Source organism: Mauremys mutica, chromosome 17, assembly GCF_020497125.1.
Source record: "Mauremys mutica isolate MM-2020 ecotype Southern chromosome 17, ASM2049712v1, whole genome shotgun sequence".
Classification (NCBI taxonomy): Eukaryota; Metazoa; Chordata; order Testudines; family Geoemydidae; genus Mauremys; species Mauremys mutica.
In genome coordinates, this window is record NC_059088.1 from 27,094,021 (window position 1) to 27,144,778 (window position 50,758).

Genomic DNA, 50,758 nt, shown 5'->3' on the forward strand with positions numbered 1-50,758 from the left:
CCAGACCCCCTGATCCCAGGTGACTTGACCCCTGATCCTCAGAGGCATTTAGGTGCCTAACTCCCATTGACACCAGATGCCTTTGAGGATCTGAGCCTTCTGACGCTGCCAGGCAACCGCTAACCCAGTTCTCCTGGTTGGAAGCCAGTCTATAGTTTAGAGCAATTCTATTTCAATGGGCGAGCACTCCCAATTTAACGACCTGCTATTTCCAGCCTTGGTCCGCTTCAGCCCTGAACCACTGCAGTACTGCTGGAGTTTTGGTCCCACACGGATGCGAATGGACACCAGAGAAAAGGCTGCACCTTCAAAAGGGAGTTTTCAGCTCGATACAGATACGCCCAGAGCGCTCATCATCTCATACCGAATTCCTGCACTGTTCAGAGAGCGTCCCCAGATCGTCACAGGCCCACAGCGAAGGAGGCCAGGTTCAGCTGCGGATGCCGAAGCTTGGAGAGGCATGTCTAAAAAGCCGCAGTGGGCCGCGTCGGATCTCAGGGACGCCAGTGAAAATGCAGAGGGCTCTGGCGTCCCATTGCCTTGTACCTTGTGTGTCACTCACGCTGGGACAAGGGGTACAGTTCTACTACGCCAAGGCAGTACCGTTTTACCTGGGTACATGGCCCCCCAGTACTCGGTTATCTGAGCACTTCACGATCTTCAGTGCACTCTGTGAGGGCAGTTTGATCATCTCTGGCTAGACTAAGGTCTCAGGCCCCACCCCTCCCCCTGCTTTCCAAAGCAAGCACAAGGTGCGAGTGAATCAGGCGCTGCACTGAAGCCAGTAGTTACTTCAGATTCACACCAGGAAGGGAGCTGAGAATCCAGCCCTTGAAATGCAAACTGAGCAAAAGAAGAAATAACTCATGTTTTCACCTCCTGGTTAAATGCAGATAGCGAAGCTGCTTCCTCTTTCTGGGAGTTGTACTCCTGTTCACAGAAATGCACTTATCTGTAACGCAAACATTTTTTCCGGGCCCCCTTTTTTGATCTGAATGGCCCACAAAAGTCCAGACACCAAAGGGCAAGTCGGGGGTATTCACCCCTCGGCGTCAGGGGGTCTGATGGAATTTCTAGCTGGGGGGTTTTTCAGCCTGAGCTCGGGGGGATTCTGACCCCCTGGGGGCAATGGTGCTGGGTCTGACTGGGAACTCGTGACTGCGTCCGACAGAAAGTCCCACCACCAGATCACAGCTCGATTTGACTCGGCAAGTTCACGCAGGCTGGGTCCAGGCCTAGGGCCAGTGCAGTTCCCTGGTGCCAGCAGCAGAGGGTGCCGGAGCGCAGACAAGGCAACACCTGTTGGTCCAGTTCATTGTTGCCCCGAGGCCCTTGCCACCTGCACCCACCTGCAGCATCTCGGAAGGGGCCATGCTGGGGGCGGAGCAGGAACCGGGCATGGGAGGACCAAAGGGGAAACGCGCCCCGAGTCTGTCGGCCAATCTCGCACGGCTGGGCTGAGCGCTGCGGCTGGGGTGGGGGGGTTGTTTACATAAGCACCATGTTCTGTAGCAGGTTTGTCACAGGAATAGTCCACCAGCAGGGTAGCAACCGCGCCTTCAGCCTCCTAGCATGCGCTTCCTAGCACGCAGACCTGATTCCCCAGTGCCCTGCACCTTACCCAGCCATTTGCACCGGTGCAAACTGTGCGTGAGACGCTGCTGGCTCCAAGTGCTGGCGTTTCATGCGCCGGTGAGGTGCCACGGAGAATTACATCCAGGGGCGTGAGGGGACCCCCAACTCCAAATGAGTTTGCTGCTAGCCACAGTCCTCGCTGAGGAAGAGACGGGGCTGGATCTTTCATGGAAAAGGTGGAAGGGGAAAATAAGACAATGCAAAAGCCAAAGGCAATGACTCACGCCCCGAAACCAGGGCACCTTTGTCAGGTGACTCATTCTGAGGACGATGAGGCACAAGTGGGTTGGTGGGGGCAATGGGCCTGGGGTCTGGTTTCAAAGCAAACAGGATGATTTGTGGGGGCGGGGAGGAGAAAAGAACCCCCCCCCAACCTTGTTCTAGTTGCTAAGCAAACTCTCCCTAGCAACCCTCCTGCCATGAAATAGCAGGTGCTGATCATTCTGCAGTGCATGTGCACGCACACACGCGTGTGTTTGTGTGTCACACATGTGCTCATGTGTACGTGCACACACAATGATCTATGCCGCCGCTGCTGCTGCCTAGCGCTGAACTTTTCGTGGCTGACGTTTCCGCGGGGTGGATCTTTTTATAGTCGTCGTCGGCAAAAAAGCAAGGTGCTAATCGCAAACTCACACCTCCCTCACAGACGTGGGATTTCTGGGGGCGGAGGATGGTGTGCCGGGGGTTATAAATGGAATATCCTGTCCCCACCGCCCCCAACTGGTGATTGAGCAGCAGACCAGCCCCTCTGTGGCTATGACTCAAGCCCCTGCTCTGGGCCAGGGGCCGTGACCTTAGAGACATGAAATTACACTGGGGGCTTGCCCAGATTTCCACCATCAGGGAGCTGCCCTGGTTCAAACCTGGCCTTTAGGGCCCCTGGTGTAAATTAGAGCTGCCTCTGGCCTCACCCCTACTCTGGCCGGGCCATTGACCGAATGAGGATAACGCTCTATAATCCAGCTGTGAGCGGTGCCCATGCAGGGGCCAGCTAACCTAGTTTTACTTATCCCAGGGCAACATCTGCGTGTCAACCAGCTCTTAGTTTCCTGCCTCGGCTCCGCCGCCTAAGCTTCCAGCCGGTGCGACGGCTGGTGCTGTCGGGATTCTGTCGCCGGAGCCGCGCAGGGGAGGCACTTGCTGCTCCAGCTGCCTCCACATCGGCTCTGGCCACTGGGCTTTGGAGGCGCCAGCCACTTCGGGCGAGCGCATTAGACGGACGAGCTGCTCGCCGTACCGGCATCGGGTATTCCACAGGCCTTCGCGGACTCCTCTGCTCTGTGGAGCAAATCTGCCACCTGGCCCGGCTCCCTCTCCTTCCCCGTGAGGCCCCCAACAAACTCGCTGAGCTGAGACCTGCCCATCAGAACCTGGACTGGCTCCGTTTCCTTGTGCTGCCCTGTCTGTCTGTAGCCACCTGTAGTCTCTTGTCTTCTGCTGTAAGCGCTTTGGGGCACGCCTCATCTTTCTGTTGTGTCCGTACAGCGCCTAGCACCGTGGGGGGCTTGGTCCACGAGAAGGGCTCCCTCCCGGCGCTACCGTAAGACAAATAAACTACCGGCCGGTGGAGGGGTGTATGGCCCAAACGGGGGAGGGGAATTTCACTGGCTTTTTCTGAGCCTCGGAAAAGTTCGGTTGTTCCAGGGAGCCCGTGGGGAGGGTGGGTTGATTTATCTGGCCCTCCCCTAGCTACTGATCCGAGACTTGCTCCCCCCGCGGGATCTGAGCCGCTGATTATTCCAACCCACGGGGGCTCTGTGGACAAAGTCCCACTGCCCTGCAAGGCCTTTTAAACAAGTGTCCTGGATTGGTGGGTGGGTGTGTGCGTGTGTGTGTGGGAGGGGGGATTTGTAGGTAAATCTCCAATTCCCTCTGATCAGGCTCAGATAATCCCCCCCGAAATTGCAGCTCTGGGCTGCTGCCTGGGTGGAGCACGACCCCTAACGGCTGGCTCGGTGTGGGGTGCAGAGACCATTGCCTCCTTTTTTTGGTTGCAGCCCCCTCTTGGGGCAGATTCCTGTCATCGCATGTTCACTGTCATCTCCTTTTTCCCAGCTCCTGGGCATTTTTCCTGCCTCTCTTTTTGGGTTGGGTTGTTGCTCTTTTCCATGAATTACACTGACCCTTCTGGCCTCTGGTTTCCCTCGACTCCAGTCCCCTTCCCCATTCAACTGCTCTGTCAGCAGCAGCGCTAGGGCCAGATCCGCAGCTGGTGGAAAGCCCCGTTCGTTACTCCCCTGGGGAGCTCCAAGCTGGGGAAACGGAAGCCCGCAGAGGGGAACCCACTTGCCTACCAACACACAGAGCGTCTCGGGCAGAGCTGGGCCTGGCCTCAGGTCTGCCAAGGCCCAGTTAAGGGCTTTGTCCGCCGGACTAAGTCAGAGTCGCCCTTGACGAATGACACCATGTCCGAGGGTAAGTGGCAAAGTTCGCAGGGAACAAACAACAAAGGTGCAATGGAAAAAAATAACGCAGAGCGAGGGGGGAGACTCCACCAGGGAGGGAAAAACATGCTCCGTGATGCCAGCTCTCCGTCCGTTAGATTTCTGCCCCATGGGCTCATCTCAAACATAACCTCCGCGTCCGCCTTAATGGAGCTTAATTAGCGAATGAACCGGCTTTACTCATGAAGGCCACACGGGAGTGGACCAATGAGGGGCAAGGGCTCCAGACGTGCAGCTCGAGGCGTGTCACAGACTAACATTGCTCAGAGTGATCCATCAAGGGGGACACTGGCCATCAGCACAGGCCGACGGGGTGAGGAGGGCGTCTGAGACCCAGCTCTTCTCCTGGGGAAAAGGGAGAAAACGCAGGATGTTTCCAGTGCCACGCAGTGCTCAGGGAGGCGTCCAGAAGACTCCAAACCCCTCCCTTGTCATCTTTTCACTCCCCCCCACCCACCTTCCTCGTTTTCCCTTTTAGTTAAATATCTTCTTGTCTTCCCTTGTCACGACAACATTCCCCTTGGTCATAGAGGGAGTGGAACCTTTTTTCACCACCTTTAAATTAGGGGACAAATCTGGAGAGAAAACAGGGGCCTGGAATCCAGTCTAGGTAGAAACGGATTAAAAGTAGCTTGAACTACCCCCGCCCTGGCTAACTGGTGTGTTTTCTACAATCACATTTTCCTATTTTTCAAGCGGTTCTTTCCCCGCTCTGGGTAGGTTGGTTCACACACCCAGGGAAACTGACTAGGGGAGCCGCTCGTGTAGGTGGGCTGCTCTGGGCCAGGAGTCGGAGCCAAGTCACTGATTTCAGAGAAGCCGCCGTGTTTGTCTGTGTCCACAGAAAGAACAGGAGCCCTTGGGGCACCTTAGAGACGAACAGATAAATCAATGTGTTAGTAATCATGCCACAAGCGCTCCTGTTCTTGTTTCAAGTCACTGCGGCTCCTAACTGGCGCACGGGTGCGAGCTCCTCGCTTCCTAACTCCCATTGTGCCTAAACCTCGGACTGCCAGATGCTGGGACTGGATGACAGGGGCTGGATCACTGGATCATCGCCCTGTTCTGCTCGTTCCCTCTGGGGCACCCGGCACTGGGCGCTGTCAGAGACAGGACACCGAGCTAGATGCACCATTGGTCTGACCTGGTACGGCCGATAGCATGTTCTTATTTCAGGATCTGGATCTTTGTGGCTATACAAGGGAAACAATGAAACTAACTACACCCCAAATGACCTGACTCTCAGTTACACTACCCTACCCGCCCACCTGACACCTGACTTGTCTTCAGGGCACCGTTAGCGCCACATCCCGACACTCAGTTAACTCCCCTGCAGCCAGCCTAGCTTAAGTGAGACCTGTGGCACAACCACCACTCACGCTGCACAGAGCACGGGCAGTCGCAGCACAGTGTCCACAAACTAGGCAGCTCCAACCCATCCCCTGCTGTGCCCGGTAGAGTTTAACACTTCAGTGAAGGCCAGGCCTGCTACATTTATGGCAATAAGCTAGACAGATGTAACTGCATCACACTACTGCCTGTACAGTTTTCATTATAACAGTGTGGTTAAAGCAGTTTACTTGTGTGTGTGTAGCCAAGTGTAAATGAGAAGCTGGCTTTCTGCGATCGTGTCCTGTTTCTTTAAAATTGTAACAGGAAGTCTGGCAAGAGTGGGGAAGGTTATAGGGCAGAAACTCCACAGTGCAGCCAGAAGGAGAATGCATTTTTCCTTACTGGGATAAAGTTTCCTGTACAGTGTTTGAAGAAACTCTCTGCGGTGGGCACATGATCCATCTCCCACCCAGCAGTCTGTTCTGAGATTCTTTGCACTCGCTGGAAAAGTGTGCATAGCCCGTGATCACAGAGTGAGCTTAGAGGAAAAAGCAACTTCCCTCCATCACCCCATCTCCTCCCCCACTACGCACACACCCAAACCCACAGCTGGTGGTTTTAAAAACAAACAGGCATAATGTACAGGAACCAAGAATACTGGGGGAAACACTGTTACCCTCGCCTCTGCCTGTGTCCAGCCCAGCCCAATGGTAACAGCTGCAGCACCACGGCCTAGGCAGCAGCTGAGAATCAGAGTTTATATCCCGCAGAGCTGACACCATCAGAGTTCATGCGGACAATGAGATCTTTACCTGGGAAATGGGCTCCCATAGGAAGAGCGGGGAGGAGCTCCCTTGCTTAGATCTTTAGAAGGATCTAGGAACTGTTGGACTGAATCAGACCCGTCATGGTCCATCTTTCCCAGTATCCCATCTCGGACAGTGATCCAGCACCAACTGCTTCAGAGGAAGGTGGAAGAAACGTCACCCTGGGCAGAGGTGAGGTACTCTGCCCCCCATGATAGGTTCCCTCCTGACTGCTAAATAGTTAGAGACTAGCTTAAGCCCTGAAGCATGAGGTTTAATAGCCCTGCCAGAATTTTCTTCTATTGGCATTATCAGCCCTGTTTTACAGATGGGGAAACTGAGGCACAGAGAGGGGACCTGACTGGCCCAAGGTTATCCAGCATCAAAGCTGGCAACAGAGTTCCAATCTAGTGCTCTAACCACTAGGTATCGCTGCCTATCGGGACCATGCCGCCCTTCCCATTTTGGCACTGGTACAGTACAGGTTGAGAACCACCAGCGTAGAGAAATCTTTTTCAATTTAGTAACAAAGTCACAAGCAAAAGAAGGGAAAGGAAAATGTCAAATGTGTTTATTTTATATAAAAAAAAAATTTGTACAGTTTTAGTTCCTATATTTATGAAAAAAACCCCAAAGTTCCTAACATGGCCATAATGCTTAGATTCACTGCAAACTGTAAAAACAAACTTTTTATATATTAAAAAACAATTTTACATTTTACAATTTTCTACATGCATGCACAAGGTATCAGCTCTGTAAAAAACAAAACAAAACAAAAAACCCAAAGAACCTTTTCCCCCCTAAACTCAGAGTGGAAAAACAAACCCCCTAAAACCTCTACATTTACAATCTCACTCCACTGAAGAGTCTGTATTTTTTTTTCTTTTTGGAACTAAAAAAAACAAAACAAACCTATCCCTGTAAATGTGCACATGGAAACATGACAAGATGATCACAGCGACAGTGACTGATCCATAAAACAGTGTCGGCGAAAGATCCCCCTGGAGGATCAGAAAAAGACACACACAGATGGACAGATTAACAGATCATTTGGAGGAGAAGAAATGGTGACGGTAAGGTAATCGCCCTGATGGTGGAAGGCAGCAGTAATGGAAGCAGATGTTTGCATGAAGCATCTTCAATGATCCAGATGTTTTAGCTGGATCCTCTTGTCCTTGGAATATTGAAGCTTAGGGTTTACAGCTAAGGGCTTTGTTTTCTAGGGGAAGGTGGAGGATGTTAAGGGGTCTGAGAGATTGGAGTGATGGGCTGGGATTCTTGGTGGTCCTGTGCTTTATCTCGTCGCTGACACCTGCTATGCATTGGTGTAAAGCTAGGTGCAGAGCAATGAGGAATCAGGCCCCAGATTCTGATCGTGGTTAAACAAGTGTAAATCCAGAGTCACTTCACTGACCTCTGTGCTGTGACACTGATATCTGGAATCTGGTTTCTGATCTCAGTGAAACTGGTGTCAATGCAGAATCTCTCCAGTGACTCCTCATGGGACTCCACATGAGTGTTACTGGGATTGGAATCTGGCCCGAAGGAAATGAAGTCAAGAGGACATGAGGCAAGACACTAACAGAGCCAGATAAAGGGAGGCAGATCTCATGGTGGGGGATGATCCAGCCGGGAGGGATGGGGAAGCCGGCAGCTTGGTGTGGTGATGGGAAGGCCAAGGTACAGAGATCCAAAGCAGGGTGGAACGGAGATTGAAACAAAGGGTTAAAAGCCCTGGAAGACTAAAGACAGTCAGACTGGTCTCAGCTGCACTTGTGCAAATCCAGAGTGACTCCACTGATGTCGCTCCAGATTTACACCAGTGTAACCAAGATCAAAATCGGACCCGTGTGGTAAGCAAAGAGGATGCTTTGGGAATAGGGAAGAAAGAGAGGGGATGAAATTCCCCCGCTGTGGAGAAGGGCTTGCACAGAGCAATTGCACCAGCGATGTCCCACCAACGTTGTTTTAAAGGGTTTAGTGGTGCACGGACCTCAGCATAGGGTGAACTTCAACCGCATGGTGAATCTGATGCTAATTAAGTCAAAGAACAGTGAGAGCATAGGAGAAAGAAGAGAGCAGAGTATCTTTGTACAGAGCTGGAGACTCAGATCCACAGCTGGGGTCAACCTACCCCCAAGCCAAATTTTGACCCCCAAAAGGGCCATGAAATCCACTAGGGACTTTGCTATTGATCTTATATGGAAGGCGCCCAGACACTATGGTGATGGGTGGCAAAACAACATCCTATGACTGATAGGTGGACTGATGGACAGATGTTACGGCAACTGGCACCAGCTGGGGGGCTAGCCTGGAGGAGTTGAGCTCAGAAAGGCAGTTGACATCCCAGGGCTGTTAGAGAGGTAGGGAGTTACCACGATTGTAAACCTCTGAGCAACAGCATGGAAGAGGGGGAACCTCTACTTTTAAAAATAAAAGGAAAAACATTAACCACAGATCTGACTTCAAGAGAAAAAGTGTCAATTTCCCCTCACACCCCCACAAGTCACAGTCCTTTAATAAGAAAAAAAAAATCACAGTGACGAAATCTGGCGAGCCCTACAACCCCCCCCAACCCCGACAGCGACCCAACATTTCTGAGTACCCTCACAGCGCCCCGGTGTTCTCACACCGAACACACACAACCAGCCTTTTGCAAACGACAGCGGCACAGACGGTAGAAAGGACCCAGTATAAAACCCGTGAGGTATTTGTAACCAAAAAGACTTCGTGTCGGTTTGACTTAAAAAACAAACAACGAAAACCCGCCAAGCGAGGGGCCCATCGTAAAGTTGCCACTTGCAGTTGGGGACGGCAGGCGGCGGGTCTGGCCCAGGCCTCTCCCCAGCACTGAAGTTGGCATAGGCAGAATTCATACAGGCCCTGGGAAAGACAGACAGACAGTTCTAGTCTCCACTGCGTGGGGACTTCTAGACAAACGGACCGGCTGCGTGGGGGACTCGGTACAAAGGGGGAGGCCGGGGCACGGTAACGAATTGCAGGTTTCTGATTCCAGGCTCCAGAGGACACGGGAGGGAAGAAGGAATGAATCTTTGGGGCCTTGGGAGAGACACTCCCGCTGGACTTGATCCTCCGCAGCCTTGCACCCTGCCTTGCTCGGATCCTGACACTTGTGCATGTGAGCAGGCCCCTCGTGCCCACTTCTCCGTCACCCTGTGTCTGGTGCATTCCGGGCCTGCTCCTGCTCCACTGAAGTCACTGGGAGCGTTGCCGTGAACGCCGACAGGCACAGGGTCAGCCCCTCGCTGCACCAGTGCGACGCGGGTGTGAACGCACGACCATTCTGGTTTGCACTCACTTTGCACTAGCAACCCGCGTTCATGACCACACCAGGCGCCACAGAGGAGCAGGCCAAATGGGACAAAGCTCAGCGTGTGTGTAGGAGCCGGCAGGGTCTGGGCCCTGGTCACTGAGGCATGTGCAAAGTCGGGTGCAAGATGCCAGCGGATCAGAACGGCTGCATCTCACATGCTCGCTTTGGGCTGGAGTAAAGGGGCAGGAAGGTCAGGAACTGGGCCCCTGGAGAGTCCCGCAGGAGCCGGATCGGGCCCTTGATGCACACCCAGCAATGCTGCTCCACAAACAAAATTAAAGGGGGAGACCAGGACAAAGTTTGCCAGGAGGAAGCAAAAATTATTTTTAAGTCAAGTGACTTGGCTTTCGCCCTGTTCCATGGACAAGAGCCCTGTTCGTGCAGGGGGCCAGCTGGCGTGTTGAAACTAATTCAATCTACAGAGGATGAGTAAGAGAAATGGACCTGGAGGCCTTTGTCTCTAGATCCGACCAGCTCCGTTTGTAACCAAGCCAAGAGCTGGATTTCATTAGATGTGGCCAGCCCCGGGAACCAGCTGCAATCTCTGCATTTTTGTTCCCTTCTCGCACCAGCCCTGGAGACAAAAGAACCCGATTCTCCAGCGCCCTGGGTCACCGGTACAAAGGGAGGGCAAAAGACTGCCAGATCCAGAGGGGGAGTCTTTTACACCGGGCTGTGCACTGGTGCGAGGGACCGTGCGAGGCTCGGGGCACTGAGAACCAAGGCCAGAGATGCTGTCGTCAGGCTCTGCGGACGGTGCAGGAGGAAGAACAGAACCCAGCTCGGTCCGACGCTCGCCACTGCAGGGTTCATGGGAGCAATTACTTGTTTGCATCTGTAAAGCCGGCAGCTACGGGAGCACAGCTGGAGGGGCTGTTTTCGCACCAAAGGTGCGTGTGATGATGATAGGCCCTGAACCAGCAAGGCCGTTAAAGCACCCGCCTGACTTCCAGCACAAGAACAGTTCCATTTACATCAGCAGGCCAGAATCTCAGCGGGTGTAAATCAGCAGAGCTCCATTACAGTTAATGGCCCTATGCTAGGTTACACCTGGTGTGGGGTCAGGGGAAGGATGGGCTAGTGGTTTGGCCACTAGGCCTGCGAGATCTGGGTTTGAGCCCCTTCTCCGCCACAGATTCCTTGGGCAAGTCACTGAGCTGCAGAACGGGGACAACAGCCCTGCCCGGCCGCACGGGGTGTGTGAGCCCCCCAAATGCCGTGGTGAGGGGACCATGTAAGTACCTTAGGGAGGTGAAGTTCGGCATGTACCTTGCTGAGTCATGACCTTTAACAAAAGCAAGAGCCACAGTTGCTTTACTTGCCTGAGGCTGGGGATGATTCCTAGGGCATGGGAGAGATCTGGTGCGGTTTTTCCTATAAATCTCAACTGCTAAACCAAAGCTCAGCCTCCAGACAGAGAAAAGCCTGAGGCCTCGGCACAAGGAGGATGAGTCATTCTGCTCAACTCCTGCAATTCAGCACATTCACCAACCTTATCATGGAGGGGAGCCTGATTCTCCTGGACACAAAGGCCCCTTTATGCCACTCCAGCAGTGTAATCCTACTTGGCATCCACTTTAAGGCCCCCTTACACTGCCGGAGTGGGGTAAGGATGCCCGTGATGTAAAGGAGGAATTGGACCCAGTTAGTCAAGGAAGTGAAACTGGGCCGGATTGAGTTGCTATTTACAAAACACACAGGATTCCATTACAAAGCACAGAGATCAGCACACACGGAAAAAAATCGCTATTTAAAAAAAACCTTTTTAAAACTAGTCTTCTCGTTGTTGTTAAAAAATGGATCTGGCAAACCCCAGAGAAGAGCCAAAGAGGAGGTTCCTATACCAGAGTCGGCATCGTTGGTTCGTCTTTTCCTGCCTGCAGGTGGAGCAGGGAGGTTTCAATAGCAGCCACGATACTGGAGGGACGTTTGCAAATGCTCCAAAACCCTCGCGGGTGGGGATTTAAAAACACACTCCAAACATCCGGGGAAGTTGTAAAAAAGGCCAGAATCGGGATAGTAATAAAAAAAAAAAGAAACTGAGACGGTTCCTCGGACCCAGCCGCATTTGGAGATGCTGGTGAAGGAGGGAACAGAAGTAGCCCTTGAGTTTTGGCACCAAATGAGGGATCTTCTTCCTGCTAAAACGCCGGCCTTCGCGCAACGCGCCTTCCGACCTCCTGGGAGATTGCTACAAGAATCTGGGTTTTGGAGACAGCAGAGACAGGAAGGGGAAAGGGCTCTGCCCCTGACCCCCAAATGGGGGCCAGCAGAGATGGAGGAGGGCAGAGAGAGGAGACGGCGCTCTAGGGCATGCACGCTGGCTCTGGGAGGTTCCTACAGGGCTCTCCCTGCATGGTGGTCTCTCTAAGCTCCGGTGGTCAAAAAAGGGAGAGGTCTGGATGCAGCTTGCTCCTCCTCAGGCATGAGCCCATAACCTAACCCGCCCCCTTTGCAGTTCACACCGAGGTCTCTGACTGCAGCCTCATGACAAACTTATGTGACTTGGGGTCCACAAACTCCTCGGAGAGCTTGAAGAAGGGGATCTTCTTCGTGCTCACCACCAGGCTGAAGTCTTGGCGCTTGAGGACGAAGACCACCCCGTCCTTCAGGCCGTTGGTCACCGGCTCCTCGCTGACCAGCGTCCACTGCTTGGCCAGCCAGCGGTCCTTGTGGTACTGGATGGTGGGCCCAGCGCTCAGGTACCTCTCGAGGAAGGCCTGGGGGACAGGAGAAGAGACAGGAGGGGCGTTCTCAATGGATAGTGATCTTTGGTGAGGCACCACTGGCTACCTGGTGGGTCAGGCCGGAAGGAGGCCTTGCAACGTCGCCATGGAAACCCACCAGCTCCAGAACAACATCTGCTTGTCCGGCCTTTATCATAACGGCAGAGGGGCCGGGGCCAGAACCTGAGCTGGTGTCCATCAGCGGAACTCCATGGAACAGGGCCCAAGGGACTCTCACGGTCCCTGACCACATGGTTGGCACCAGGCCTCGACCTCCAACTCTGTCCTCCAGCTGTATATCCAGGTAGGGCCCTTCCAACCGCATTCTCCAGCTCTCCTGCCTCTGCTATCCCAAGGTGCACTGCACCATGCAGAAAAGCACCCACGGGTCTCTCTGCCCCCAGGGGCCAGAGGCTGAGGTAGTATGGGATAGCTGGCTAGATCTTCCCAGCATGCATTGGTACAAACCCGGTAAGGAGGGACCGGCCTACATGGCCGATGCACGGCTATGCTGGGGAACTGCGCGGTTGTGTTGAACCGCAATACGGCCTGGGGACTTCATATGGCGTCTCTCAGTGCTCAAGACGCTGGAGCGACAGGCTCTGAAATACAGCCCTACGGTGTAGACGGGACCAGGGTGTTTGGCTGCTGTACTTCTCACCCGAAGCTCAGTTGGACCCTCAACCCCAGAGCCAGCCAAGATGGGGAGGAGGAGAAAAGGGGCGCTGGGCAACGGCTCAGCATCCATGTTTAACATGGATTCTGGTTTCATGGTCTGACCATGAACGTGCAGAAGTAATTCTCACTGGAGAAAAGTCTCCGGGGGCGGATTGCAGGTCTAGGGAGCAGCAGCAGTGAGTTCGGGCTGGCCCACGGGAACTAGGGCTTCCCCCATCAACCCCCGAGCTCCCCAGCCTACCCCTTCCCCCTCCCGCCCCACCCGCCTGCCTACCTTGGGAGTCATGTCGTGGGTGATGCAGAACTCCAGGTGCTGCAGGATGCTTTCCATGGTGTGGTACGGCTGCTGCTTGGTGGTGCGCAGGTACTTCTGCATGGCCCGGGCCATGGAGGCGAAGATGGCCTGGGCAGCTTCCCGCGGGTCCATGATCTCCCGCGGGTTCTTCTGGTCCTCCTCCTGCAGCCGCTTGATGTGGGTGAAGGCTTCCTCCACAGCCACCACCAGCCTGGTGGGAGGAAGGCAGCGGTGGTGACCCAGCTGGCTCCGCCTGGAACCCCTGCAGAGCTTCCGGAGCCTGCCCCAAGCTGCCCCAACCCGTCCTGCACCTCAGAGAGCGGCGACCTTGCTTACAGACCCAAAGTCCTGGGTTCAATCCCCAGTCACGACCCAACCTGTGAGGACTCTCGGGGGATTTGACCTGCTGTGGGCCAAAGAAGCTTAGGGGGAGCTTCCCCGGCCAGACGGGATGTGCAGCCCATGCTATGCGGTCGGTCTCTCTGTCTCCCAAGCCGAGAGCTGCATTGCCGGAGGAACCGCAGGGTTTGTCTGGGTCCAGCAGCGTCAGGACAGAAGCCCCTTTACACCCAGCCCTGCCTCCTCTCCACCACTAGGGGGCACTGCACCCCTGTCGGCTCCCATACCTGGCGCGGCGCTTCCGCACCCTGCGTTCGTGCTCGGCCTCCTCGTAGTAGTACTCGTTGTGGCTGTTGTCACGTCTCCGGGCGGCCGCGGCGATAACGGCCCGGGACTGGCCCGTCGAGTTGTTCGTCGTGTTTTCTGGAAGGGGAAGGAGTGGGGGGTTAGACACAGGGGGAGAAGTCACAGGAGCAGGCAGCTGGCGCCTCTGCAGCTGGCACTAGCCACTAACGCAGGCAGGGGAGAGGGCATGTCATGCAGCATCACGCTGAGATTTCTAGAGCCGTTGGCAAGCAGCACCTGCTCACGCCCATCACCCGGGCTGTCTCCGAAAGCCGGGAGCGCCCCAACTTAATAGCACCCCGGCAACTTGTGTTCAGCCCCTCCTGGCTTGCATCTGTGCGACGAGCTCACCAGGCACAGTGAGCCACTGTGGACTCACACTGCGGCCGGAGGAAGGGAAGACACCCGCTGGGTTTTAAGTCTCTGCAGCTTTGTTTGTCAACGCTGCAGCCTGGCCTGGCACCAGAACACTGGATCCAACCCCCTGTTCAGATCTAGATCTGAATGGCCTGGCAGGCGGGGGAGACACGTACCCATTGCCCAGGTTTCTAGGTGGACCTACCTTCAAACACATCAAATATTAACAGGCTACCGAAAATCCCACCCTCAGGCCTCCTGCACCAAAGCCTTGTCTACAGTCAGAAAACCGTACCCGTTTAATGACACAGCTCTAGTTAATCGCGTGTGAACCCCCTATTGTAGATGCACTTAAACCGGTTCAGGTAATCTCGGTAAGTTACCAATAACCTCTTCTACCAGAGGGGGGTATAAAACCTCTGCGTTGACGTGAATAAATACATTCAAATCCGAAGCCATTCCCAGCAAGACAGAGACTAATCCCGCGCTCAGGCAGAGGAGAAAGGAGGGGAGGAAAGCTGGTAATAAAAGGGAGCTTTATCAAACAAAATCCGCTCCTGCTAACCAGAGCCGAGGCTGGGAGCAAGGGGAGAAATAACCCGGTTGATTTCGCTCCTCCTTATAACATCACTAACATCAACGGGGCTCCGGGGCCGGACAGAGAGTGCGGGGAAACCGAGTAAGTAGAGACAGCGATGAGGGTGGACGGGAGAGAGACCCAAGCTCACCCTCGCCGAGCGAGTACACCTTGAACCCGGACATTTTCTTGGACAGGACGGATTTTGGCAGGTTGAGGAGGGCGGGGTTGTAGACGGGGAAATCGTGGTAATAATTCTCCAGGATCCACACTGCCACGCGCTGGATACTGCGGGGAGAGACACAGCCAAGGCACGGGGAGGGACACAAAAGTACAGGTTAGACTCGCGCTGCCGGGGAGGGGAGGGGACGCACGTACACAGTAGGAGGAGAACAAAAGGGAGACTGATGTGCTGGATCTGTGAGCCGCAGGCAGAGAGCACGGCATCGCCACGCCATTGGGATGGAGCTCTCTGTCCAGTGGCAGCAGCAAATCCCAGCCACGACAGTACAGACTGACCGATGGCCGGCCTCTGTACGGCGACTGCAACTAGGCCTCAACTTTGATTGTTTTAATCGTTTCAAGGGATAATATCCAAGGCTGGTTTTAAGCATCTGTAAAGATTTTTACTGAGTTCTATTTTCACAATCGCGGGAAGCAGTGGGGGTGGACAGGTCAGAAAATAATTATTTAATGGCAGACACTGGATGTTCAAAAAGTCAAAGCTTTGTAATCGTTAAACACAAGCTGTCGACATCACATGTCAAAAGAGACAAAGTAAATCTCCTTAAATCCAACTTTACTAAGTTCTCAAGCAGCGTTTTTCTCATTTTCCCTGGCTGTCAATTTCTGTGATCCCAGAAGAAGTGTTTTCAGGTGTGCTTGCACGTGGACAGTGAAATTGATGCTTACTGGAATTTACTGATAAAAATCTAACCCTATCAAGCCTCCCTACAAGCCACGGGCCGGGGATTCGGCGCAGGCCCCAGAAAGGTGCCTGCAGCTGGAGCTAAAGGAGACATGGCACGGATGCGACTGTTACCGTAGAGACAAGGTAGGTGAGTAATCTCTTTATTGGACCAAATTCCACTGTTGCCGCAGGTGCAGATCCATGCAGCAGGGGACAGTAGCTCATGAATGTTCATGGGCGCACACACGCGCTTCCCCCAAGCAGGTGTGGATACAAAATGCATGCACAGGCCTACAAACACACACACACTGCCGTCACCCCCCTCCCCGAGATTGCAGCAGGCAGCAGTGTGCACAAACACACACACAGGTCTAGTTCCCTCTAGCACAGAGCAACATTTTACTTACACACACACACACACACACACACACACACACACCCCTTCCCCCCCAAGCATGGGGCAGTCACACACACACCACCCAGCAGCGGTGGTGGGACACACAAACACATTCACACACACACTCCCCTTCCCCCCCAGCAGGGGGCAGTTTCTCTCTCTCACACACACACACACACACACACTCTCTCTCTCACTCCCCTTCTCCCCCAGCAGGGGGCAGTCTCTCTCTCTCTCTCTCTCTCTCTCTCTGTCTCTCTCTCACACACACACACACACACACACACAAGGGGGCAGTCACACACACACACACACACACACTCCCCTTCTCCCCCAGCAGGGGGCAGTCTCTCTCTCTCACTCCCCCCCCCACACGCACGAGGGGGCAGAAACACACACACACACTCCCCTTCTCCCCCAAGAGGGGGCAGTCACACACACGCTCCCCCAGCACAGGCAGCGCCGCCCTCCCGCGCCGCCCCGCCCCTCACCTGAGGTGGCCCACGTTGTAGAAGCGGCTGGCCCCGTCGGTGGAGCGCACCACCTTGAGCGTGAACTGGGGCTGGAGCTGGCGCAGCTCCAGCAGCACCACGGCCAGGTAGTGGACGAAGAGCAGCGCGTCCACCAGGGAGACGGCGTACTGCACCACGCCCTGGTAGTTGCGGTCGCGCGAGTCCAGGATGCGCACGCCGTAGAAGAGCCAGTAGGAGACGACGAGGAGGAAGACGAGCACCATGAGCAGGGCCCGGAAGACGAAGACGCGGGGGAAGAAGGCCTTGGGGCGGCGGAAGAAGAGGGCCCAGCTGCCCAGCAGGAGGATGAGGAGTTTGAAGGCCACGGAGATGAAGAGCCCCTCGCAGGGCGTGCCGCAGGGCTCCAGCTCCTCCCGCCACAGCAGCTGGGGCAGCAGCAGGAAGGCCAGCGGGGTGAGGAAGGAGAGCAGCGCCAGGGCCCCGCCCAGCGAGACGCCCACGTGGCGGGAGCAGTCCAGGCGGGCGCTGTCCTCCATGTCCTTGGTGATGCGCGTGAGGTCATCGTGCGAGATGCTGTGCTCAGAGGTGCCCGTCACCACCGTGGTGGTCTCGCCCCAGTTGTCGTCCTAGAGGGGCGGGGAGGAAAGGGTTACGCACGGAGGCTGGCCTGTGGGAACAGACTCCGCCAGCCCCCCCTGCCCAGGATCAGACTCTCCCCCCAGCCCCCGCACCGTGGGATCAGAACTACCCCCAGCCCCACAGGATTAGACCATCCAAGCCCCACAGTATCAGATCCCCATGGCCTCCCAGCCATGCCAGATCAAAAGAACTAAGAATCAGTCCAGTTCCTTGGTTTCCAGCCACAGATCTCAAAGCCCTTTGTGAAGGAGGGCAAGATCATTGTTCCCATTTTACAGAGGGGCACACTGAGGCACGGCCTTGCCCCAGGTCACACAGCCAGGCCTAGAACCCAGGCATCCTGTTTCCCTGTGCCGTTCCCAGTCCAGGGGACATGCTGCCTTCCCCCGCAAGTGACGCCCGACTGGCAGATAAACTCTGAAATGGGAACGTCAAAAGGTTTCCACACAAATCCCCTTTGTAACAAGGGGAAAAGCAACTACATCCATGTGCCAATCCGACACTCACCCCTTCTCTGCTATGCGAGGCCACAGTGCCCCTTTAAGCACAAGAGGAGAGGGCCTGGAATCCAGCACCCACACCCTGCCCTCTGAGCCTGATGGGTTAAATTTTCAAGTCCCATCTCAAAATGCCCTCACGGACAACCAATGAAATCACATCCCCCCACCGCCATAAGCTCCTGACACCCACAGCACCTCCTCCTCCCTGGGCTGGTACCGCGGGCAAGGTTCACTGGCCACCTTTGCTGGCTCAGTACGTTTATTTTGGGTGCAGGTGCCTGGTAGTACAATGGGCACACCCTTGCTTGGAGACCTGAGATTCACCACAAGCCCTTGAAAGGGGACTTGAAACCCAGCCTTCCTCCTCGGGGTGCGGAGATATTTGCTCATTAATTACCAGCCTGAGCAAAGTCCCTACGCCTTTGGACGTTACTCTGCAGCAGATGGAGCGTGGGCCAAATCCAGACTGGGAGACGCTTTTGAACGGACCCCAATAGCTTTATATTTACGTCTTATTATCATGAGTGTTATTGTTTATTATTATTTTCTCTGGAGTCTGGACCTTGACCAAAGAAAGGGCCTGCCCCTGCTTTAGAGTGATGGCCAAACGCCTGGCAGGCAACAGCGTCGGCTTCCCTGACTTGTGTCTGGTTCCCCATGGTAAAACCAGGCCTCCGTCAGCTGAGCTGAGCTGGCTGTTCCCGAGCCGGCACCCCTTGCCGGACGCTGGGCGTGGAGGGAAGCTGTAGGGTGTTAGCCAACGCAAATTCCTCCCTGAACCCCGTGATGATGTCTCCATAGAGCAACTGCTCCCCTGGGATGCTTCCTGAGATGGGAGAGGGGATCCAGAGCGCGCCGGCAGGCTGCCGAGAGCAGAAGCCCACTGATGTCCCTACTACGCACGCACAAGGTTACATACGGGGACCTTGAAAGCGGTTCAACCCTCAGAGGGCGGCTGCAGTTACACCGGGGCAGCGCAGGCCTGCAATGCTTGGCCTTGTCCATTATCGTTCGGTGGTTTCTTAGGTCTCTTACGTAGTGGCTAGGAGTGTCAATCACGTACCGGGGGGGCGCTGTGTGGACACAGGAGAAAGAGACGGGCCGTGTCCCAAAGGCCTTACACTAGCAGCGTGTAGCAGGGTCACCATTTACTGGGCACCCCGTCATGGGCAGGGGCACCCCGGCCCTATTGGCACCCCCTTGTGGGCCCCTTAAGAACTGCACATGGGGTTTTACGTGGCTAACACCTCCCCTAAGGGCAAGCCACCCTATTACAGCGCGCTTGGCCAGGACAGGAATCCCACTCCACAATACCAGCAAAGCGCTCCGAGTGCGAACACAGCTTCTACCAGAAACGCTGCACTGGTGCTGGAATAGCTTATCACCCCCTCAACCCACGAGCATAATGAGCTATGCCAGGAACAAATGTGCCAGCAGAACTCTGCGTTCACTAGGGGCTTCTGCCAGCCTGGCTCGGCGGGTCAGGGATCGCCGACGGAGCTGTGCTGGCAGGTGTCTGTAGTTCAGACACACCCTTAGAGAAAGGTTTACGAGCTATCCTGAGATAGTTCTGTCAGTGTCACCCCCTCCTGGGGACACAGTAAGGCCTCGTCTACCCTTAAAACTAGGCTCAGACAGGTAAACGGCAATTACACCGGACACCCAAACCGAGGAAAAATATTTCCATCGAGAATCGTCGAAATTGACAGAGGGACAGAGTAAAAAAATGCGGCTTGTGAACACAGTGGAGTTTGATTGACGGATATTTCCTGTTTGTATTTTAACAGGTGATGTTGACAATGTGTGTTTTAATGGCGATAAAGCTTTAACATTTGGAATCTCAGCGTCTACAGTCACCCAATCCTCCTTAAAGCACATACCAGCACAGCAATGTCGCTTCACTGTGATTTTTTTTTAACTATCAAAACTAAGGCAGAATAAGCACGACTGGACATGCAGTTATATGAGCATAAAAGGCCTTATCCTGGTCTGGCTTATTTCCTTTGGGTATAAGCTATACTGCCAAACCCTTTCTAGTGCACACGAGCCCGGAGTCTGGTATGAGGGTAGCTCTTTCCATTGCAGCTCAGACCCCGGCCCAAACAACACAACATACCCGAAAACCCCACCCCCTGCTCTGAGGAGTAAGGAGAGTCCCCCCAGGGAACACTGAGTTCTGGGCTCAGCTCCGCCGCACAAGCGTTGACCAATTTGGAAACAGGCAAAAGCGCAACGACAAACAAAGGGGGTGTGCGGGACGGACTTTCTAACAAGGACAGATTAAAAGAGCTCAGTCTGTCTAGCTTGGCAGAGGGAGGATTAAAGCAGGGGACAAATCTACAGCAATCGCGGGACTTCCTCTCCTGAGCTGCTGCATAGCACAGCTGGAGAATTGCATCCCGGGGTTGGTCAGGGCGGTAACTTCCAACGCTGCTTTCCCACCCCCGTGCCCTGCCACTTCCTACGTCAGCTGCCACAGGCACTGCCGAGAGCCCCCAACCTGCAGAGGGGAGGGGACCAAGGCCAACGCTCCAGAAACTGGGGGTGTCTCACCTAACCCCTAATTCAGAGTCTCTGGGTAAAGAGCCTGGTTCTCAGGCACACTCAGGCCCCTCCAACTGGCTGAAGGGGTCCTAAAGTGCGTGAAAACAGCTTCCCAAGATCCTCCCTCCCCATGTGCAAGGGGGCTCCCTGGGTGGTGTGGAGCTGGGATAAGGGCCCTGGCTCCCAGCCCCTTGCACAGAGAGTGGTTCGGGAATGTGGCTGGAGCATGCTGCACTCCGGGTATTCTCTGCTGCCCCAGGGCCCGAAGTGTGAATCCAGAGCAGCCTTGAGGCTGCTCTAACTCATCCCAGGGGCCCTGAGTGCAGCCCCACAATATGGGGAGCGTAAAGGTGGGGGCTGGGAGGGGAGGGTTTGAAGCCATCCTGCTTCCATTCACCACCGCCCTGCGTCTGGAGGAACTGAGACGAGGGAGGAGCAAAACACAGACCCCGCCTCCCTCCCTTGATGCCCAATACATCCCCTTTCCCACCCGCCGAGAGCAACCTGCTGGCCCCACCCCTCAGCCTGGCGCCCCCCACTCACCCTCTCATCTCCTCTGGTCGACTCGTTATCCAGCAGGGGCTCCCCAGGGGCCTGGATGGTCACCGACTTGTCTCCCCGGCTCCCGTCCCGGCTTTTGGAGCGGTGCCGGTCCCGCCGGTCTCTGGAAGGGAGGGAGAGACGCCGGGGGTCGGAGGGGGAAGCGCAGGGGCTGATGGGCGCACGTGGCTGGGAGTGGGCCGAGAGCGGGAACGGGTACGTCCCTCCCAAGGATGCACGCTGGGTAGGGGGGGATCCTCCCAGACCCCACACACGGGAGTCTCCCTTTCCTCCATGCACCACCCTGAAGATAGACGGGGGGTGGGGGTAGAGGGGGGTTCCCCACTAGGACAGACGTAGGGGGAGCCGGGTCCTGGATCTTTCAAGGCCACAAGGCCTTCCTGATACCCCGACCTCCCCAAGGGCAGATACAGTCACCCCTCTCCCATAGAGTCGGAGGGGGGCGGGGGGGCTGTTTCCTCCTCCCCAAGGGCAGATGTGTGGCATGGGGAGGTTGCTCACAGGGAGCAGGGCATTCTCCCCTGCCCCCCACCCCCAGGACGGATGCAGGGTCGGGGGAGCCCCCACCATGGGTTCTCCTGAAGTTGCACATGGGGTGAGGCACCTCCCCCGCCCCATCCAGGTTCGTTCCAGCCGCCCCCTCCCCAATCCTGAGGACAGATCTCGGTTCGCCCCCCTGAACCAGCTTAGCTCCTCTCCCCCCAAGCCAGGTCAGCCCCTCATCCCTCCCCCCACTGCACAGGGCCCCCCCGGCCCTCTCACCTGTGCTTGCGGGAGCTGCGCGAGTGCCCCGACTTGTACGAGTACCCCGAGTACTGCGACTCGTTGTCCATGTTGTCGGAGCGCCGGGCCTTGTAGCGCTCCACGTTGATGGACTTGGGTCTCCCGACGGGGACAGCAGCCAAGGCGGCCGCTGCCTCCTTCAGCGCGGGCTTCTTCAGGCCAAGGGGCACCTTCAGGAAGTCGACTGTCACCTTGAGGGACTCTATTTTGATCAGCTGGCTGGGCTCGTCTCAGAAGAAAATGACGCCCTGCTGGGGAAGGACGGGAGAGAATTAGACTCCTGGAGGGGATCCCCACTCGGTGTCAGACTGACTCCACCCTCCCTAAAAACACAGAGCGCCGAGCCACAGGGAGCCCCAAGGTCTGTCCGAGTCCAGCAGCCTCGACAGAGAATCCCCTGAGCCATCCGTGACCAGCGAGAGAGACCAGCAAGGTGGAGACGGCCACTACAAACAGTAGGAGCTGCTCTTGCACCGGCTGGGAGATTGCAGGGAGAGGCAGGAAATACCGCTTGCCGACAAGGTCTTCCAGCACAGCTTCCAAATTCCCCGAGCTGCGCCATCAGCGGCTTGCCAGAAGCCGATTTCTACGTGTAATTCTGACATCTCGACATTTTTAAGCTTTTTTTTTTTTTCTTATTTTCATCCGTTTCAATGTTCGTGTCAAAAGATACGAAGTTAAGCAGCCTTCACTCATGCTCTCATGAGTTCTCAAACAGCAGGGGTCTAACTTTGCCGCTCCGTGAAAGCGAAATGGACGTTTCCCGATAAAAACCGAAGCCTTCCAAGTCGACATGTAACGTTTCCAGCAACAAAGAGAGCGACTCCCGGCTGTTTGTTTTCCTCCGACCCCTTTTCTTAGTTAGGAGAAAGCAGCTTTTGTTTATAGATGAGCCATTTTGTTTCCCAATCCCACCAATCCTTCACCCAGCCCCGGGGAACAAAGCGAAAGGCCCTTGTTAAAAACCTTTCTGCCGCGCCACACCGCATCCACCTCTGTCCATCCTCCCCCAGACATTAGCCTCAGTAGAAAAGCGTTCCCTTGTCAAGAGGCATTTTTACGTCACTGGGTTGGGACCTAGGAGAGTTGGGTTCTACCCCCAGGTCTCTCACTGGGTCCCAGAGGGACCCTGATCAAATCACTGGGTCTCTCTGTGTCCATCTGTCTTCCCCATTTCAACTAAGCCCTTTGGGGGCAGGGTCCAGCCCTCACTATGTGTCAGTGCAGCGCCTGGCGCAGTGTGGGCTCTGGGTGCTCCGCAGTACATGTACTCACTGACAGCGCATTCTGAGCAGCTAAAATAACCTGAAATGGTAAAGAAAAATACGGCAGGGTCTGATTCTCCCTTCCACTAAGGCCCCTTGACACTATTTTGGCAGGGCAAAGCGGCCTCGAAGGGAGGGAAAACGAGAATCGGGCTCTGAGAATACTAACTCCTAGCAATAACTGGCATTAACATGTTACACTTGTTTGGGCGATTTCTCTCGGGGCATTTTCTCTTTTAGCATCAGCTTTCAGAACTCTGAGCTCTCCGCCCCTTTTTTAAACAACACCGAAAGAGGAGCTTTTTCGTGCACTGGTCTCGTGTAATTTATGTTTTAATTAATACCCTGATTGGTATTTTAATTGCCAGGAGAGCACCCAGGGTGGGGACCAACTTACAAATAACGTACTCAGCAAGGGCAGTGCTTCAGACCCATCTCAAAGCGGCAAGACGCCGTTAGAACAAGTTTCCTGGCACAGACACGGAACCTCAGATCCAGAAACTCAATGCTGGAGTTTCGGCTTCTGCAAAGAACCGTGGGGAAATCTCCTGGGCCCGATCCCGCAAAAGGTCCAGAGTGTGAAATTCACATTTAAGTCACTGGGACGGCACAGGAGAAATGCAGTTTGGGCCCTTATGTGTAGGCTGTTCAACCCTAGTACCCTTATTCTTCATGTTGTGGTAGTGCTTAGTAGCCGCAGCCACGGACCAGAAACACGACTCCGTCCCTGAAAGCTCACGGCCGTGGAACTGCAGCACAGAAAAGTGAAGTGACTGTCTCAAAGCTCCACAGGGCGTCTGTGACAGGGCAGGGAACTACATGCAGGTCTCCCAAGTCGCAGAGGAGAACCCTAACCCCTGGCCCACCCTTGCAGTGGGAAGAAGCCTTAAAAGAGGTAGAAATTAGTTAGATTCACTTGCAAGTCCTTTTGAGAACCACCCTCTGAGAATTAGGACTCGTAGGTTCTGTTCCTGCCTTGGGGAGGGGAGTGTGGTCTAGTGGTCAAAGCACAGAGGCATGGGAATCAGAAGACCTGGGCTCTGCCACTGACTGTGTGAGAGAAGCTGGACAGGCCACGTCACCACCGTGGCCTCAGTTTCCTCATGTGTAAAATGGGAGGAGATGGGGGAGAAATAACACAGATCAGCTTCACGGGGCTGAGTCCATTATCAGAGTTTGCAAAATGCCGTGAGTTTCAACTAGCCCAGGCTGGAGAAAACGGGGATGGAATGGGTTAGCCATCAAATTCAGATTTCTTTTATTTTAAAGTGTGGGGGAGAGGGGAGGGGTGTAACAAAACCATATTCATATACAATAAACTCTAATAAAGGCTCTCTGTGCTGTTGGCCTGGTAACAGTGATAGGCTACTCATCTCTAAGGGGAAAGTCTGGAGTTCAAATCTGGTGGTGCACGTTAAAATGTCTGAAAAGCCCATCCAGGAATTAACGCAGCAGAATGGCTGTTAACGAATGAAAGTGACCAAACTAGCGTGCCGCCCTTCCAAGCTGAGTGCAGCGTCAGGAGTGTAGAGAATAACAATTCAAGGCCAGAATCTGAGATCAATGGATTTCACTGGAGTGAGATCAGTCAATGAGCTAGCTGCAAGATCATTCACTGGTCTCACTCCAGTGAAAGCCATTCACAGCAGCTGGGAATCTGGCCCTAGATTTAAAAAGAAAAATCCTTTCTGAACGAAGAATCTGAGGATTTAACGGGAACTACACAAAGGAATTTAAGCACCATTTTTAGATGCAGGATGGCCCATTCAGTGGATAATACAAGGAACAGGTCATAATAAGTGGTATCAGGGCAGACTGGAACCAGTTGTAGGTTGCCAGCCAAACTCAAGCAAGGCTCAGCCCCTCTGAAAAATCACACCCAGGCTGCTTCAGAAACAAACGCCCCCAAATCAGCCGCCGCTTTTGAAAACGTTGCCCACAGTCAACACGAGGGGTTAGGGCGGGAGAAGCCACCAGGACGAACCAGTGACTGGCAAGAAATCAAACCCTCGTTTGATAGCACGCATCCTGCTGCTCCTGTACCGACTGCTGCCAGACCATCGAAAACATTAGCAACCCAATGATTCCAATTAAAGTTATTTATAGCCACACGTGCCAATGTAATTATTATTATTATACACACAGACACACACGTACTAGATTAGATTGGGGAGCTGTAAATTGCTTTTGGGGGAAAAAGTTATATAGCTCTAAATTGTGCTCGGCCCTGAGAACACAGACAGAGACAGGCTTCTCTCTTCTCCAGAGAGGCTACAATCTGCAGAGAGAACACACAGAGCCAAAAGAGAATGCAATACATTTTGTCTCCTCTTTCAATATTTCCTCCCCGCAAGTTCCTAGCCCATTTACGGAGCCTCTCGGGCGTTTGATTCCTGCCCACTTGCTTTCGGATGGTGTCTGTAGCCCTTCAGAGGAAGGGTGGGTCAATCATTAGGGGTGCTGGGAGCCCTCTCATCACCAGCCACTCCAGCACACGGGTATATTCCACGTGGGGGTTTGCAAAGCACTCTGCAAGCTTTGTCTGGAAGGTGCTAGAGCAGGACAAGGATGCTGGGAGGGTGTAAAAAGAATGAGTTGTGTTACAGAAGCACCTAGAGGCGCCAGCTGCGATTGAGGCCAATAACTGGGCGGCTGGCCCATAAAATGAACCTGGGCTGCGCGTTCCCATCCAGGTGCTCCTCGTCAGGCCAATTAAGAGGGCGGGGTCCTGCCCCTGTCTCTTTCCAAGTTACAAACAGCTCGGGGACCTGCTTGTGGTAAGCCCCACACGTGGTTTGTTTCACAGCATTCTCCCGGTCACCTTTACAGCCTCGTGCAGCCCGTAGCTACGGTGACGTACACCCCTCAGCTCCCGTGGCCAGAGGGAAGGTATCTTCCCTTTGCACTTCCTTCCTGGGTCTTCTCTACCCTCTGCCTCGGGGGCTAATTAGTCTCTTTGCTCTCCCCTGATCACCCCAATCCATCAAGTAGGCACAGCTCTGCTTAATGAGGTCCACTCTAGAGCAACTCACTGGAGTTGCCGTGACCGTGGGGCTGAATTCCAGCTCTGTCACGAGGCCCCACCGAGCCAGGCACTGCGCAGAGACATAGCGCGATACGATCCTTGCCCTGAAGATCTCATCCTCAAACAGCCAAGACAAAGGGCGCGCGCGAGGGAAACCGAGCTAGCCATCTCTCCAGAGCCGGGACCAGAACGCCAGCTCTCCTGGTGCACTAGCCAATCGGTTACGTTGCCTCCAAACCTACTAGAAAAGAAAAACGGCCTTTGATTTGCTAATTGAGCTTATCAGGCCTGGAGCCCTTCCCGAACAGAGCCACCAAACCCCACCGCGTCCATTTCACGTCCCTTCTCCCACTACTACAACTGCACTGGGGAGAAAAGGGTCTTGCGACGTGCCCCGGATAACACTAGCCCAGTGGGAACTGCGTGTGCATCTAGGAGCCCCCTCCCAGGAATAACGGTGAACGCTGCAAAAGAGAATGGACCCCCACAAGGGTGGGAAATTGGTTGGGACTTGTAGCCACTATCTCTCTGCCTAGGGAATAGGCCAAAGCTGTACTTTTGCAGAGAGGCTTCCGGGTCCTTTAAGTGGCAGATTGGCCTAGTGGATAGAGCACTGGACTGGGACTCAGGAGATCTCGTTTCTATTCCCAGCTCTGCCTCTGGCTTGCTGGGTGACCTTGGACATGGCCCGTCCTTGCCCTGTGCCTCAGTTTCCCCAGCTGTAAAAACAGAGCTAATGACACCTCCTTTGTTAGAGCACATCGAGAGCTACTGATGAAAAGGGATTATCATGAAAGGAACCGTCTCCATCCTCTATTGCTGGGACTAGGACCTGACACCAGGGGGGGCTAGTCACACCCTTCCATCCACAGTGGGTGCCATGTTAGTCTGCTAAAAGGGTGGGAGCACAGGCAGAGCCAGCGTGAGGGAGTCACGCAGCCCTGGTGAAGGGGTTGACGAAATCCTGGCCAGGATTCATAGGCCATGGGGGAAGGGGAAGTGCTGGGACCCCACCCCAAGCTGCATGTGCAGTGAATGTGCTCGCCTGACTCTCGGCTGCTTTTTAATTACACAGCAGCATCAGTTACTATGCCAGGCCTCCAGGTATGGATCACATGATCCAGCCAGCTGCTTGCACCAAACACCCGCACGCACGCCCCTCGTTCTTCAGCAGGAGTGGGGGGCGCAGACCACGCTCCCTCTGCGGCTAGGAAGGGAGGGCAAATCAGCACTCTGACTCCAACCACATGCTGCAGAGACCTCCCCCACCCACCCCGGCAGGTAATCTGACCTTGCACCGACGGACGGTTCCATGAGCACTGAGAGGGGTGTGAAAAAAGTTACCATGGCGTCATCAGAGCACCAGGCTGCAGAGGCAAAGACCCTTCGCACTTACAGCTCCTGCTGCCTGAGGATCTCAAAGCTCTTCCCAAGTTAGTTAGAAGGGTGGCTTGACATGCCATAAGCAAGATCCACCCCACCCCACCTGCGGTACCTGTCAGAGGCAGGGAAGACCCTGCCCCCACACCAGAAGGATGCATGAGAGCTTGCAGTTTGACCCAAATTATTAAAAAGTAAATAACATCTGGTGTAGAGGGGTGGTTCTCCCTGGCACAGCGGGGTTACTTACTCCTCTGGGGGTGCAATTTCCCCCTTGAGTTTCAGTCCCTGAGGTCTCCTCCAAAACTCAAATCTAGACTCTGCGTGTAGATCAGTTCCCAGCTACTCCAGCTGAGCTGCTCTGATTTAACGTGTGTGCAAGGGAAAGCCACACTGGTCTCAGCTAAGGAGTGACTCCAAACTGATCTAGGTAAACCAGTGCATCCTCCCTGGAGGAGGGTGGTTCCCCATGTCCCAGGCTAACTCCCTGTGGGACTATGGGCAAGATGTTTAGGGCCAGAGTTTTAAAGGTATTTAGGTGCCTAAAGATGCAGATAGGAATTTCCAAAAGCAAAATCAACAGGAGTGAGGTGCCTAGGCCAGAGCCAGGACCCCAGGAGCCCGGACTCCGGGGTTCCATTCCTGGCTGTCGGAGAGCAGTGTTATCTACCACTTACCCTGTTCTGAACTCTAGAGCAGTGGCTCTCAACCTTTCCAGCCGACTATCCCCCTTTCAGGAGTCTGATTTGTCTTGCATACCCCCAGGTTTCACCTCACTTAAAAACAACTTGCTTACAAAATCAGCCATAAAAATACAGAAGTGTCCCAGCTCACTGTTACTGAACAATTGCTGACTTTCTCCTTTCTACCATATAATTATCACGTAAATCAACTGGGATATAAATCTTGTACTTACATTTCAATGCATAGCACACAGAGCAGTCTAAACAAGTCATTGTATAAAATTTTAGTTTGCACTGATGTTTCCAGTGCTTTTTAATGTCGCTTGTTTTAAAACTCAGCAAGTATCCAGATAAGCTGATGCACGCTCTGGAAGACTCGGTGTACCACTGCTCCAGACCTAACTCTGCTCTCGGAGCAGGAATGCAACCCACGAGTCCTGAGGTCCTGTTTCCCCTGCTTACACCCTTTCTGTCTCTCTCTCTCCTCCCCACAAGCTGAGCCCCGCACCCAGGAGTCCTGGCTCATGCTGATTTGGAGCCGCATGCAAAGGCAGGACAGAACGCTATCAGCCTGCAGAAGGAACAAGACCAGGTGTTAAGTAGAAGTTCTCTGCTATCCCTGGATTTCCAGTTTATGTAAGATCCCGGCCCGGGCCTGAGTTTAAGGCCAAGGGGGTGGCGATGGTGGGGAAATTAACCAGCCAAGCAGCCTCAATGTACACGGGAGCAGGAGGGGTGGAAACGTGGGGTGGGGGACACACAGCTTGGCTTGTCCGTGTTCGTATCCTTCAGGTTTAATGGGGCATAGAGGGTGGTTTTGGGGAGGGAAGGCAGACACAGCGAGGGGATCGCCACCCTGGAAGATTGGGGGGGGGGCACGGATGGGAGAGGACATCCCCACTGCAAGAGGGTGTTTGAGTTAGGACCTGGAGCCATTCAAGGTGATGAAGAACTGCCCGGCCCGAAGTTGTTGCAAAATCCAGTCAAATCATTCCTCACAAATCCTCCCCAGAGATGAGCTCTCGGGCCCCCAGAGAGCCCCCCGGCGGCCGACAGGCTTGCTTGCCCCACGTGAGTGAGCATCGCTGGACTGAAACCCCACACGCCAAGGGCACTTGCTTGATCCAAGCAGGGAGAGGGTGTCATGGTAGATTTCAGACCCTAAATCCAACCCCAGACCTCTCCCCCATTCAGGGCAAGCAGTAATCAGACCCTCCAGCCCTGCCGCCCACTATTCAGACCCCAACTTCATCCCCTGCAAAAATCCTTCCTAAATCCTGGGGTAGGCAATACCCTACCATGGCTTCCCCCACCCCCACGAATCCAGTTTTCCTGCGGCGGGTAAGAGAGAAACCAGGCTCAGGGCTGGGGGCAGCAGGCCCAGAGAGACGAGTTACCAAGGAAATGCCATTTCAGCCAAATAAAACCCAAAATGTCTTTTGGCCTCTCCCAAGGCCCCTCTGCTTTGGGGAGGGGAGATGGGCTGGGGGGCAGGGGGAGTCTTTTGTCCCAGATGCTGGATTCTCTCACATTTATCACTATGGAAACAAAAGCCCCCCCACCCCGGTTGTCTAGGAGATGGCATGGAGGCCGGGGAGCTTGCATCCCGGTGTCCCAAGCGGTGGGGGAAGCGGGGGAGGAAACACAAGCAGAAAGAGGGAGGGCCTGACCCCCTCCCCCCCATCCCCCGTTTGGGGCTTTGTCTGAAAGGAGGAATCGGATTTCTGCAGGGAACAATAGGGGTGCAGGGCCGAGGCCGGGGGAGAAGCAGCCCTCCCCACGCAGGGGACGCCTGCGTCACCGGCCTATTGACTAGCGCCAGTAGATTTACGCTGGGGCCGCGTTCCCTGCTGTCTGTTCCCAACGCCAGCGGGGCCTGCAGTGAGACAGCCCCCCGCACCCCCTGCCAACAGCACCAGGCCTGCGCATGCCCCCTTGCACGCAGCCCCCCCGAGTCACACGCATGTGCAACTGAACCCGTGAGTGCATCCTCTCACAAGTGCACCTCCCACTCACACAGGCATGCAAACCCCCACACATCCTGCGGGCATCCCCCCATGCCCCGGGACCCACACTCGCACGTCCACCCCTTTGCACTAACCTTGTCATAGCTCCACCTGCACGCCCCGCCCTTAGTGCGCACCTGCACACGGATTCACACGCATGCACACGGATTCACACACATGCACACGCCCTCCCATTCACACACCCACTCTCATCCTGCCACCACCTCCACACCCTGCCTTTGCACACCTCCCCAGGCACGTCTGCACATGGACATACCCTGTGACATGCATGCACCCCAGGCCCCCTAGATTTTCACCTCCACACGCCAGTGCAAACTGAGCTGCCTCCCCCTCCCCATGACTCCCAGCTGAGATGTCACCACGGACATCAGTGACACTCACCCAGCTGGGAGTTAAAGACAAATCCTAGGTAGCAACCAAGGATTGCAGCTCCCTTTAAAGAAGGAGCCTGGGGAGATGTGCCAGAGCCGAGGAAGGGGAAGCCCACCCACCTTCTGAACCTAGGAGTCCTGCCCCTGCCCGCGTGGAGGGAACTCACCGACTCAGTGGCGCAGCGGGAGCAGGGTGGGCACCGCGACAGAGAAGGGTCCTCTCCCCCTCGTCTGATCAGTCGCCGAAACGCCGGTGCATCCCGATCCCGCGAAAGAAACCGGTGGGCAGATCCCGATCCCGCTTGGTCCAGCCAGCTGCGGGACTCCACATCTGGAGCAGCTCAGGCACTGGGCTTCTGCTCCGGGGTCCCACTGGGAAGCTGCAGGAAACCCAGAGAGAAAGGAAATCAGCAGACGACGGCCCTGCTGCGGCCAGTAAGACACCGGGGTACCCCGGCCCGGCCCAGGAACCCTGGAGACCGAGCATGGATCCACAGAACGTCCCCTGTCACACAAACTCTGCTTTAGCTCTGCCCAGCTCCAACGTCCACCAGGGGTTGGGCCGAGACCCAGCAAACTCGTTGTATGGAAGCCACCAAACAACCAGCTGATGATGGGAAGATATTCAGGGAACAGGCAGTCAGGCATAGCGGCAAAAGGCTCCACCGACACCCCGATACCCATGCCCTGAGCCCCCACTAGCTCCCTCTGTCCTAATGAGCCTGCCAGACTCGTTAAGCCAAGCGCCTGCAAACTGTCCCAAGCTGTTTAAGAAACACCAGCTGCCTTCCAGGGGCGAAGCCAAGGTTTTGCAGAACCAACCGCTAATTCTGGACGTCCAACCCCACACCTGGGCAACGGACTCCTGCGGGATAGGAGCAGGTGCCATAAAAGTAAATAAAAGGGGCACTAGGTGGCAGGTTAGGTGCCCGAAATGACGGGCCACTTCCTCGGCTCCTGCCAGCTCCATCAGCAGCCCCTGAGCCGGCCCGCAGGAGAGCAGGTCAAAACGTGTCTTCCAAGGGAAACCCGCTTTTCCCACCAACCCGAACCTGTTTGCGGATGCCAAAACGTAGCCTCAAAATGAAACCCGTTGGCTAGATCGGACACTAAACAGAAAGGTTTCATTTCTCCTCTTTTAGGGGGAGAGCTTCCGAGGGGGGCGGGGGGGGGGGGAATAAAGACAAGGGATGAAAAACAAAACCAAGGACATCTTTCTCTTTCCGTATTTATTTGGCAGAAACATGCACCGTTTTCCAACCAGCCCTAACCATCATCAAAGGCCCTTCCTACCCACAGAGGTTGCACCGAACTCCGCCGGTACCTTTAGAGCCGTACAAGCCCTTTACAACGATACGGGTGCCAACCTGGCGTACGGGAGCAATTCATCGAGTGTATCCAAAAGCCAAAATATGGCCGATAAGGTCCAACCCGGGGCGGTAACAGCCAGGGAACCCCTGCAAGATTCAACCTGGGGACAGTTGGAACAAAACGCGCTCTCAGCCTTGCTTGCGGCTGCTTCTGTCATTTCACACTGACTCAGCAGACAGTCGAGCCATCCGAGTGACAAGCCTGGAATCCGATTATATAAAGATGCTTATCCTGGTGTAGCTATTCCCACACAGCAAGGAGAACCAGGCCTCACGGGCATAGTTATACCGGTAGCCAATGCCAGTAATTGCTCCTCTTGCGGACAATGCTTTCGCCAGTGGAGTTATTCCAGTTCCCCCAACCCACATACTTCCCTTGGAAACTTGTTCCAGAGTTTAGCTACCCTGGGAGTTTGAAAGTTTTTCCTAATATCCAACCTACACCTCCCTTGCTGCGGATTAAGCCCATTGCTTCCTGTCCTACCTCCAGGGGCCATGGAGATCCATTGATCCCTGTTCCCCGTATAACAGCCCTTCACACATTTGAAGGCTTAGCAGGTCCCTGCTCAGTTTTCTTTTCTCAAGACTAAACCTGCCCAGATTTTTTTAACGTTTCCTCCTAGGTCCGGTTTTCTAAACCTCTGGCCATTTTTGTTGCTCTCCTCTGGACTCTCTCCAGTCTGTCCCCATCTTTCCTGAAGTCTGGTACCCGGAACTGGAGTGAGCTTGTTAGTTCTCAAGATAGTTCTCCCAAACTTCCTCAGCCACAAGCGTTTCAATCCAGACCCTGCAGTTGCACAACCCCAACCCCTGATCCAGTTTAAATACTTGAAATGCAGCCCATGTTTGCCAGAGCTGGGCCCATACCTAGTCTTGGGGAGACAGTGATGCCTAATAATAGTGCATGGAGGACTCTGGGGTTCCATTCCTGGCTCTGCCACTGGCCTCTTTGGTGACCGTGGGCAAGTCACTTCACCTCCCCGTGCCTCAGTTTCCCCACCTGTAAAATGAGGATAATGATAGCAACATGTAACATGCCTGGAGCTCTATGGATGAAAAGCATGAGAGAAGAGCTAGGGATGGGCCAAAGTTTTGCTTTGAATTTCAGGTTCATTCAAACTGAGAAATACAAAGGGCAAGGACCCGGCCAAAGCAAACCCACTAACTTCCACATCACGCTGCTAAGGTTCAAAATAACACCTGGAAAGAGGGACTTGGACGACGCCAGGTTCAAAGAAGTTATTTCTGTTCTGCTGGTGCCCAGATGCCCTCACTGAGATGAGACCCCTGGGTGCTCCACGTACATAGGCTGAGACAGCGCCTGCCCCAAAGAGCTGTAAGTGGGCAAGGCAGGATCATTATCCCACGTGTACTGATGAGGAAATGAAGCACAGAGGTGTTGCAGAGAAGCAGCAGCCCAGCTGGGAACTGAATGCAGATCTTCCCCATCCCCGGCCGGCCAGCGTCTTAACCTCAAAGCCACTTAACTACCCCCTCCCTGCAGCCTGCCCATGACGCACGTCTGATTTGCATTTTGCAGGAACAGGCAGCAAGATAAACACCCTGCCAAGTGCCAGACGGAGAGATGAACATGGGTCTGCAGCAAGCGAACCGCCCGGAGCGGTGGCTCTGGTTCACAGCCAGGCCACATGAACTCTCCAGCAGATTAGCACCAGAGTTAAGGGACTCGCTTGCCTGTTGGGGTTGGGAGTTTGCAGCTGTTGTCACGCCCCGACGCCCAATGTGCCGGCTCGGCCACACGCAATCCCGCCCCGGGCAGCGGTTTGTGGCATAGCACAGGGGAAGCAAGCGAGCGGATCTGCTCTGGCGAGAGAGGGGAGAACCCCTGCCCATCCCTGATCTCTCCCACCCCCACTGAAGTCACGGTCCAAAGGCTGACCCCTGCTAGTTTAGATGTTAGCCACTGACTGAGAAAAAGGGGAGCAGGCGAGGATGCCCACTGGTCACTCATTGCATTTAAAGGGGAGGTCAATATTAGGGGCTCAATCTCATTGGCATCGAGTCCCCTTTAAACTGTCAAGGGGCCTAATGGTGAGTGCACCTGTCACTGATGCCCCCTTTACGGCCCCTAGACAGGGCCTGCTGCTGCTGACGGGCAGCGTTGGTAGAACCCACGCGGAGCCTTTGCCAGCGGCGGGCGTCCTCACCCCAAGAGGCAGTATGACAAGCAAGGCGCTGCACTGTGGGTACCAGCCCAGCCCCCATCTGGTCCCCCTGCCCCAAGATCTAGTGGTTACAAAAACCAGGCTGGGTGAATAGGAGGTAAAGCTCCTCCCCACCTGACAGATCTTCACCGCCCTGCTGCAGAGCCCCTCAATGCTAATTATTATTCCTCGTTAGCCCTGGCAAAAATGAGCTGGATTCTTATCTCGCTCTCATGCATCGGCAAAATCCCACTTACGGACGCTGTGTAACTGGAAGAGGCTTAGGCTGCAAGTGTGCATCCTAAGAGGGCAGTTTTAGCTTCCCGCTGAAGTCTGTAGCCCAGGACGTTAAGGCAGGAAGGGGAAAAATAATCATTCACCTTGCGAGCTGATCGCCTAACGTGAGCCCGCGCACACGCCCACTCCAAGAAAAGGGCAAGAAAAACGATTAGGGGTATGGAACGGGTTCCATATGAGGAGAGATTAATAAGACAGGGGCGTTTCAGCTTGGAAAAGAGAAAACTAAGGGGGGCAGATGATTGAGGTCTATACCGTGACGACGGATGTGGAGAAAGTAAATCAGGAAGTGTTATTTACTCCTTCTCAGAACACAAGAACTAGGGGTCACCTAATGAAATGAATAGGCAGCAGGTTTAAAACAAACAAAAGGAAGTCTTTCTTCTGCCAACGTACAGTCAACCTGTGGAACTCCTTGCCAGAGGATGTTGTGAAGGCCAAGACTAGAACAGGGTTCAAAAAAGAACTAGATCAGTTCATGGAGGACAGGTGCATCAATGGCTATTAGCCAGGATGGGCAGGGATGGTGTCCCCACCTCTGTTTCCCAGAACCTGGGAATGGGCGACAGGGGATGGATCACTTGATGATTCCTGTTCTGTTCATTCCCTCTGGGGCACCTGGCACTGGCCACTGTCGGAAGACAGGATACTGGGCTAGACGGACCCTTGGTCTGACCCAGTTTGACCGTTCTGATGTTCAAGGAACAAAACACCGACTCGTGCTCCTCAGGAGCCCAGGAAAGAAGGGTCTAGCGGTGAGCAAGTGAGACTGGGCATCAGGACACCTGGATTCCATTCCTGCAACTGCTGTGTGCCCTCAAGCCAGGCAGGCATCCGCGTGCCTCCCTTCCTTCATCTCTAAACTGAGACTAATACTGACTCAGGGCTTGAAAACAATCCACTCGTCAGCAGCAACCAAGTCGCTTCTCCCCTGATCAGCAGGGAGGCCTGTGCCAATGATTTCGACAGAATTTAAACTTCAACAGCAGCCACCGAAAGTTTCCAGCCCTTCCAGCCACGAAGAACGTCACCTGCCAAACGGGGCCCAGTGCAGCACTAGAAAGAAAAGTTTAAGCTGCTCAGACAAAAATTACTGCCCAAGGGTCAAGATTTCCAGAAGCCAAGAGTGTCCGGAGCCCAATTTAAGATGCTTTAAAGGAGCATGATTTTCAGAGCATGGATGCTCAGTGCTTTCTGAGCATTTAAGGCGTCTCCAATTGGGCATCTCCCCCAAAAAATTTTAGCCGCCCAAAATCACTACTTATTTGGAAAATCTCAGCTAAGGTTTTCCGAGGCAGGAGCTGAAAGTCAGGGGAAATGAGACGAGCACAGCTAGTCGAGTATAATTTAGCTACTCCAGCATAACTCCCCCGTGTACACACACTGTCCTGGAATAAAATCACTTTCGTTGCAGAACAGCGTCCACACACAAAACAGCATATTCTGCAATAGTGACAATGGTCAATTTCTCCACGTAGACCACCCTGGACTTCTAAACCGTGCTCCTGCGTGCTGGACTCACGGACATCGGTAAGAGCTTTGGGTGCGCACTACATTTCAAAGCCAGGCTGCTGATTTAGGAGCCTACGTATGGAGTCAGTGGTGGGATTTGTCAAAATGGCTTTGAAGCACAGGCCGCGATGAAAGTCAGTGGGACTCGTGCGTCCAGATCACTGCTGCGCCCTTGAAAATTTCACTGTTAGGAGCCTAACGCTAGGTTCCCTCTTTCTGAAAATCTTGGCCCAGGTGTCGTCATTATTCAGGTACGGCTACACCGCAAACAAACCCCGTGGCAGCAACTCTCAGAGCCCGGGCTAGCACTGCGAGGCTAAAAATAGCAGCGCAGATGTTCCCACTCAACTCCCAGCCCTCCCCCTTCACCCAGTTTCCAAGTGCAGGCTCCAGCCCCCGTCCGAACAGCTACGATCTTATTTTTCGCCCCGAAGCCCGAGCCCCAGGAGCCCGAGTCACTTGCCCCAGGCTCTGAGACGCAGCGTCACAGGCTTCTGTTCACAGTGTAGCCGTGTAGTTATAATGGGTCTAACCCAACTCAAGAAGGAGCTTTCCCAAGGGATGGCAGGAGTCACGCAACCAACAGGAGCAGGTGACGACAGCCTCGGCCCACGGATACGGACACAGGAGACCAGCCAGCCGATGAGCAGAAATGAGATCCAGGCCAATGGCGGGAAGCTCAAACTGGATCAATTCAAACTGGAGTCAAGGCACAAACATTAACCAGGGAGGGACTTAACCATGGGAACAGCTTCCCCAGGGGATTTTTGGTCTTGAAATCCAGACGGGACACCTTTCTAAGAGAGACGCGTGACACGCACGGCCTGGACAAAGTTTGCTGAATTAAGTTGAAACCCCAGGAGAGGTTTGAAGGACTGACCCCTCCCAGAGCCCTTGCTGGAGCTGGGGGAAGATCTCTGCTAAGTTTATTAACCTGCGGGCGGGTTCTTTTATTGTGTCTTCTCTGTAGGGCTTTCACCTTAAAAATAACTGTGCTTGCTAAGGGTGGGTGGTGTCTACACGGAGGAAGCAAAGCGAGCAGACTGAGCAGTCTGGCTCGCAGTGCAGGCAGGGAGCTGTGCATCCCAGAAGTACCCCGGTCGGGGGGGGACCACACATGTCTGCCCCAGGAGCCGGGAGTCTAGAAGTGAGTGTCCTTGCTGGACAATGAGGGGGGAATACAGGTGCTGCTGCCCTGGCTGTGGCATAGGCACTGCTCCAGCCAGCGGTTATGGGCTTGATGCAGAAAACACCGGGTGGGTTCTCTGGCCTGTGCGACGCAGGAGGTCAGACTAGATGATCACAATGGTCCCTTTGCGCCTTGCTCTATGGAGGAGCCAGTCCAGAGCATCCTCTCTAGCAGCACCGGACCTGGGGACCAGCGAGAGCGGACCCAGCTGTCCCTGAAGAAGTTACCTCCACGAAACGAGGAGGCTGCAGAGACCCGCAACTGCCACTGAGCCCAGAGGGATAAAACGTGCTCCGAAGAGCAGGACCAAGGCCAGATGGGTTGGGGGTGGAGGGGGTGGAAATCAATCCATCACTTTTGCAAAGTCTGTTTGTAAATAAAGCAGCCAGCTGGCACTTCCTGGCTGGTCTCCCGTTTTCCCACCTCAGCACCTGCCCCCCTCCTGGCTGCCTTCCACCTAGACACACACACACACACTGGGCATCACAGCGTGTGTCACGGGACAGTAACGCAGAACCAACGAGGAGGCGCACGGGAGGGCAGCGTCTGCCACTTGTCCCAGCACAAGACCTTGAGGGGCTGTCAGCTGGGATTGGCCTGGCTCCATCAGCATTTCAGGGATACTTGGGATGGGGAAAAAATGCCCATAGGGTTGGATCTAATTATTCGTGTGTGTCTCCCCCCCAGTATTTATAAAAGTTAAAAATCTTTCCCCACCGGCATCCAGAATCGCAGCCCAACAGCACCCGGGTGCGGTGGATGAGCTAGATACGGCACGTGGGATTTTCGCCCCACCAAGGAAGGGCTCCGTAAGCTAGTGGACAGAGGCAGAACAAGAGCCAGTGGCGCCAAGTTAAAGCCAGACAAATTCCAATTCAAAATAAGGCCCAGATTTAACAGCGAGGGGGATTCACCACTGGAACGAACTGCCGCGGGAAGTGTGGGGTTCTCCATCTCTTCACAGCTCCAGCTCTCAACCAGATGCCTGTCTGGAAGAGATGGTTAGTCACACGCAAGGGATTGGGCCCAGTACAGGGGTAAGTGGGTGAAATTCTCCGGCCTGCGATATACTGGACGTCTGGGTAGATGATCTAATGGACCCATCTAAGGCCCAGATTTGTCAAGATATTTGGGCATGGCTGTGCTCAGCGTTGCAACACCAAACTGATTAGGAGCTTAAGGCTCATTTTCAAAAGGGATTTAGGCACCTTGGGAGCCAAAAATCCCATTGACACCTCGGTGCTTGCATCCCTTTCGAAAGTGATCTTTAGGCCCCTAGCTCAGGTAGGCCTCGCAAAGGCCGAGCAGCACAAGGCCAAAGGACCATTGCAAATCACAGGGTGAGAGTCTAAACAAGGAAAATTCAAAATGTGACCAAAAAATGGCCAAAACCAATAATATCCATGATTCTGTTCACAGAAAACCCTCCGTCTTTTGGCCCAGCTCCAGGGAGAGCCCAGACAAGGAATCTGCCCGACGCCCACCAGGCAAGGCAGTGCGGCCTCATGCACAGGGCACCAGACTAGGAATGATGAAAGCTGAATTCCATTCCCAGCTCAGCCACAGACATATGGGCACGTCACCATCTCGCTCTGTGACTCAGTTTCCCCTCTCACCTTTCGTTTATCCAAAGTGCAAGCTCTTTGGGGCAGGGACTGTCTCTCACCACGTGCCTGTGCAGCACCCAGCACAGTGGGGCACTCTCTAGACGGGGGACTTTTAGATGCTAATGTAACTAAAAGATTATGACCAGTAACTGAGAGGCCATGTCTGCCCTAGGACACCTATCCACTGGGTTCCCTCCACCCTCAAAGCAGGATCAAAATTAGCTTAAGGGCTTGCAACGAGCAAAACAGGACATCGTTTCAGGATTCATAGATCTTAAACCACAAGGACTGACCTCCTGCATAACCCAGGCCAGAAAAGTCCTCCTAGGGTGACCAGATGTCCCGATTCTATAGGGACAGCTCCGATTTTGGGGTCTTTTTCTCGTATAGGCTCCTATTACTCCCCATCCCCGTCCCGATTTTTCACATTTGCTGTCTGGTCACCCTAAGTCCGCCCAAGTCCTGTACTGAGCCATGGAAGCCAGTCTGGCTCTGAAGACGTCAAGAGACCAAGAAGCCATCACCTCTCTTGGTAAATTCTTCCCTTTTCCCAGAAAGAGATGTAGGGGGGCTTTGTGGCTGAACCGTGGTTTGTTCCTGCTTTATTAACAAGGGCAAGAAGCCTCCATGCCAGAGCTCTCCAGGATCCAGGTTTTACCCTAGGTGTTTACCATGCAGGCATTTGAAAACAGGGACGGGTATTACAGGAGGGAAGGTGAATTTTAAACTGCCCAGCTCCCTGGAGATGGGTTATGTTACATTGTGCTACTGCACTTAGGAGGTATTTGTGATTCATGCCACTGGCGCCACCTTTAATCTAAATCAAATAAACAAACATCACAGTTAAATCAGGGTGGTTTTAATAAGGGTGAGATGACACAATGCTTCGCACACCTGCCACTGCCTTGAGTCCTGTCTCTCTGCTGGGGGAGCCAAGCCAGAGATCGCACTAGCAGGAAATGGTAGCACAGACACAGCTCTATGGGACTGTTCACCTACGGACCTCCCAAGGCTCTGCAACAACAGGGAAACTGAGGCACAGAAATCAGGCCACATAGGAATTGAGTGGGGATTAGAACCCAGGAATCCTGGATCCCAGCGTAGGGCCGTCCCCACTGCACCTCCCTGTCACCCTATTGCTTAGCCACACCATGCAAAAGCAGGGCCTTCGATTAGAGAACTGTCACGTTTCATCTTCATCTGGAGAATCCCTTAAAAACAGCAGTCCCATCAGCTCTGTGTGGACATTGAAGACTGCACTGCGCTTTTCATCTGTGGGGTGGGGGTGGGGGTGGGGGAGAAGAGAAGGCCCTTAGCTAATGTTCCCTCTCCCATACCGCTCACGCGGTACATGGTGCTGGTCGCCTACCCCTTTCCTCACCAGAGGTGGCTGCATTCTAGTGACGGGTGCAGGGCTTACCACCAGAATGCAACCGGTAAAGCACTTGGGGATCGGAGGGCGCCCTGTCGGGACGATCCCACTTCGGGGCTCCAATCAATCCGCAGGCCAAGCAGTGCACAGGATTCAACGCCACACACCACCAGGGAGGAACAGCCAGGGGTGTCTACACTGCACACAAGGGCGTGGCGGCAGCCTGCCACGGCAGACCCGTGCTGGCTTTAACCTAGCTAGCCCAGGCAACAATGGTAGTGATACGCACCTCATCCCAGGCTAGCCTCCCCAGGCAAGCCCACATGCTACCCTTGCTGCTGACGCTCTCGTTACCCGTGCCAGCTAGATCAGAACTGCTCCGCGCGGCACTCGCAGCACAGACAGACCCGGACAGCGTGAGGGGGGTGGGTGTAATTTACACTCACTTGAAGGCTCCTGTTCCCCGGTCCAGCAGAGTAAGGGACCAAAGGCCAGTCTGACCCCACTGCAGCACAGATACGGAGGAGCAGCTGTGCCGCGGCGTGGACGCTTCCTGCATCAACGGAAGGGGTTTGTGGTGAGCTCCGAGAGGCGCTGGCTTGGTAGATGGAAGAATGTTTCTGTCAACCTAGCCGCGTCCACACCGGGGACTACGGTGCGCAAGCCACTGGATATTTCACAGCCCCCGAGCGCTGCAGCCCAGTCGATCTCATTTTTAACTGCAGACCAGGGGTTAGCATCAATGAGAATCACACCCATTGCTTCTTGGGCAAGCCACTTCCCTGCTCCGTGCCTCGGTTTCCCCATCTTGCGGACAGGGATGAGGATACTGTGCTCCTGTGGAAAGCGCTTCGAGATCTATCAATGGAAATGGCTAGATAAGAGCTAGAGGGTTATTTATCATTATTAGCACCATTGATTATCGATGGCCTGGATCAGCCTGCCTGAGAGATCGTCTCTCTGCCCAGGACATGCTGGAGATCAGCGGAGGCCCTGATGCTAGAGCCCTCTCGATAGGGCAGAGAGGGGTGGCTAGCAGGGGGTTCTGTGCAAGCCCCCGCAGGCCTGTCCAGCGCACCTAGCAGTGACCTGCTCTTTGAGGCAAGGCAGGGGGACCGGCAGGTTGGCGTGAGGGGGTGGGGAGAGGACAGTTCTGTCCATCTTAGGGTACGTCCCCCCTGCAATAAAACCCGAATGGCTACACCGCAGTTGTATGGCCTCACAGCCCGAGGCAGCGGACACAGGCCAGCCTCAGCTATAGTCAAACCCTTAGGCACCTTCACGGCCCCTCATTACCACAGCATTTGAGCCCGTCCACAATCTGCCTCGTATTTATCCTCACAGCAGCCCTGGGGGAAACCGACCCACAGAGAGACCAAGCACCCGAAGTCACACAGGGAGTCAGAGAGAGCAGGGGAGTGAATCTAGAGCTGCCTAGGACCTGGGAGATCTAACCACTGGGCCATCCTCTCTCTCGGACAGCACTTGGGTGCTAGCTGCTGTCTAGCAGAGGAGCCCAGACAACTGAGCAGCCTGGTTGTTTTTGTCATTTAAACGCCAGGCAGGGGCTGGGATCCTTCACACAGGAAGAGGGGAGGCGGGGGGAGGGAGGAGAATTGCTATTCCAAAGTGAAAGAAAGTTCAAGGAACCAGAAGGGACCATTGTGATCACCTAGTGTGGCCTTTTCGTTCGGTGTCTGTACAGCTCCTAGCGCCACACGGTCCCGGCGAATGACTGAGGCTCCAAGGCACTACCGTAATACACCTAATAAACAATAATGTACAGCACCCAGCACAGTGGGGGCCTGGTCCCTGACTGGGGCTCCTAGGTGCTACCGTAATACACCTAATAACTATTAATAATCACACTCACAGCAGAGGCCAGAGAATCCTTCCCCCACGTCCCGGGATGTCTGCAGAAGCCAGGTCGCTCTTTGAGAAAGAGATGCCCGATCTCAATGTAAGGACTCCAAGCGACAAAGAATAAATGAGTCAACGTTCCAGCTTAGTAGCCGAACGATTCCCTCCTACCCCCGTAAGGCCTGGGATCGGAGACAACACCCGCGTGCATTCCAAACGCTGGTTTTTTGGTTCCATACAGTTAGCTGGCTGGAGACAACAGGACAGCTTTCCCCTGCTGTCCCCCACATCACTGCCACCTCCACCCCCGCCGGGCCTGTGCTGCGGGGGCCCCTCGGCTGGAGTGGGGGGCAGCTGGCTAAGAGGGGTGGGGCAAGGCACGGGCAGCAGAGCCAGGATCTCACACGGGCACTCGATGCTACCGGAGGCTGGGGCTGCTGCCGGCTCCGCTAATCAGACGCCCGCAGATGGCAGGCCGAGCCTCAGAGAGCGCACTGCTGAAACCCACACGTGCCCGCCACGGTGAGATGCTCAGGGTGCCACGGCTATTGGCCGCGCTGGCTAGAGAGGGGCTTAGCTTGCATAAGTACCCCAGCAGGGAGGGAGAAGGGGAGGGCACGGCAGACGGCTGCTCCACTTGGGCAGATAAACCCCAGCCCTTCCCAGGTAAAGGCACCGAGAAGTAGGTCACCAAGACGCTTTTCTCACTGGCTGGGGAAAGCTGCGGCCCTGAACGCCAGCTCCACGTCCCCACCTCTCCTCAGCTGAGAGGCTGGAAAGAGGCCACGACAAAATTTACTTAACTCTCCATTGTTTGCAGTTCCCTCCTAGAAGCTCAAACACCACGAAAAAAAAAATCTTTCTTCCCCACCCCCCTGGGTTTCCTCCAGCCTTCACCCCCTCCCGGATACAACCAGCTGAGCTTAGAGCTTTGCAAGACTTCAGGCATTTCACCTCCCGGTTCTGATCTGCCAGCCAGACCTCACACCATCAAAAAACCAGGCAGCAGCCCCCCCGGGCCCACACACACCCGCCGCCCCGACATCATACGCGCACGTGGAATCAGAGGCCAGGTACAATCCCAGTGCTGCCAGCTCTCATGATTTTGTTGCAAGTTTTGCAATTTTGGGTGGAACAGAAGAATTGCCAGACTGGAACAGTTCCATCTAGCCAGTATCCTGTGTCTGACAGCGGCCTGCGCTGGCTGCTTGAGAGGAAGGTGTAAGAACCCCATATTAGCGAGATGTGGGATAATCTGTCCCCCTCCTCCCCACAATGGTCTAATCATGATCTCTAATTATTAGAGATTGGCTTAAACCCTGAAGCATGAGGTTTAATGTCCCTGCCTAAATTTGTTCAGTCATTACGATAACTCTGGATATTCATGTTATCCATATAAAGGTTCAACCCCTTTTAGGATCCTGCTAAATTCTTGGCCTCAATGACTTCCTGTGGTAGTGAGTTCCACAGGCTAATCAAACAGTGGGTGAAAAAGTATTTCCTTTTGTCAGCGTTTAATTTCCACCTTGTTCCTGTGTTATGAGATGGGGAGAACCGACATTCCCGACCAGCCTTCTCTAGGCTTTATTTTCATTAGTTTATATATTCTTTGATCACTTCCCATGTTTTCTTCTCAAAGCCACAGCTCCCAGAGGCATGTGATTACAAGACTCAGTATTGCCAATGTCAAGTATTCAAAAATCTTGAGTTGGGTCCAAAAAGCGTGAGATTTGTAATTTTTTTTAAGCCAGACTGTTTTTTAAATTATACACTTCGTGGGATTTTTTATTTGCCTGCTAGATTTTGAGCTTTTATGGCGCATTCTGGACATATTTTCAGGCTTCTCTCTGCAACCACAAAAGCTACACACTTTACTTTAAAAGATAAAAGCTGGGATTCTCACACAGTCACATGATTCCAAGCACAGGGGCTTCACCAAATATTATGAGACATGGGAGAAAATTGTGAGAGTTCACAAAGTATGTTTCTAGTCCTCCTGATTCAAGGGAGGCAAAAACCAGAAACCCAATTTCATTATTCCACCCCACCCCCCTAAAACTCAGGATTTTAAGCCTATCTCAGGATCTGGGGGGGGGGGTCGTTTGAGTTTTCTACCAGGTCCCTTTGGCCTTATCTATATGAGAAAAGTTGTATTGGTTTAACTAAAATCTATATTAAATCCATCTAGTTAAATCAGTGCAAATCCCCTAATGCCGATGCACCTAAAACCGCTTCAATCAGTAAATTACAGGCGCAAGCTGATGCAAGCATGGGTTTGCACCACTTTAACTAAATCTATCTAAAAACTGATTGAATTACACTGGTGCAACTTTCCTCAAAGAGACAAGAACTGGACTGGAAAACCGGCTTCTAATCCAGATAGCAGGAGTAGCAACCGTGTTGTGCACCACTGAAAATCTCTGGGGAGTGATTCTCCAATGCCTTGCACTTCGTGCATTCATTTACACCAGTGCAATCTGCCTGTAAAAGGCAACTAAATCACAATGCTTTCACAGCCACTCCGCCCTCCCTTTGCATGGGTGTTACGCCAGCCCGGCATGATTTTACACAAGCGAATCACACTGTAAAATGGGCCTGGTTTGTACCCACGCCAGGGGATGAAACAGGCACCTTTGGTTAAGAGACCCAGAGCAGCCCTGGGATGGATCATTTGCTCCCACGCTTCCCTATCTCAGTCCTCTAGTTAAACAGCCCTCAGCTCACTCTGGCAGCAAGAATCCCGCTTGGGCCCTCTCCGGTTCACAAGCAGGAGCTGCAGAGAGAGACCCGTCAGAACATGCCCTCCTGGCCCAGATCCCCAAGGAGGAACAGCATGGCACTGGCCAGCGGGCTTAACCTAAGCGCAGTGCAGACGCGGGGCATTGCCACGGGCAGGGGCAGAGAAGTCCCGTTTCCTAACAGCCCTGTCTTCCCGCCCCAGAGAACTTCAGTTCCCAAACACCCCACAGTTGGCAATGGAGAGCTCGCCCCCACCTCCACCCCCACCCGCTCACTCTCAGCCCAGCCTCACACGCTGCCAACTGCAACTTCCAGACCATTGTGTCTCCTCTTTCCACCCCAGGCCCCCTCCCAGGGGGCCTCCTTGCAGATCAAAGCCACCTCATTAGCCCCAGACAACATGAGCGGGGAAGTGAGCAGCCCCGGGACACGGCCCGATCTTCACCCCAAGGACAGGGCAGAGGCTTGGAACAGGGAGGTCAACTGCTCCCATCACCCTCACTTTAACCTCTGCGTCCACCCTGACCCGGGCACCAACCAGCGCAGAAATCCTGCTCATTTACATGAACGTGGAGCCGTGAAGCGAGACTGCGGAGCAGGCGCCCACAACCGGGCAGCCAGGACGCCGTCGGAGCGTGTCCCTGGGCCAGGGGCTCTGCCTCGATTTCCCCCATCCTAACCGGTACCCATCTCTGCTCTCCCTGGCCCTCGTTCCTCTAGCATCTGTGCACCCCGCAGTCTGATGTACTTATCCTCCCAGCCCCCCTGTGCGGCAGGGCAGGGCTACCGTCCCCAGTGTACAGATGGGAAACTGAGGCACGGAGCGGCTAGGCCCAGGGTCACGCAGGAAGTCTGTGGCAAGGGAGGGATTTGAACCCAGGGTTGCCCATCAGGGTTGCCCATCAAAGCTAAGCCATTCATGTTTGAGAAGTGGGGCTGGCTTCCTGGAGGGAAGGTTTTACACTCTTTAGCGGCTCATATTCTGAAGCAAATGTGCGTGGGGGTGGGGGGATTTCTGTTTCTTTACAAACTCCTATTAGTAAATATTTATATTTCAGTGGCACTTAGTCCCAGCCAAGATTGGGCCCCACTGTGCCAGGCCCTGTACAAACCTGGCAAGTGAGTGACAGCCCCTGCCCCAAATTCACTTCACCCAACAAACCAAACCTGGTCAACCCACCAGAGCTCTAATCCCAGAATCTCCAAGTGTCTGAGTAACTTAGAATTATCAGAACTATCCTCCTCATCGCCCCGACCAGAAGGCAGAGTCGCGGAGAGGGGAAGTGATTTGCCATCCAGCAGCCGAGCCGGGAATGGTGCTCAGGTGAGTCCTGCTCCCCCAGAGACGGGAAGAGAACCCAGCAGGGCCAACTCCTGCTCCTTCCTCTAACCACCAGACCACACTGCCCCCTTCCCACCCACGGAGACCCGGTCACATCTGGAGGAGCTGGTGCCAGCTGCTCAGCCGCTTGCACCAAGGCTGCCTGCAGTTTTAGGGCTGGAATGTTACGCTGCCATAATCACAGCTCCCGCACCCTGGGATTTGTCCACCAACGTGCTCGGATGGCGGGAAGAGCGCAGGGTGAGACGGCACCTGCGGGGCAACGCAGAACACACCTGCGAAGGTGCCTAGAGCGCAGGAGGCCAGATCCTGTTTGCAGTTTAGGCTGGTGCAAATCCAGAGCCGCATCGATGGATTCGCTCTGGGTTTACACCTGTGCGGCTGCAGACAGAATCTGGCCGGGTGTCTGCCTCCACTACGCCAGACCACGGGCAGTCATCCGCAGCCGTGCAAAAGGTGCGCAGAATGCTACCAGATCACAAGAGCGATACGCTCCCTTCGCATGGCTGCAGACAGAATCTGGCCGGGTGTCTGCCTCCACTACGCCGGACCTCGGGCAGCCATCCGCAGCCGTGCAAAGGGTGCGCAGAATGCTACCAGATCACAAGAGCGATACGCTCCCTTCGCACAGCTGCAGACAGAATCTGGCCGGGTGTCTGCCTCCACTACGCCAGACCACGGGCAGTCATCCGCAGCCGTGCAAAGGGTGCGCAGAATGCTACCAGAACACAAGAGCAATACGCTCCCTTCGCACGGCTGCAGACAACCACACAAAGGGCAGGACAATGCCGAGTCAGGCCCCCTATTGGGGCCTGTCACTGGGGTGCCATATAGGAAAGGGGTCCACCTCGAATGGAGCCTTTGCAGGGTCAGGCCCTAAATAAGCAGCACAGAAGCCTGCAGGATCCCCAGGTCTAGACCCACAAGCAGCTTCTCCTCCTGCTCCAGCGATTCACGCAGCCCATGTGCCTTTGGCAAGGGATTCACCCTCACAGCTCCCTCACCACTGTCTTGTCTGCTTTGCATCTCCACAGGACGAACCTTACAGTCGAGCTCAGAGACCCCAGAGAAGATCAGAGACCCATGGCGCTGCACGCACAGCGAGAGACACCAACAGCCCCAAAGAGCTTACATTCGAAAGAGACAAGCCCGGGAAAGAGCAGGAAGGGAAACCGAGGCACGGAGGGCACAGCAGGGCAGTGGCAGAGTTAGGAACAGAACCCAGGTCTCCTGACTCCCAGTCCAGTGCCCTACCTCTAGCCCATGCAGCCACTCATGGAAGACTCACCATTTCTCCCCTCTAATGCGCCACACATCTCCTCTCCGCCCCAGAACCTGCACTTCAGCGCACTTGGTGGGACCCTCGCTGAGCCATGATCACCCCAAGCGAAGGTGTCACCATCAGCTTTGAGACTCCACGGCTCCCTGCCACTGCAAGTTCTTCACCTCCCCAAGGCAGGCAACCCGAGCTCTGCGTTTGATTTAACAAGCGCTCAGGGGCGCTGGGACAACGGGTCTCACTGGGGTGCTGAGAACCATTGAACCAAGCTCTAACCCCTGCCTAGGATGGAAACCACTTCCAGCCAGGTGGGCCCCCTAGTTCCAGCCCCCCTGCAAGCCTTGGTCATCTCTCCTCCGCATTGGCTAGGGCTTCACCCCACACGGATCCACGTGCAATTCGGCTTCACCTACAGCTCACGTGCAATGCCACAGGCACCGAGCTCTTCCAGGCCAGAGTGTGTCACCAGATCTCCCCTGGAAAGCAAATTCCACCCCACACTAGTAGGTTTAATATAAGAATCACTGAGTGACGTTCTCTGGCCTGTGTAATGCGTGAGGTCAGGCCGGATGATCAGACGCATCCCTTCCAGCCTTGAAATCCACGAAACAAAGTTCAGTCGAGTTTTGCTTGAAGGCCTCTGACATCACTTTAACCCTTGATTACTATTCTTCTGTCCCCAGCACCACAAACTAAACACCCCAGCCAACCAGGCTCCCCTGAGCTTCCCAGCCAGGAAAGGAGCCATCTCCTCATCGAAATGAAGTCATCTGTTCATTAAGTCAGAGGGATTCGGAGCACAGAGCAGCAGTAACGCCAGGGGAGTCGCGCTGGTGTTAAGGGAGATCAGGATCAGACTCCGGCTGCCTCCGAGCCCAGATCAGTCCCAACACAATCCAGAACTGCTGTGATTAAGCAATAGCCAACCCCAGGGGCCCTGTGAAGCTAATTTTCTTTTAAACCTCCTCTTCAGTTATTACTTCAAGGCCTGAAGGGGAAATCGACTCACTCACCCTTCCATGATGAGAAAAACTTCCCAAGCCAGACAGAGACCTGGGGCCGGATTCTGGTCTCACATCTGGGGTAAATGGGGAGTAACTCCTTAGTAGTTAACTTTGGTGCACCGGAGTAGGACTGGTGCAAGTGAGATCAGAATCCAGCCCCTCGCTCTCACAGATCCAGGCGAGCAAAGCTGGCAGAGGAAAGCATGACAGGCAGATCCCAGTGAATCTGACTGGGTGCATCAATCAGTTACACCTCTCCCCACCCCCCATCAAAACTTATTTTTGCTACTGCCTCAAAAAAAGAGAATATCCCCCAGGTGAAAATGATACAAACTCCTCTGGCCTGCCCCAAATCAAGGTGATATTAGCCCAGCCGCCAGGCCAGGTCACCATCTTTCGTTTGCATGAATTGTGCAATGATACTAGAGTTTTCTGAATTTGCACCAGCTCTGAGAAATTCCCCCTCTGCACCACAGGGACATTTAAGTCTTGTCTAGACTGGAGAGTTTTTGCACTGATGTAGTTACCCCAATGCAAAGCCCAAGTGTAGACACACTAGCGCTGGTGTAAAAAAAAAAAAAAGGCGATTTGCACCAGTGATGGCTCACCCTGCTTTCACCTGGATGGGGGCACACCACTGTTTACACCAGCACGTGCCACTTTTTGCACTGAGGTTTGCACTCGTGCAGCTATAATCGTGCACAGCCCAGCCCTACACCGCATGGACAACCCAGACATTAAAACACACCCAGCTTTTCTGTATGGGGAGGAGGGTCTCAAACACCTCCTCGTTTTTCCACCTGGCAGGCACTTCAATTCACACCACGAATTTCACATTTCATTTTTCCAGGGCAAATTATTTTTAAACCAAAGGCCAAAAAAAAAAAAAAAAAAAGAGACTTGTAGGAATATACTCAGACCACGTCCCCCCTCCTCCCCTGTGTCCCCAGTTTGATCCCAGACCCTCCAGCCTCACCTACAGCGCATGTGGGATCTATTCCACCGGGGGGGGGCACACAACATAGGGGTGGTTCTGATCATTCAAAAGGGACCCGGCAGCCTCCCGACAACCCCCCTCTTGAACATGCTCCATCTGCAAAGGCCAGGGAGCGAGGAAATGAGCCATGTACCATGCCCCCCCCGTACAAACAAAATACCCCCCACACACACACACACAGGAGGTGGGAAATAAACAGCAGGCCGCTTTCCATCTCATCAGGCTCCCTCCTTCCAAAAAATAATAATAAATCTTTCCCTCTCCATCCCTCAGCTCCTCCCCGCCGCCCGCATTCCCCACCTGGCCACAACCCCAGGAAAGTCCCTGGCTCCTAAGGCCTTTTTGTGTTGGGAGGGGGGGGGAAGAGAAGCAACAATTAAAATCCTGCACATTATCCAAGCCCACAAACCCCCCCGCCCACCCGTGTTAAGGAAGAATCTCCTCTTGCAAACCCCCCACCCCGCCAAGCCTCCCCTGCTGCCCGGGACTCACCCCGACAATGGGAGCGCAGGAGCCCGCTCGGCTCCTTTGCATTTTCGGGCGCCGGGGGGGTGCAAACTTTGCTCCGACGCTCCAGCGGGCGAATCCACTCGCCACCGCAGCGCCCGGGCAGCCCGCGGCCACTTCGGTGTAAAACCAGGAGGCAGCTTCTCTTGTGTATCCTCCTTTGCCTTTTGTTAGCTCGCAGCCGCTGCCTCCCTCCACACACACAAAACTGCAATTTAATTGTGGCCTTTGTCTTCCTCGCCGCACACACTTTCCTCCTCGCAACACCAGCAACTGGGAAAGCAAAAAGCGTCGCTTCCAAAATGCCCCCTTCCCAAATCCACGGGAAATGCCCTCAGGTTCCCAGCCTGCGGCTTCCCTCACGTGGAGCCGCCTGCAAAAGGTTAAAAAAAAAAAATCCGATTGGAAAGAAAAGCGCCTGGAAATTGCAGATTCCTCCTGCCAGCCTGCGTGTGTGTGAACACAAGTCCGGAGCCCCGGCACCCCCCACCCCCAGGCTGTTCTAGGAACCGGTTCCCTCTCCCTCCAGCGCTCCCATTGTCTCAGGGATGAAGTTCCCAGAGTCCCCGCAATGGGTTGTAGTGTGTTGGTGTTAAAGGGAAAGAGCAGGCGGCGGGGGGAGGGAAGAGCATTGTCTGGCCGTTTTCTAAGATTCCTGCCAGAGGAAGGGGCCATCCAGCCCTCCCAGATTTTAGGAGGGGGGAAACCGAAATTATTGCACGCGACTTTCCTGTGATTTTCCCACAAGCGAGAGGGGAGGGGAAATGAGATGGATTCCTAACCTGGCGCAATCCCTGGGCATCAGTGTGTCTGGCCTGCTGCTTGGGGGTTGGAGGCGAAGGGAGAAGATGGGGGTAAAGCCACAGAGAGAGACCCCCACAGGCTGAAAATAATGACTGATGGCAGAAAACAAGGGCCCCGATCCTGCAAATATTTACTATGGCCGCGTGACTGCAGTGGCACCGCTCATGGCTTTAAGTGACCAGACAGCAAATGTAAAAAATCAGGACGGGGGTGGGGGGAAATAGGCGCCTATATAAGAAAAAGCCCCAAATATTGGGACTGTCCCTATAAAATCAGGACATCTGG

The 50,758-nt window shown here is 54.4% G+C and overlaps 1 protein-coding gene across 2 annotated transcripts; it reads right to left on the reverse strand.

Moving 5' to 3' along the window:
• Positions 1-6,823: 6,823 nt before the first annotated feature.
• Positions 6,824-49,744, reverse strand: VANGL2 (VANGL planar cell polarity protein 2). Of its 2 annotated transcripts, none has more exons than XM_044991727.1 (9): positions 49,655-49,744; positions 30,597-30,809; positions 21,658-21,926; positions 20,878-20,998; positions 16,670-17,277; positions 15,023-15,159; positions 13,880-14,015; positions 13,233-13,464; positions 6,824-12,274 (listed from the first exon to the last, which is right to left on the reverse strand). In XM_044991727.1, exons 3-9 carry the CDS (start codon positions 21,726-21,728, stop codon positions 12,014-12,016), a joined length of 1,566 nt encoding a protein of 521 aa, XP_044847662.1. In that variant the 5' UTR covers positions 21,729-21,926; positions 30,597-30,809; positions 49,655-49,744; the 3' UTR covers positions 6,824-12,013. The 2 variants fall into 2 exon arrangements, with proteins under 2 accessions (XP_044847662.1, XP_044847661.1); XM_044991726.1 differs by having other exon boundaries at positions 21,658-21,929.
• Between the last annotated feature and the right edge of the window lie 1,014 nt (positions 49,745-50,758).

Bases quoted from the DNA above. Each gene is read 5' to 3' on its own strand.
- VANGL2 (XM_044991727.1), bottom strand. From the start codon at position 21,728: ATGGACAACGAGTCGCAGTACTCGGGGTACTCGTACAAGTCGGGGCAC. The intron at 20,999-21,657 runs GTGAGAGGGCCG...CCTCCCTTCCAG, and splicing joins CGCAGCTCCCGCAAGCACAG to AGACCGGCGGGACCGGCACC. The intron at 17,278-20,877 runs GTGAGTGGGGGG...CCGCCCCTCTAG, and splicing joins CGACCAGAGGAGATGAGAGG to GACGACAACTGGGGCGAGAC.